At 39.9% G+C, this 64606-nt stretch overlaps 2 protein-coding genes across 4 annotated transcripts; both read right to left on the bottom strand.

The window, feature by feature from the left end:
• Positions 1–362: 362 nt before the first annotated feature.
• C3H15orf40 (chromosome 3 C15orf40 homolog) lies at positions 363–6920 on the bottom strand. Of its 3 annotated transcripts, XM_087429019.1 has the most exons (5): positions 6778–6919; positions 5646–5772; positions 3158–3285; positions 1669–1760; positions 363–532 (listed from the first exon to the last, which is right to left on the bottom strand). In XM_087429019.1, exons 1-5 carry the CDS (start codon positions 6889–6891, stop codon positions 526–528), a joined length of 468 nt encoding a protein of 155 aa, XP_087285145.1. In that variant the 5' UTR covers positions 6892–6919; the 3' UTR covers positions 363–525. The 3 variants fall into 3 exon arrangements, with proteins under 3 accessions (XP_087285145.1, XP_087285144.1, XP_004432046.2); XM_087429018.1 differs by lacking the exon at positions 1669–1760 and having other exon boundaries at positions 6778–6920; XM_004431989.3 differs by having other exon boundaries at positions 363–1760.
• Positions 6921–11733: 4813 nt separating this feature from the next.
• BTBD1 (BTB domain containing 1) lies at positions 11734–58331 on the bottom strand. Its single transcript, XM_004431990.3, has 8 exons — positions 57860–58331; positions 47847–48003; positions 37954–38059; positions 31965–32162; positions 23117–23309; positions 16487–16574; positions 13278–13424; positions 11734–12784 (listed from the first exon to the last, which is right to left on the bottom strand). Exons 1-8 carry the CDS (start codon positions 58249–58251, stop codon positions 12626–12628), a joined length of 1440 nt encoding a protein of 479 aa, XP_004432047.1. The 5' UTR covers positions 58252–58331; the 3' UTR covers positions 11734–12625.
• Between the last annotated feature and the right edge of the window lie 6275 nt (positions 58332–64606).

The following is a 64606-nucleotide window of genomic DNA, read 5'->3' on the forward strand; positions in this document are numbered from 1 at the left end:
GCCAAGACCATATAAAACAGAAGCACATCTGGAGGCAGTGTGGCATAATGCTTTAGAAGAGAAGGCAGCTGAGCGTCCCCCATGCTCTGCCATTAGAGTTTACTGTGATCTTAGATAAGCCACCTAACATTTCTTGTCCTTGGTTCCTATCAACAGAATAAGAGTTGTCCTAGATGAGTGGTTCCCAGCTCTTTTAACAACCATAATTGTTACTGTTGGTCTTTCTTGTGGATTTACTTTTAAAGATTTTGTCTATAGAGACATTTTCTCATGTACTTAGACAAAGGACACAACTGCAAATCAGTTCTTCTGACAGCAAAGGTAATCAAGTTATTTACCTTACCAAATTACTATAATTTGCATTGAATATTTAAAAACAAGATATTTATTATTAGCTTTTGAAGCTTTAATACAGATATGGTTTCTGATAGGCTTTTACAAATACTGAAAATAGCTTCCAGGTCCTCTTTCTTCTTTTAAGGATCTTTGGAGATTCATAAGAACTACTAGATTTGATGATTGCAGTTACCATCTAAGGAGGAAGAAAATTCAGTGACTTCTCAAAAATGATAATTAACATTAAATTACAAGTCTTGATTATTCTTAACTTTGTCAGAAAATGCTCAATAGAGTTTTAAAAAGACACAGAAAACGTTTTTGCATTTAGGTAAGCATTTTAAAATATTTGGGGCCGGCCCAGTGGTGTAGTTGTTGGGTTCACGTGCTCTGCTTCGGTGGCCTGGGATTTGCAGGTTCAGATCCCGAGTGTGGACCTACAATACACACTGCTTATCAAGCCATGCTATGGCAGGTGTCCCACATAAAACAGAGGAAGATGGGCACAGATGTTAGCTCAGGGCCAATCTTCCTCAGCCAAAAAAGAGGAGGATTGGCAACAGATGTTAGCTCAGGGCTAATGTTCCTCACCAAAAAAATATATATATACAGTAAGACTACAAAGCAGTGTGACAGGTTTTCCTCTGTCACTTGTAAACTGGATTAGAAGGCAGTCCCTAGAATTCCAGAAGTGTTGTGGAAATATTAGCATTTTAATTTACAATCAGGATAAACAGAACTCAACTAGGAGTCAAGAGATCTGGGTTCTAGTTGTCATCTTGATCTTGAATAAGTCTCTCAACTTCTGGGTATCAGATGAAATGGGCTGAATCAGGTCATCTTGAATATCCTTTACAGCTCTGTTATTTTGTGATGCAATGAAATCTGAGTAACATGTTCCAAGCTGTTTGGGGTCAGGGGTTTTAGAACCTATAGTCAATGTATAGTACTTTTAAAATTCCTACTTTTTTTTTTTTTTTGGTGAGGGAGATTGGCCCTGAGCTAACATCTGTTGCCAGTCTTCCTCTATTTTTGTATGTGGGACACCACCACAGCATGGCTTGATGAGTGGTGCATCGGTCTGCGCTTGGGATTCGAACCTGCGAACCCCGTGCTGCTGAAGCTGAGCATGCGAACTTAACCACTACACCACCAGGCCGGCTCCATAAAATTCTTACTTCTTTATTGAGTCCTGTTCTTATTTAAATATATATATATATATTTTTTTTTCCATGTTCTGTGCATTTAAAGATATTTTCCTATTTAATAGCTTTTTCATCATTAGCAATCAAAAAGTTTCTCAAGGATGTATTTTTCATTTCTTGCTTTTACTTTTTTTCGAGTTCCTTTTTTAATTTCTCCAGGATCTCTTCTGGAGTCGTGGAGGCCAAAAGCTTCACCACTTTTTCACGAGATTTACCACCCTGGACCAAAAGGAAAAAACGTGTCAAGATAACATACTAAACTTTCTAATGCTACTACTAGAGACAGCAGACTTCAGGTGTACCCATCACAGCTGTGTCCTCATGAGGTTGTTACAGGTGGGCTGGAGCTTTCCTGTCAGCTTAGCTGCCACTTTTTCCTGGTCATTTCTGGTCTAACCAAAGACTGTCTCTTAGATTCCACCTTACTACAAGTTTTTACAGCCCTCTAGGGTTTTTACCTTCATACATCAATTTCTGTAATAATAAAATCTGGGCATTAAAATGTCAAAATGAATGTGGAATCCAGATGTACAATATTCTGGTTTCAAGTAACTCTTCTGTTTAAATTAAAAGTGAAAATTTCTTAAATTCCTAAAACATATTGCAGTTTTATATGAACTTTATATAAAAATAGTTCCAAATATAGAAAAAAATTGCTATTCTCTATACTGTTACACATTTCTGAAAATTCCAAACAAAAAGCAACCACATATCCAAGTGCTGTAGTTCCACAACTACTTAAGACAAGTATAAAAAGGATTTGTTTTGAAACACATCCTTTAAGGTAAAACTTGAGCAGGGATCTATCCAGATGGGGAGAAGTTGCACAGGTAGAAGAGTGAGCAGTGCCTTTCAGGGAAATGTCAGAGCAAGTGCACTGGCAGAAAATCAGAAATGACCTGCCATAGGCAGGGGATGTTGAGGGAAGTGGCCTGATCAGATGGATTTTTAGGTACAGCCTATTAATCAATGAGTCTGAGTGCCAGCTGGAACCCAGATGGGAGCTACAGAGTGCAGAAAACAAGAAGAGCTTTAAGAAATATACACATGGCTGGGTCTCACTCCTGCAGATTCTGTATCATTAAGTCTAGGGTGATGCCCAGGATCTTGTGTTTTAGAAATTGTTCCCCAGTGATTTTGATACTCACCCCTAGTGCAAACCTGTGGTATTAATGACTTCATATGAGCTTTCTCTCTTCCTAATGAGCTTTTCTTAGTGATCAAGGATAACGTGGGGGACTAGAAATAGTTGATGGACTCACTAATGGAGATGACAAACAATAGGAACCTTTTTACATTTTTTAGTATGGTGATGACTTGAAGGAAGAGATGAGCAAGATTAATCTGACAGAGCAGGTACAGGAATGAATTTAGAAAGGAGAAAATGCTGGAAATGGTGGTAACTAAGGAATATAATTAAAGAGTGTGGACAGTCTGAATAAGGATTGAGGCAGTACGAATGAAGGAGAGTGGGAAGAATTCACAGACTTTAGTGATTAAATGAATATGAGAGTTAAAAACAACTGGTTTTTCAATTATTTGGAAAAGAAAAATCACTTTTAAAAATAATGACTGATGTGTAATAACCAAACATGCAGAAAGAGAGAGAGACCTACCTTATCCAAAACCACGTCACTCTTCCTAAGTTCTAAGACCTTGGAAAGGTACCGACAGAGCTCGGCGTTCGCCTCTCCTTCTGCCGGAGGTGCTGCAATAGCTATGCTCACAGCCGTGGCTGTCAAATCTGGAAGGAAAACAGGTGGACTTTATCCTTGAGTTCTTTTTCTTCATGAAGGGAGGCTATTTTGTGAAAGCATTTGCATTTGCCTGGCACATAGTAAGTTTTCAATTAATAACTGTTGAATGAAGAAATGATTAAACTAATCACACTTAAGGCAACATAAACATGATAAATATGCCTCTACCATTACAGAAAAGAAATCTCAAGAAAATTGCTATTTACCCCACCCTGCTGACCAAGATGGGCCAACAGAGTCCTGGGCAGTATCCTGGATTTAGGCAACTGGAAACCAATGACAGGAAGAGCCCCAGGCAGGGAGTCAGGAGCTGGGCATTAGCCCCAGCAATGTCCCCGAGGCAGCGCACTGGATTGTACAGGTCGTTCAGGGTTTCCTCATCAGGAAAATGAGGGCACTGGGCTAGACTCATCTCTTATGTGAAATGCCTCTTTAATGTTTTTAAAATGTAATATTTACTTAAACATTTACACAGCACTTATATACACTATGTATAATTTAAGAGCACACAAACATGTACTTTAGTGCTTTATAAAAATTAACTTGTTTAATCCTCATAACAACTTTATGAAAAAATATTTATACCGTTATCTCCATTTTTCAAATGAGGAAATTGGAATTGGAAGTAATGTGTGGAAAGGCACATGGCTAGAAAGTGATGTTGTGATTCAAAAATAAATTTGAACTCATGGTTTGAAATCCAGGGACAAAGAACATTGCTTCTGAAGAGTGGTCCTGACTCCCTCATCAATACAGCCTTTATAAAGAGAAACCTGCCTGTCGTCTCCACTGTCTCTGAGAGAGAGAAAGTCTTTACTCAGAGCAGTTTGCAAGTGAGCTTGAGCTGGTCCTACATCTGGGGTTACTCAGGCATTTCCACACACACTTAGTCCTTGCCTGTGGAAACAACATGGCCACAGAATCCACAAGAATGAGGTGGTAAAACAACTCTCCTCCTATCCTGTCACTGATTCTAAAATGCACAGTTTTTCACATTTTATCATCTTTGAAATCCAGATGTCTTAGAATAGATGGGGGGAAAAAGTGTTTAGTTGATATGGATTTTGTCTTACTGGTACATAAAATACTTGTGTACCTTATAGTTGATGGCATCTTAGATTTGATGCAACATGGTATCCAACAGTAGACAGTGCCCACAGGGACTACTTAGAAAATGCTGACCAAGGAGGGTAGAGCCAACAAACAACCAAGTTAACATGGCCCTTAGCACAAACCAGGCCTACCACCCCAATTCTGAGGTCTTGTTTTCAAAATATACATATATATTTTTTTGTGAGGAAGATCAGCCCTGAGCTAACATCCATGCCAATCCTCCTCTTTTTGCTGAGGGAGACCGGCTCTGAGCTAACATCTATTGCTAATCCTCCTCCTTTTTTTCCCCCAAAGCCCCAGTAGATAGTTGTATGTCATAGTTGCACATCCTTCTAGTTGCTGTATGTGGGACGCAGCCTCAGCATGGCTGGAAAAGCAGTGCGTGCGTCCGTGCGCGCCCGGGATCCGAACCCAGGCCGCCAGTAGCAGAGCGCATGCACTTAACTGCTAAGCCACGGGGTCGGCCCCCTCAAAATATATTTTTAAAAAATTGGAATACAGAGCTTTAGAGTTGAAAAAAACCTTCAAGATAATTCAGATCAACAATTTTCAAACCTTTTTCCCCACTCAGAATCCCCTCCCCCCAATTTCCCCTGGAATCCCAACACTTAAAACAAATGTAAACACAGCCACTCAGGACCCCTGTCTGCGGGCCTCCCCTTGCCCACCTCAGAGATTCCCTAGGCACCTTTTGAGCTCCAGGGAATAGCTTGAAAGTCTAACTTAGTCCAGTGATCTCCTCTGGCAGATGAAAGAACTGGGCCCAGAAATGTTTTGTATTGTTTTGATTCAAAACAAGTTCATACAGAACTTGATGACCAGGACTTCAAGATCTCAGGTTTTCGCTCCCTCCTTGGGCTAACGGTCATTAAACTTGACCAAAACATCTTTCTTTCTCTGGCCAATGTCTGCAGTTTGGAATAGGACAAACTAAAAATAATCTAGGCTACACGTTTTCTGTGTATGTCCTTTCTAAAATACCTTATTTTTCAAAAAGAAAATATTCAATGGTTTTTAATCTAGCTTAGTATTCTTTAAATATTGTATATTCACTTTTAAACACTGGATTTACACCTTTACATTAGAATCTAGAATTTAAAAATGGAGAAGCCTCTAACTGCAGATGTGAAAATATCCTTGACCATATAGGGTAAACTTTCAACTACCCAGGTAAAGGGAGGGTGGAGGGGACACCTGATTCATACATGACTCCCGCCTCAGAGTCCAGATATACCTGTTATAGCATTTTGTTTGGAACCAGGTTTGGCATGGATGGCTATGGTGACACAACCTTTAGGATCAGCTGCCACAGGACCTAAGGGAGGAAGTGGTGTCTCTGGTTCCTTGCTCTGGCTTTTACCCTGAAACAACAACAACAACCACGCTACAACTTTACAGCTTACAAAATATTTTCCCACACACTTGATCCTTCCACTACACCCTTTCACCCTTAACCAAGACAAATGAAGCTAATCAGTCCTGTCCAGGAATTTCTGACTACCTGGAATGATTTTCCAGCATCTTTCATGGCTCAAAGTCTTCCATGAAGCCTTCCCATTGACCCCACAAAGCATTTTTTTCCTGCCTGGGAGACCTGACTCTGACTTCCATACCTTCATTCTGGCTCCTACCTTCTGCTCTGTATTTCCCATTCTTCATGGCAGAGACCATTTATTATTCACCTTCGTGAATAGCACGAGCTAATAAATCTTTGTGAACAGCCGTGGCTGGAAGTGTATATGTTTGTGTATTTGGGGGGAAGGGGGAGAGGAAGGAATGACAGTGATATTTAAAGGCCTACTGTGTGACAGAAGCTGTACTAGGAACTTTTCGATTCAACAAACATGAACTAAGGACCGGGGCAGTATTCAGGCAAAGGATACGGAAAGACGAATAAGGACGCATGGTTCCTGCCCTCAAGGAGCTGGCACTGCAGCGAGGGAGAAGGCACAATATCACTGTAATCCCCTGCGAAGGGCTCCCTGCGCAAAGAGAGGGGAGCAGTCCAGCCTCGGGGCGCAGGGGAGATGCTGCCGGGAGGCGGTGCCTGAGCTGGGTCTCAGGGCTGGAGTTCGCCCTGCCGAGACGCGGAAGGGGGGGTGGGAGCGGTGTATTCTCCATAGGGGGTCGCCATTAGCCGGGTCGGGAGGCAGAAGCAGCACAAAGCCTCCGGGAAGCGCAGGCCTGCGAGCGGGCAGATGAGGCCAGAGGTCAGGGGCCGCGCTCGGATCGCCCGGGTGGACGGGACGCAGCCGAGGCGGGGAGGCGGCAGCAGGAGCCCAGGGCAGTGACCACCTCTGTCCCGCCGGCGGTCCCTCTTCTGTCCCTGCGGCCCGCCCTCCCGCCGCCACCGGACTTGCACTGGCCTTGGTGGTCGCACCAGCTTTCTTCGGCATCTCGGCCCCCAGAGCGAGCCGGGTGGAAGGCCGAGCAGCAAGTCTGGCCCCAAGAAGCCTCAGCCGGCCGCCAAGCCGCAACATTCCCACCGGGGAGGCGGCCCGGAGCCGGAAAAGCCCTCTGCGCCTGCGCACAGCGGGAGGGCGCGGCCCGCCGCCGCCACCTCGCCTGCGGTCGGAGCGCGCCAACTCCCGGCCGGCGGGAGCAGGACCTCTCGTTCCTCCAGGACCAGAGAGACGGGGAGCTGGGCTCTGACCCTGCCATGACCCGCCTCCCCAACAGCAGGTGGGAGGGCTGTGTTACCTCTAGTCTTCTGTCCCCTCATGGGAAGAATGGTTTGGAGTGAGCGGCAAGGAGTGCCCAGGGCCAGGCGTCTTCTCGCTCCTGCAGCCGACCAGAGGTGCGGACGGAGCCCCACTGCTGCCCATGGCCGCAAGTGAGGTAGAACCTCCAGCTGCCTTAGCCTTTGGGCGCATTCCAGGTATTGACCGAGCACCCACTTTGCGCCAGGCGCTGAGGGTCCCACAATGTAAAAGAGGAGGAAATACAGTGATGTAGCAAGAGATGAAACTGGAGAAGTTAGCAGAGGCAAGATCGTAGTGTCATTGAAGGGTTTGAGGCAAAAGATTGGTACAGTTCAATTTGTTGTTTTAAAAAGATCACTGGCTGCAATGTGGCCCATGGAGGAATAGAGGTAGGGAGATATGCCATGTAAATGGAAGTTGGTGGCCTGAACCAGAGTAGTGGCAGTGGAGATGCAGAACTGAGAGCTGATCATTTCAAGGATATTTGGGAACTGGAATGATCCGAGCTTGGGGAAGGCCTGGATGTGGGAATGAGAGGGGTCAACGAAGATGCCTGGGTTTATGGGCGGAGGAGCAGGTTTGGGAGTCTGAGGTGAGTTGTTCGGTTTGGGACATAATGAGTTTGAGATACCCGTAGGACATCTAAGTAGAAATATTAAGGGGGTAACTGCAAGTCTGTGACTGAAGCTTGAGAGATCTGGGCTTGTGATAGATTCTGGAGCCCTCTGAAAATAGATGGTAATTGAAGCCATGGAAGCTGATGAGAGACCGGCTCAGAGAGTACAGAGCACGAGGGCTCAGGACAGAACCCTAAGAGGAGGTAAAGAAGAGAGGCCACCAAAGGACACTGGCCAGATGTAGGAGTACATGGCAGCCAAGAAAGGACTTAAAGAGGGAGTGGTTAACAGTGACGAATGCCAGAGAGGACATGTAAAACAGAAATGAGTGGTGTTGGTGACCCAGGCAGGAGCAGCTTCAGTGGAGAGGAGGAAGTGGAGGTAACACATGTAGAGAGTAATTCAACTTCACTGTGAAGGAGTAACTGGTATCTGGAGGAGCACATGGCATTAAGACTTACTTTTCATTTTTAAACTGGATGAGAGAGAACCATATATGAATGTGGACAGGAATCAGCCAGGAAAGGAGAGGTTATGACAGAGGGAGGTGCTGGGGTTCTGAGCACAGGTGGAGAGGCTGACCTGTCAAGAGGAAGTCTTAGACACCCCTTCCTTCATAAGAGAAGGGAAAGCTTAGGTGCACATGCAGGTGTGTTTATAGGTTTGGTGGGAGCTGGATTTTCTTTCATTAGCTAAAGGAAAGGAGGTGTTGAAGATGTGAAGAGAGTGGAAGAGATTTAAATACTCTGGAGAATGGCAAAGAGCTGATTATTGAAACTCTCACCTGGCAGCACAGATGGTCTAGTTGAAGCTGGAGACCATGAAATCATCATGGCCCCAGTCTATAGTTACATCACTTTATTTTTTTGTGTGAGGAAGATCAGCCCTGAGCTAACATCCATGCCAATCCTCCTGTTTTTGCTGAGGAAGATTGGCCCTGGGCTAACATCTGTGCCCATCTTCCTCTACTTTATATGGGACGCCGCCACAGCATGGCTTGACAAGCGGTGTATCGGTGCATGCCCGGGATCTGAACCCAGGCTGCCAGCAGCAGAGCACATGCACTCAACCACTACACCACGGGGCCTGCCCCAAGTTACATCACTTTAAATGCCTGGACTCAGTAGCCAGAACGTTGAAGATAAGGCAGACAACTGGATTCACCCAGGTGGGTTTGAGCGTTATTGAAGTGGCTAAGGATCAAAGATCAAAAGTGGAAAAGGAAAAAAAAAAAAGGATCAAAGGTGGAGTCTCACTGGGTAGGGAAGGAAGACAGCTGACAGAACAGAGGTCAGGGGATGGCAGTCTTGAGATTCAAGAACAGATGTAATTGGAGTACAGATGAGAGCTGAAGAAGCATCGAAGGTTGTGGTCAGAGAGTGGTATGTCTGAATTTACTATTTCAGGAGTAGTACAATTCCACATGACAAGGTGCACGGTGCAGGCATGAGGAATGGCTGACATGAAATGGTGAAGGGGTTACTGGAGGTAAGGAAGGAATGGAAAGCTAGGTGTAGATGGGTTGTCCACCCCACATGGACTCTGAGGTCACTCCGTATGTAGGCTTTGGTAAAAGAAAGTGAACCAGGCGTTAAACCAAAGCCATATTTTCCTTGTTTGAAATCACTTCAGAATTGAGGCACAAAAGCTGAATCAGCATCATATAGAATTTGTTTTGGGTTAAGTCATGACAGCCTCAATTGGAGCCTTGACAGTTGCGGTGGTGAATTATTAATGGTACGTGGCAGGTGACTAGATGGGTGAAGGCAGAGAGAGGGGGAAGAGGTGCCTTGCAAAGAACCATTCAGCCTTTCCACAGGTGACTCAGGAGTGGGGAGCAGGGAGGGGGGAGGAAAAGCCATCAGCTCCATTTGCCACCAGAAACTGTGCACCTGACTTGCTCCTGCCCCAAATCTCTGCCTTTGGAAGGGAAAGATGCAGAGTGGGAAGATATGTTGCCCAATGGTGTGGGAAGGAACAGGGGCTGTGATTCAAATGGCAGAAAACCCATTATAAACATGTTTATACTGGTTTGTATTTTATTTTTTATCTTCTTTCAGTTTTTAGTAAAGTTGCATTTAAAAACTCCATCTTATCTTAGCTTTGCCAATGGGGAAAATGGAAAATGGATTTTTAAAATGTACACACTAGACAAGAGAGTAAATGAGCCGTGTAGCTGGGGTGCTGGAGGTGACTGGGGCTGGGATCACGATGGCACCAGCCCCTCTGATGAAGGATGCGTTTTGTCTAATTCAAGGGGCACATCCTAGGTTTTGAATCTGAATGACTAGAAGAGAGAAGCATAAAGAAGCAAGTGATTTAAAGGAGATGAGACTAGAAGGGGAGGTGGAACAATAAGTTTTAGACATGTTGCATTTAATACACTGAATTCGAAGACCTGGCTCTCTCTAATGTCATACAAGGTCGTCTATTCTCAGGCAATTTTTTTTCTTGAAAACTAAAGATACTACTTATGTGGACCTAAAAGAAAGAACACTTTGATAATGCAAATCAACAATCTCAATTTGTTGAGCGGATACTAGAATAATCACACTTTTAAAAAATAGAAAATACTTATATTCTACAGTAAATACAGGTTAGCCACGTATCTTTTTGGGTCTTATTGTCAAGTTTGAGAATAGTGACAGAAATGTTATTTTGGGACCCAGCAAAATAGTATTTTCCCAACTCTTAGCTTGGGAGATAGACTTGGGTTTAAATTCTGCCTCCCATCACTTATTGACCTTTTTAAACATGAATTTCTTTGACTGTGAAATGGGTATTATAATAGTACTTACCTCATACTGATGTTGTGAGAGACAAATGAGAATGTGTGTAAACTACTGAGTGCAGAGCCCAGTATACAGTAATCACTCAGGTAGCTATTAATAATACTAAACAATGGTGAGACGGTCGTCACACTGTAACAGTAAATAACAAGAACTGTCTTCATTCCCCTACCTCCTGAGATCAGAACAAGAGAGAGAAACCCGAGACCACGGAACACTGATCAAGCAGCAGATGGAGCAGTAGTTATTGTTGCTATAGTTCCTATGAATTGCTTTAAGGCAGCAGCAAAACATTCTTATTTTGTGTTGCATTACTTCCACAAATTAAAAATAAGGTTAAACCTCAATTAACTAGAACCCTTATTCCAAAATGCTGTCTTACACTCAATTTTTAGAAGGACAAATGACAAAAAAAAGGATAATAGCCATTTATATTTTTAAAATTTCAGGGAATGTCCCATATCAGTAAACAGTTCTGTTTCACCTTCTACAGCTACCTTCAATTACAATTGTTTAGTGCAATGTACTTGAAGCATTTGAAATGCCTCAAACATCAAAAAATATTAACTTATCTCTGGCATACCATAAAGTTTAAGGCAGAAGTATTGTTTTTTCCTATAATGGTTGCTACAGCATATTTGCTGGTCAATCTTTAGTCAACCAGAACTACAAATTCCATAGATATTCCAGTTAACTGAGGTTTATACTCCCAAGGTCATGTTACCAGAGATAGAAATATTTCCCTTTCCTTCAGCAATTTTAAGAGACATCTGCCACCAACACACCTCACTACCTTCTTGAAAGTATAAAATGAAATACTACTTTAGATGAAGAAATTTAAATCCTAAATACCATTATTTAGAAAAAATTAATTCTTTTTAAGTTGATACTTAAAGAATTGTGATTTTTAACCATCTTCCACAACTATTTAATATACCTTAAACTTAATTACACGTGAGTTTTTTATAAGATAATCACTTTCAAGGGAAAAAAAGAATGTTATTTATATAAAATTTTGTTTTATAAAAAAGTGTATAAATGTCATTCTGTCAGATATACTTCCTATCCCCTCCCAATACAGCTGTAGCTGTGGACAACAGTGAGGTCATGAATATTAAGCATATTTTACTTCTTGGATAGCACTGTGTAGGTGACAGAAAGTATACCTTTCAGCAGGAGTGATTCTGTTGGATATCTTTAAAATTTCAAAGCAGTTGTGAGAAATTTTAATACTTTATTCCGTTACTTGCTGTGTAAGATTATCACCACAGTGTTGAACTGATGTCTGTTTACCCGGTCACCATCATCATCTCACTCTTGGGAATTCTTGGCAGCATCCCCCATACAGATAGACAGCTATAGTGGTGCAGTTTAATGATAAAGAATCCAGTCTTAGACTATACCTTTAGATCTTTGTTTATATATCACATTATTGTGAATTTGTATAAACTCCATCTATAGTTTAAAACTGTACTATGTAAGACGTTACTATACTATTACAAAATATCCTTTTCTGTAAATGCATTGAAAATTTTCTCGAGCATTTATTAGGCCTATTTCTAGCACTATTCCAAATGCTAACCACCAGATATTTCAAAACTGCAAAAATAAAGTCAGTTTTCTTAATTTTCTGAAATTAGTTATTTGAGTTGATAAGAATTCTGTAGGAAAACTGACCCATCTGATCTCATGTATCCTTCAAAATAGTTAAGCCTATATGCCCATCTCAGCTAACCTTCAAAATAGTTAAAACAAAAACAAACTAGCTATATATAACAAGAATCTTTCAATTATAAAACTGTTGAAAGACCATGAGTCAGCTGATCTATGAAATTATACAAGATAAAGCTGAAACAGCTGTTTTTTAAATAATTAAACCCAGTTCTCTTTTCCCTTAATTAAGGTTATAAGAAAATGGAAATCTGCCTTTAAATCATGCAGAGATTTAAATCAACATTTTTCTGTCTCCTCTAAGAAACTAAAATGTTTCTTATCTTACAATTATAAATATTCATAACACTCGAACTCCTTTTTGTGGCCAGTTTTTTATGCCTTTGAGACTAGACTGTATGCTACTATTTAGCCAAGAGGTGTTATAATGCTACATTATGTATAAAATATTATTTCTGGTATTTGTCCATCTTCTATTGAAGTGCCATTATTATTGCCAGGGGAACTAAAAAAGAAAAAAACAGTCTTGCTAGCAGTAGGTATTTCATGCACTACTTTCTTCAGTCCTTTTGTGCCATAGTGGGAATCTGGACCCTAAATGAAAACAAAAGGTTCATTAGTAATTTTCATTTAATAAGCACTAAACTTAAAGCAGTGTTTTAATTAGATTGATGATCTATTATATATTATAGTTCATTATAGCTCCTGTATAAAATTTTATGCCAAGTCATTTAATGAGAAATGAAGTTTCTGATGCAACACTAATTAATGATTAAAAATACTGAATGTAGAACTCAGCTATTAGAAAACAGTGAAATGGTTTTAAGAAAATAATTATTTTATCCTCTGTCAAACATTCAGTCTCCTACTCAAACAAAGGGCTACTTCTTATGAGGAATCATTTCTTTCAGAGCAGAGCTGTGCTGAGAGGCACTTCTTTTCTCAAAGCAGTGGGATGTTTTAGCTCCCAGCTTCCTTCTTTCCCCTTTTCCTAAAAGGCTTTACTGTCAGTGACTCCCTGTAACACGCAAGAGGAAACCTTGGGCCCCACAAGTTCACTATGTGGAACATTCTAGACACCTCTTACTTTGAGTGTTGCACATGCTGTGTAGCACACGTTGGGCAGGATCTCTATAGGTTCTTTGAACATGACCCTGAATGTGTTAGCAGTCCCATCACAACTAAATCCGGTATCATTCTGTCCCAGGGTTTGTTTTTTTTCATATTCAATGATCTGTAATTTTTAAAAGAGAAGTTACATTTAAGTTAAACCAACAGAAATAAAATTTCATAGAAAAGCATATAAAGCCCTTAGGAATATAAGAATAGACTACTACATCTCTGTGTTGTAATTTTTCTCTACTTATCTCTAACCACAAAAGATGGCTTTGAACATGCTGTCAGAAAATGGCTATTTATCATTCATTGCAGGAAAGATGGGGAGGATGTCAAATAACTGGGGCTTTGCTGTAGGAGAGAGGAGATTCTATATAACACACATGGCTTCAGAACTGGTTTTTGAGAATGTTCAGATTTTAGATTCCCAAGAGAAATGAGCCTCTACTCCTTGGTAGCCTATGTCTTGTTGCTTGGGAATTCCCGTAGCATTTCCTATATCTAATTGTTATTTACTGAAATTGAAATAACCTTAAATGCAGTATTCAGGTATGTGGATATTCAAAATGTGAAAATTCTGTCTTCAATTTAGTTCCATAATCGGTGCCAGGCACTGAAGAACACCCCCAAGGAGCTTCCAGTCATGAGAGAAGACATGTAAACAAAGAGTTCAGTCCAGTGCCTCCAGTGGGAGAGCTATGCATAAGATGCAGTGCGGCTCCACAGAGGAGGGTTTTAAAAGCTCAAGTCAGAGCTTACTGGGTACCAAGAGAAAGATCTTCCGGGCAAGAGAACACCGTGTGCGGAGGCTGAGGCTCACAAACCTGCCTTTTTGCGTACATTAGGTAAAACAGGCCAAACCAACACATGCAGTGAGAGGTCAGGACAGTGGTCCCACCTCTGCAGGGATAGTGATGGGAAAAGATCACAAGGGGGTTCCGGGGGTGCTATAATGTCCTATGCCTTGATCTGGCTACTGGTTGCACAAGTGTGATTGGTTTGTGAAAAGGGAGCCAAGGACCACTTATAAATATGTGCACTTTTCTGTAGTTTATCACAGTTTAATAAAAAATCAAAATAAAAAAGACATGATGGCGCCCTGTAAAAGAGTAGTAAGACACAAGATTTGGTTGTGGTCGTGTAATCTAGAGCAAACCACTTCACTTCTCGGAGCCTCAGTTTTATCTTTTAATTTGGGGAAAAACCTTGCTCTACCTTCTTCCTAAGGCTGTTATGAGAATCAAATTATAAGACGACAGCAACAGACTATGTTTCAAACACTTTCCACGCATCATCTCAGTCAGTCCTCACAAACTACAAGGCAGGTACCACTACTGTCACAGCAGACGGGGAAACTACAGCTTAGAGTGCTTACATCATGTGCCCACAGTCACACCTGGAGGTGGTGGAGATGACACCCACCCGGGCGGGTCCATCTGTAATCTATCTGGAGGGTGCATGAGACTAGCCATTGGGGGAAGAAAATACAGAGAAGTCCTATTTCTGTTCATTTTACTCAGAGTATTTATATTTTATCACTTTACTATCCCTATAACCCTGCTGCCCTCCCTCAGTTTGTACACAAGAATTCTGGTGTCTTATGTAATACATAAGGTGCACTGAAGGAAGAGTGGGGTTCCGCAATAGAAAAGGCTGACAGCGGGGCCCTAGCTCCTTCTCAGGCCTGCAGATTACACAGCCTGCTTAAGTGGGTTCGTGGATCCCACTGGACAGGATCTTAACGATACTTTATAAAGCATATAAAGTGAAATGGGTTGTGATCAAGAAAATCTTTTACACCTCTCAGAGGTTTACTGTGGTTTTTCTGCACTTAAAAAACATAGAGGGGCTGGCCCTGTGGTGTAGTGGTCAAGTGCACGTGCTCCACTGTGGCGGCCCTGGGTTCGCCGGTTCAGATCCCGGGCATACAGCGACACACTGCGTGTCAGGCCATGCTGTGGCAGCATCCCATATAAAGTGAAGGAAGATCGGCATGGATGTTAGCCCAGGGCCAGTCTTCCTCAGCAAAAAGAGGAGGATTGGCATGGATGTTAGCTCAGGGCTGATCTTCCTCACAAAAAAAACAAACAAACAAACATAGAAACAAAATTTTCTAACTTGCTTTAAAATCTTTCAAATAAAGAATTTCAGTGGGTTTTGAACCTATTTGTTAAAAATATTAACAACGTAATTTTCTAACTGGTTTGTAAAAATGCTAAGTTGACATGAGTGATGTAAATTTATCAGCTGGATTTCACTATAAACTTTAGTGGACAGGATTAGAAAATGAGCATGATTTCATGTAGCAGAGCCAATAACGAGATTCTTCCATTTGGGACAAGGTATTTTTGTGAGGTAGTGAGGTATTTTTCTCGGCTGTCATCAAACGAGGTCTTTGAACTGCTGTATATTTTGAAAACTAATGATGCATTTTGATCACAAAGCTCACCAATGTTTTTACTTTTAAAAACAATATATTAATAACATTTTAGAGAGGGCAGTTTTTTATGCTGATAAAAGTTTGAAACATTGCTTTCTTTCTTTTCTCGTTTCTATTTTTTGTGTTTTAATCTATGTGTAAGTACAGTATTATATATGTATAGTTTGTAAATAAAAGTACAATGAAGATGTGTTTCAAACATAATTTTACCAACTGGGGTGTACAATCAAAAGTGTGCAGACACTGGTTTATTGGGAGGGAAAGAGAGAGGTATTTCACTTTCTTCCAGATTAAAAAATGAGGTGGAGTAGATCTAAAGATGAGGTAAGGTACAGTCAGACAATGAGAATCAGAAGGTGTTCACAGTAGTTATAAGAAATTAGTTTCAAGCCCCAGAGTTCAAGTACCATGAAAAAAGCAGGTGATTTTTAAGACAGTCAATGCACAGCAGGAAGGACTAACAGAGGGGCTTCCTGAACAAAGGAGAGCACCTCATATGCTAGTGCCTCTGTGAAGGACCCCAGGACCCCAATTCTCGGAAACCACATTTTTTTGATCAGTTGTAAAACATAACTCTCTAGGCTTAAAATGCTACTAATAAGCTTTCTAATGCCTTTGATAATTATATTAAAATTTGGATTCTGTCAAATTACAATACCTTTTGTCAAGTTACAATATCTTATTATAAAATTACATGTTTGTTATAGTTCAAGATGATATATAGTGGGAAAAAAGTGTACCTGTATATTCACTTGATAATCCGTGGGACCATGAATAGATCCATATAAACCAAATCCAACTATAGAGATTCTTCTATTAACTGTGAACCTGAGAATAAAGCCAAATATAAAATAACATACATAATTCAGTAAACGTTCATATTCTGAAGGCTTATAAATTTTTTTAAGTGTTACCTGGAACATCTAATTTTGCTAATAAAAAGGAAAACTATCACAAATTAGATATCCTTGGAAATGTCATCTGTTTGCAAAAAAAACTTTCTGGAGTAAATTTTAACTTAATGGGAACTTAAGCAGAATTTATTTTCTATACTATACATTTTTTGAGAGTCAAAAGAATTTAACCTAAATACCCACTTTTGTTGTAATGATAATTTTAGTCCAAATATGTTTGCACATCTCCTTCATGAACACAGAGGTGTCACCTATTAGGCCTGAAGCCCAGCATCCCCAAGTATGATGATTCATCAGCTCGATGAACACTTACTAAGGGCCTGGGTTTGGCACTGGGGAAATAATGGTCAACAAGGCAGTCTCTACCCCTACTGCACTTACAGCCTAACGGAGGACACTGATAAACAAGTAAACAAAGGAATAAACCAATAATTATAAACTGATAAGAGCTGTGAAGGAAGCAGGCTGCTGTAACAGAATATCTGTGGTGGAAGGCTGGGGACAGGACCCCAAGTGGATCAGAATGAGATTTCATTCTAGAACAACTGGCAAGTCCAGTTTGGTCATAACAGTTAACAAATGGACCCACCTTACTCCACTTTATAAATGTATAAAAACTGACATCAAGTACAAATGGCATGGAAAGACTGTATAATCAGAGATAATCTATAATATAAAGCAGTGATCCTCAACATTTTAGGTAACAACTTCAATTATTATTACTATTACTACCACAAATCTACCACTTTATGAGTACCTCCTGTGCTGGGCACTGAGCTTCAGTTCTTTACATGGATTATTTCCTTTAATCATCACAACAGCTCTATAAACTAAGTAACACAGTATTATCTTTATTATCCTCAGTTTTTATAGTTGAAGAAACTGAGGTTTACAGAAATTAACTTGCCTAGATCGAAAAGTGTGGCAGCGCTGGGACACAACTCCAGGTATGCTTGGATCAAAAGCCCACACTCTCAACCACATTACATTCCCAGGACAGTATGAAAACCACCTTAAATTTTTTAAATGCATTATTTATAAGGTAGTTTTTTCTTATTATAAAATAACAACATATTCTCTGTAAAAAAAAAATTAGAAAATGTAGCTAAACAAACAAGGGGAAAAATTTAAAGCATCTCTAAATCCACCATGCAGAGATAACCCGTTTACCCTTTGGGACACTTCCTTTTCAGACTTTTAGTTCTATTTTTTTAACAATGGGAAAATAGACTGTTTTCTATGAACATGTAGTATTTAAAAATCATGTCAGAATGTATATATTTTTGTAACTTTTTTTCATGTAAAAAGGTAAAAGATTATTACTGATTCACCAAATTTAACTAATCCCTAGTTGTTGGATAATCTAGGTTATTTGCAGTTTTTGTTATTATATAACAAGGCCATGATGAACAATGTTATAGCTAAATCATTTCATAGAGCCTTAATTACTTGCTTAGAATACATTCCTAGAAGTAGAATTGTTGGTGAAAATGAAAAGCAGGTTCTCAAGGCTTCACATACATATTATCAACTGCTTTCTGGGGAGACGACACTTTACACCCATGAGAAACGAAGATCTCTTCTATGTCACTCTCAACAACCACAAGCATTTTCATTTCTTTTTGCCATAGAGAAAAGGACAAATTCTATTTACATTTCTTTGATTATTAATGAGTTACAATATTTGCTCATACGCATACTATTTTCTCTTTAATGAAATACTCACTCATGTTCTTTTCCCATTTCTCCCTGTTGATGAGTGTCTTTTTCATGTGAATTTGAAGGACCATGTTACATAGTTATGCTTTGTCAGTAATATCCATTACAAAACATTTCCTGTCATTTATCTCTTGTAGTGGATTTGGACATAAAAATTTTGGATTATCTGTAGCCCAATTATGATCTATGCCAAGTTTAGAGAGGCCTAGCTCATCCTTATAATAAACAAACACTTACCTGTTCCAGCACTTTTCCATTGTTTTAATGTTTTTTTTTTTTTTGGTGAGGAGGACTAGCCCTGAGCTAACAACCGATGCCAATCCTTGCCTTTTTTCTTGAGGAAGACTGGCCCTGGGCTAACATCTGTGCCCATCTTCCTCTACTTTATATGGGACACCACCACAGCACGGCTTAACAAGCGGTGCATCAGTGCAAGCCTGGAATCCGAACCTGCGAACTCCAGGCCACCGCAGCGGAGCGCACGCACTTAACTGCTGCACCGCCAGGCCGGCCCCTCGTTGTTTTAATGTTAAAAATACAAATATTGGTAGATGGCTCTAACTTTATTTTCCCAGTCATTAATCTTTCCCTCACCTTCTAAATCCATTCCTTATATTCTCACCTATGTTAGGTGAGTTTCTGAACTCTGTAGTATGTTCCATATGACACTAACTTATTATAGCTTTACAATACTTTTCATGTTTGATCCCTACTATTCTTTTTAAAAAAGAAACATTTAATCTTCTAGATTAACTTCAGAATAATTTTGCCAAGCCACTCTTCCCTACCAAAATTTGACTTCTGAAAGGAACTGCATAACATACATTGGTTAATTTGGAAAGACTTTGTCTGATTCCAGTTGAAGTTCTCCGGTTCTTCATAAAGGTACTATACTGTACATTTCTTTTTTTTTTTTTTTTTTAAAGATTTTATTTATTGTTTTTTTCCCCCCAAAGCCCCAGTAGATAGTTGCATGTCATAGATTCACATCCTTCTAGCTGCTGTACGTGGGACCCGGCCTTGCGCTGGACGGAGAAGTGGTGCCTCGGGGCGCTCCCGGGATCCGAACCCGGGTCGCCAGCATCAGAGCGCGCGCACTTAACCGCCAAGCCACAGAGCCGGCCCTATACTGTACATTTCTTATAGGATTCAATCCTGCTACTTTATGTTATTTGTTACTCTTGTAAATGGGATGGATCTATTTTTACTCAGTATTATAACTGAAAATGTCAACACTTTAAAAATGTTTTATTTTGGCAAAATATATAACAAAATGTACCATCTTAACCATTTTTGAGTGTATAATTCAGTGGCATTAGTACACTCACATTATTGTGAACCATCGACACCATTCATCTCTGTAACTGAACTTTGATGACATACACGAACATTACTGGTTTCTGCATATACATTTTCTATTGGTTCTAATAGATTTTTAGCTGATCCTGAGGTTATTCAGGTGGATCAGTGGTTCTCAAAAGAAGTCCTATCCCCAGGGAGGCATGTTCTGTTTTCATGAAGGTTTAGGGGCCCTACTGGCAGGGAGCCAAGGACATTAGATTTCCTGCAATGCTGAGAAAAGTCTCCCAAGACAAAGAATCCCAACCAACCTCAAGTGTCCTGTCAGAATTCACGTAGGTGAAAAACTTGTTTATACCTATGAGACTTGAACCTAATTCCATTTTATTTAGAAACCAAAGTTTTTTATGGCAATTTTAATATTTGCTGACATTCATTCATTCATTCATTCATTTATTTTGTGAGGAAGACTGGCCCTGAGCTAACATCCAATGCCAATCCTCCTCTTTTTCACGGAGGAAGATTGGCCCGGGGCTAACATCCGTGCCCATATTCCTCTACTTTATATGGGACGCTGCCACACCATGGCTGGACAAGCGGTGCGTCGGTACACACCCAGGATCCGAACCTGTGAACCCCAGGCTGCTGAAGCGGAGGGCGCACACTTAACCACTGCACCACCAAGCCGGCCCCTTGCTGACTTTCATAAGAGGCAACTACCATATAAACAGAGGAAAATTATGCAGTCAGTTCTTGTTATCTGTGGTAGTTATATTCTATAAAGTTGCTGCAAACACAGAATTAGCAAATACTAAACCACTGCTCCTAGGGGGAATATGTACACCTCCCCCCAACATAGATTATAATCTTAAATCCTAAAAACAACACATCCTAGTAGATTCCATTTACTTTATTTTACAAAAGCGAAAACAGAGTTCAGAAGTGTTAAATGACTTGCCTGAGGCCACCCTACTAAAAGGTGCCAGAGCTGGGATTCTAACGTCCCAATGGCCCAGAGCCAGTGTCCTGCACTAGCCTGCAGTGCGCCCTACCGTCTCCATCTCTGTAAGAGAGCTGAAACAAGGAGGCCGAGCATCGCTTTGTTTGACCTCAGCTGGGAACATACTAGAATCTTTTCCCTCGAATGACTAAAAAAACACTCCAAGTATTGATTTGGGGGTTATAAATAAATTTTAGTGAGTAGGCGAGCTCACAAATACAGAAACTGAATAAACAGGACTGACTGTACTTTGTTTTATTTGGAACCTTTAAAGAAAATAATGTAACTGGTAGCAACGCTGCTCATGGTATTTGAGACATTAATATAACACGGCTGTCCCCTGCAACTGTAGCTGTCTCAGCATGCTGAGACACATACTGCATCCTACTGCTTCAGTTTGTCCTCTAGTGTGGTTTGTCCAAGGGTCTACATACCGAAGTACATATTTTATTTTACTGTCAGTTACATTTATTTCTCCTTAACATTACAACCCTAGGCCATTATATTGATTAAAAGAAAATAAATGTGTGAAGCATATTATCTATGAATTTCATTTCAGGTTAGTAAAGGGGGAATACAAAATATTTATTATAAAAAAGGAGAACTGGGTTTTATGGAGTTGAGAACTACTAATGTAGGTAATGTTATCTGCAAATAATGAAAAAGACCTCTTCCTTTCCAACATTCAAGGCTCTAATTTCTTTACCCTTATGACTACATCAATCGTAATTATAAGAACACTGCTGAAAAATAGCAAGGTTAGCAGGTATCCCTGTGTTAACGTTTCAGTAGTCTATCATGTTAAAGAAGTATTCTTCTAGACCTAGTCTATTAATGGTTACATCTGGAATGAAGGTGAAATTTTATCAAAAGTCTTTCTGACATCTATTGAAATAATCAAATTGTTTTTCTTTGACCTGCTACTGTAGTGAATTATATTAATACATTTCCTAATATTGGGCCATTCTTCTCAATCTCCAAATACATTCTATTTGCTCATATAGTATTTATTCTTCTAAGGTACTGCTAGATTCAATATGCTGATATTTTATGTAGAATTTCTTCTTCTATATGAGTGAGACTGATCTAGAAAATTTTTTGTCTTGTTAGATTCCTGTATAAGAGTTATGCTTCCTCCAATAATTTACCGAGAAGTACTTTCTTCTTTTAATGCTCAAGGAAACGACCTGTTCTTTGATGGTTTGATAAAACTCACCTGTAAAAACCACCTTGTGAAGGGACAGTTCTTTGATAACTTTTAATTCCTTCCATGGTAATTGGTCTATTCAGGCTTTCTTCTTCAGTCAATTTTGATAATTTATATTTGCCTATAAAATGATTCATTCCATCAAGATGTTCAATTTATTAGCACAGAGTAAACCCAGAATTAAAATAAAAATTTCCTCAGTATATGATTATATTCCCATTATTTCTAAATGTGAGTATGTTTTCTCTATTACCTTTGCCAGAGGTTTACCTATTTATTGATCTTTTTAAGGAACCAGCTTATGGATTTATCAATTCTACTATTTTTAATTCATTAATTTCTACATTTATCTATTTCCTTTCTCTTTTGTTATGGTTCTTTTGCTATTCATTTTCTAGCTACTTGGGTTGAACGCTTAAATCATTTATTTCTACTCTAATTTATTTAGTAAAAGTAGTTAATTATTAATGTTTCTTTGTGTGATGCTTTGGTCTCATCCTATAAGTTTTCATATATAGTATTCTCATTGTAAATGATTACTAAATAGTCCACAACTGCATTTTTTATTTCCATTTAAACCCAATATTTACAAGTCCTCTCTCCCTTGGAGTTCTATTTTTTAACAAACTTGTTATTAGTTTCTAGTTTTATTCCAAAGTGCAATTAAATAAGTGGAAAATCCAAAAGGCATGTTTTATGGAAACTTATTCTATTTTGACATTTAACCTAACACAGTGGAGCAAAGATAAATTCCTCAACAGGATTATATGCATGTATCTTTCAAGATTCTTGATTTTTCTTCTCATGTGAGCTTTTATAAATGTATGCTGAGATATTTTCCATGCAATATCTATGCAAAGGAAAAATTCACACTAAACATAGGAAGATTGAATGTATTAAATTGTAGCCCTAAAACTGTAAAAATAGTGTTTGATCAAGTAAGGTCTAGGCCGCAGCTCACCAGCAGTGGCAATCCAAACAGAATACATGCGATAGAAAGCCCAACCCAATCCTTTCTTAATTTACTTGTTTCCTAAGAGGTCCTCTCACTCATAATTCAATGAGGAGACCAGTATATCTCATGGACTTCTTGACTCTTGTATTAACTTAGAAATGTATTAAACAAAGTATAAAATAAAATGTTGGTTAATTATCTCCCACAGTATGAGAATAAAAGCCAAACGCTAACCACTGCCCCACACCACTCCCAAGCCTGCAATATGCCACATACCTGATTCGGTCACTGGTTCCACTGTAACCCCAGCGGCTCTCTACTTGCTGGAATCTATTGATGCAGCATTCCTTCCCTCTGAGGCAGCATCTTGGTCGATCAATATATTCAACTCGGGGTTTAGGATTGACAGTAAAATGAAGAAAGAGATTTACCACTTCACGATCTGACAAAATTCCAGACTGAGCAGGACCTGTAGAAATAAAAATATAAACCTCAAAAAAAGCAACTTGATTTCAATTCCTAACTTTGTAATACTCCACATAATAATGTGAATTCAAATCTGGAAGATGTAAAGTAACAATGAGGTAGAAAAATCTTAGCATATATAATTTTAGCATATATTTAATTAAAACATTTTTCTAAATCCATTTAAGGTAAGAACTAAAATCATTAATAGCTCAAAGCTTCGATGAGACCCTGAGATCACAGAAAGATCTCTGGATTTTTCTATCCACATACCCACTCTTAGTACCAGAGACTTTTGGTCACCAGAAAGAGGAGAGTCATTCCCTGTGGTGGGGAAATGCTTACAACGGCAGCCAGAGCTATCCTTACTTCTCTGTTCCCCAACTAATACCTGTTGGAGGTTAGAATCCAAACAAGGGAATATAATTACAGGTGGAAATAGATGCGATAGTGCTTTCATTCTGGGGTTTAGGAATTAGCAGAGGGCAGGAGCTAAGACTGGAAGAGCTGTGGAAGCAGCATATCATATGTTATAGTTTTCCCATCCCACTGTTTCTGAGAAGAGAAAATTTCCAGGTAGCTTAAACTTATCTAGGAATAAATTCTGTTCCTCATAAAAGATGCCAGGAGATCCCTTCCAAGGCTGGTAAAAACAATCTAAATAAGAGATTGCAAAACACTAGAAATCTGGTTTAGGAAGGCATAATAAATTCAGATTTTAACATAAAACCCCCTTAAAATATCAAACACAAAATATAAAAAGCGTGCGAGACCTGGCCCCAAGGTTCATATGCAGTCTCTGGATAAGGAAAGATTGTAAAGAAGGAAAAACACAATTACAAACTTAAAACCTGCATTTTAGCAAAAAAGAACAGAACTGGAACCGCATAAGATCAAAAAACAGATGGGGATGAAAACTCACGTAACTTTCTCAGAATGACAATGAATAAGACAAAAGAACTAAAATGTTTAAGGTGATGAAAAAAGATAAAAAGCAAGACCAACATACAGGTAACTAGTGCTCCTGAAGAACTAACAATAAGAAATAGGACGATGCAATAATTCAAGACTGTAATAAAATTTCTTAGTTGAAAAAAGAAGTCTTCGCATCATGAAAAACATTCTCAGACATGTACCATACACATACCTAAAGAAAGCAATCAAAGATATGCTCCACTTAACAGAGGGGTGCATCAAAATAAAGAATTCAGGGGCCGGCCCCATGGTGTAGCGGTTAAGTGCACGTGCTCCGCTGCTGGTGGCCCGGGTTTGAATCCCGGGTGTGCACCAGATGCACCACTTGTCAGGCCATGCTGTGGCAGTGTCCCATATAAAGTAGAGGGAGATGGGCACAGATGTTAGCCCAGGGCCAGTCTTCCTCAGCAAAAAGAGGAAGATTGGCATGGATGTTAGCTCAGAGCTGATCTTCCTCACCAAAAAAAAAAAAAAAAAAAAGAACTCAGGAAAGCGCGTCATAAAAGAACTGATGATAAGCACTAAAACCAACACAACCCAGAATTAAGTCTCATACAGTTGTATTATTGTAACATGGCACATGTGCGTGTGTGTGTGTATGCATGTATAAAATCAGTTACCATGAAGTGGTCTGGAAAGGTTGAAAGGAAGAATGCACCATGTTAACCTTCTTGTCTTAAATAGGAAAGGTCAGTAAATATTGTTTCATTGTGATATGGAGAATTAAGAAAATTGAGGGGGGCAAAAAGTAAATACAAGACTTGTAATTTCCAAATCTCTAGACAGAAAAAAAAAAAGCAAAGAAAACATACTCAATAGCAAAATAGAGAAAATAAAGGGAACACTCCATAAAAACATTTCTTAAAAAGCACTATACAGAGATACTACAGGGAAACGAATATGTATAACAGCAAAAGAAGAAACAGTATTTGACTACATAAAAATATTAAGAAGTTTAGGATGGAATAGCCTATGTCAGAGAACAACAATGGACGAAATCCCTAAAATAGCAATCTCAGGTTAACAGAGAACAACTGAGGCAGTCAGTGCTTGAGAAGGGAAATGTATTGAGATGAAGCCCTATATTTGTCACTACTTTTTCCCCTTGGGATACTTGTTGATTTGCTTCACAGGGCATAAATGCCAAACAGAAACTGGCAACCTAGAAATTGTGGTAGTCCTCACTTGATTGAGGAGACAAAAGCTGGAATTATGATCCTGCAGAAAGGGACTAATAAAGAAATAAGATCAACATTTTGGGCACAATTTCTCCTTGAAGTATTTGCTGATTCTTAAGCTTTGCACGAGCAAGAGAAAACTATGAGACCAAGAAACCAAGCAGAAAGGAGCTGCTAAGAAAGAGAACTGCTTAAAGAGTTAAGCAGACATTTCAGTTGTCTTATAATGCTGGGGAGAAAAATCCCCAAATATTTGAAAATTAAGCTATATACTTATAGCCCATGGGTCAAGAAGAAAAATCACCATGAAAATTAGAAAATGTTTTTTATTGAATGATAATGAAAATACAACATATCAAAACTTGTGGGGGAAAAAAGGATGCTTAGAGGAAAAATTACAGACTTAAATGTATACAGTCATGCACCACATGACAACATTTCTGTCAGTGACAGACCACATACACGACAGTGGTCCCTTAAGATTAGTACCATACAGCCTAGGTGTGTAGTAGATATACCATCTAGGTTTGTGTAAGTACATAATATGATGTTTGCACAATGACAAAATCGCCTAAGGACGCATTTCTCACAATGTATCCCCATCGTTGAGTGACACATGACTGTACACTAAAAACAAATACAGCTGAAAAGCACTATTCTGAGCATTCATCTCAAAAAGCCACAATGACTGACTAAATAAAAAACCCCCAGCAAATTAAAATCAAAGGAAAGAAATAACAAAGAAAAAAGCAGAGGGGCCGGCCCGGTGGCATAGTGGTTAAGTTCATCCGCTCTGCTTTGGCAGCCTGGGGGTTCACCGGTTTGAATCCAGGGTGTGGACCGATGCACCACTCATCAAGCCATGCTGTGGCAGCATGCCATATACAAAATGGAGGAAGATGGGCACAGATGTTGGCTCAGGGCCAATCTTCCTCAGCAAAAAGAAGAGGATTGACAAGAGATGTTAGCTCAGGGCGAGAAGGGAAGGAAGGGAAGGAAGGGAGGGAGGGAGGGAGGGAGGAAGAAAAAAGCAGAAATTAATGAAATGGAAAATATACATAACAATAGACAAAATTAGTAAAGCAAGAAGGTGATTCTTGGAAAAAATTAATAAAACTGATAAACCCCTGGGAAGGCTAATCAAAGAAAGCACAATATACCAACATCAGAAATGAAAAAGGGGATGTAATTTAGATTCCACAGACAGAGATAATAAGAAGATATTATGAAATTCATGTTACAAATGAAAAGTCTAGATGAAACTGTTACAAAAAGAAATAGAAAATCAGAATATTCCTACTTTATTCAAGAAATTGAATCTCTTTTGTCCATACTTCCTAAAGCCATCTATAGATTCAATGCAATCCCTTTCAAAGTTCCAACAACATTTTTCACAGAAATAGAACAAAGAATCCTAAAATTTATACGGAACAACAAAAGACCCCAAATAGCTAAAGGAATCCTGAGAAAAAAGAACAAAGCTGGAGCTATCACACTCCCTGATTTCAAAATATACTACAAAGCTATAGTAACCAAAACAGCATGGTACTGGCACAAAAACAGACACACAGATCAATGGAATAGAATCGAAAGCCCAGAAATAAACCCACACATCTATGGACAGCTCATCTTTGACTAAGGAGTCAAGAACATACAATGGGGAAAAGAAAGTCTCTTCAACAAATGGTGTTGGGAAAACTGGATAGCCACATGCAAAAAAATGAAAGTAGACCCTTACCTTACACCATACACAAAAATTAACTCAAAATGGTTAAAGACTTGAATGTAAGACCTGAAACTGTGAAACTTCTAGAAGAAAACATAGGCAGTACGCTCTTCGACATCGGTCTTAGCAACATCTTTTCAAACACCATGTCTGACCAGGCAAGAGAAACAATAGAAAAAATAAACGAATGGGACTACATCAAACTAAAAAGCTTCTGCACAGCAAAGGAAACCATCAACAAAACGAAAAGACAACCTAACAATTGGGAGAAGATATCTGCAAACCATACATCTGATAAGGGCTTAATCTCCAAAATATGTAAAGAACTCATGTATCTCAACAACAAAAAATCTACCAACCCAATTAAAAAATGGGCAAAAGACCTGCACAGACATTTCTCCAAAGAAGATATACAGATGGCCAACAGACACATGAAATGATGTTCAAAATCACTAACTATCAGGGAAATGCAAATCAAAACTACAATGAGATATCACCTCACGCCCATCAGAATGGCTATAATTAACAAGACAGGAAACAACATGTGTTGGAGAGGATGTGGAGAGAAGGGAACTCTCATACACTGCTGGTGGGAGTGCAAACTGGTGCAGCCACTATGGAAAACAGTATGGAGATTCCTCAAAAAATCAAGCATAGAACTACCATATGATCCAGCTATTCCACTGCTGGGTATTTATCCAAAGAACTTGAAAACACCAATTTGTAAAGGTACATGCACCCCTGTGTTCATTGCAGCGTTCTTCACAATAGCCAAGACTTGGAAGCAACCTAAGTGCCCATCAGGGGACGAATGGATAAAGAAGCTGTGGTATATATACACAATGGAATACTACTCAGCCATAAGAAACGATGAAATCCAGCCATTTGTGACAACATGGATGGACATTGAGGGTATAATGCAAAGTGAAATAAGTCAGAGGGCGAAGGTCAAATACCGTATGATTTCCTTCATTAAGTAGTAGATAATAACAACAATAAACAAACACATAGGGCCAGAGATTGGATTGGTGGTTACCAGAGGGGAAGGGGGGAGGGAGGAGGGTGAAAGGCATAATTCGGTACATGTGTGTGGTGATGGGTTGTAATTAGTATTTTGGTGGTGAACATGATGTAATCTATGCAAAAATAGAAGTATAATGATGTACACCTGAAATTTTTACAATGTTATAAACCAATGTTACTGCAATAAACAAAAAATTAAAAAAAAAAAAAGAAATTGAATCTCTAATTAAAAACTTTTCATAAAGAAAACTCTAGATCCAGATAGCTTCACTGGCGAATTCCCCTAAACATTTAAGGAAGAACACCACCAATCGTACACAGACTCTTGAACACCGAAAAAGGAAATATCCCTAACTTTTGTATGAGACCAGCATAAACTTGATAATCAAAATCTGACAATCTCAGGGGCCGGCCCGCTGGCGCAAGCGGTTAAGTTCACCGGTTCGGATCCCCGGTGCGCACTGATGCACCGCTTGTTAAGCCATGCTGTGCGGCGTCCCATATAAAGTAGAGGAAGATGGGCACGGAGGTTAGCCCAGGGCCAGTCTTCCTCAGCAAAAAAGAGGAGGATTGGCAGATGTTAGCTCAGGGCTGGTCTTCCTCACACACACAAAAAAAGGATAATGCATGACAACCAAATCTGGTTTATGTAAGGAATCCAAAATAGGTTTAATTTGGAAAATCAGTCAATGTAGTTCACCATATTAAGAGAATAAAGAAGAAAACTAAATCGTTCTCTCAAAAGAAGAAGAGAAGCATTTGATAAAATTCATGATAAAACTCTTGGAGACTAAGGGAACTTTTTTAATCCAATAAAAGGTATCTACAAACATCCACAGCAAGCACACTCTGTGGGGAATACTGGAAGCTTCCTGCCTAAGACTGGGATAAGGCAAGGATGTTCAGTATCAGCTATTATATTCACGAATATGCCGGAGGCCCAAGGCCATACAACAGGCAAGAAAAAGAAAGAAAATGTCTAAGGATTAGAAAAGAAGAAGTGTGGGGCTGGCCCGGTGGCGTAGCGGTTAAGTGCACGTGCTCTGCTGCGGCGGCCCGGGATTTGGATCCAGGGTGCACACCGACGCAACGCCCGTCAAGCCATGCTGTGGAGGTGTCCCATATAAAGTGGAGGAAGATGGGCATGCATGTTAGCCCAGGGCCAGTCTTCCTCAGCAGAAAGAGGAAGACTGACAGATGTTAGCTCAGGGCTGATCTTCCTCACCAAAAAAAAAAAAAAGAAAGAAAAGAACAAGTGGAATTATTACTATTTGCAGATGTCATGACTGTATAGACTATGTACAATGATCTACAAATAAATTACTAGAATTAGTGAATTTAGCAAGGTCACTAGATACAAGGTCAACATAGGAAAATCAACTGGATTTCCACCAGCAAACAATCAATTAGGACACGGAAATTAAAAAAACAATCATTTATAATAGCACTTAAAAAATAAAATACCTAGGGAATAAACCTACCAAAAAATGTACAAGACCTCTACCAGAAAACTCAAAATATTACTAAGAAAAGTTTTAAGAGATTTAAATAAATGTTCATGAATTGGAAGACTCAATATTATAAAAATGTCAATTATCTCCACAGCAGTCTACAGATTCAATGCAATTCCAATCAAAATCCCACGTAACTTTTTTTTGGTGAAAACTGACATGCTGATTAAAAAATTTATTTACACGAAAATGCAAAAGACCAAGAATAGCCAAGATTAATCTTGAACAAGAACAAAAATGGAGGACTTTCACTACCAAATTTCAAGATTTAGTATAAAACTACAGAAATTAAAACTATGCAGAATTGGTACAAGAATAAACAAATGTAACAGTGGAACAATATAGACATTCCAGAAATAGATTCATTCATATAGTCATGTGATTTATAACAAAGTTGGCACTGCAATGTGTGAGGGCAAGGATAGTTTTTTAACATATAGCTATATGGGAAAAAATGAACCTTGACCTCTACACCTCACACCATACACGTGTGAAAAACAACACAAAAAACAAAACTGCACTGGATTATAGACCTAAATGTTAAACGTAAAACAATAAAGCTCCTAGAAGAAAACCTAAGAGAATATTTTTATGACTTTGTGGCAGGCAAAATTTCTTAAAGAGGACACAAAAAGCCTTCACCTTAAAGGAAAAGATTGATAAATTAACATCAGTAAAATTAAGATCTTCTATTTATCAACAGACAGCATTAAGACAATAAAAAGGCAATCCATAGATTGGGATATTAGCAATACATATATCTGACTTGTACCCAGAATATACAAAAACTCCTACAAATTAACAAAGAAACAACAAAAGACCTAATAAACATCTCATGAATGAGGATATCCAATTATTGGTATATTTGACATCATTAATCATCAGGGACACAAAATTAAAACCACAATGAAATATGTCCTTACCCTTCCAAATGACTAAAACTAAAAAACTGATAATACTAAGCTTTGAATAGGATATGGGGCAACTAGAAGAAACTCTTAACTCTCTTAACTTGGCAGTTGAGTGTGAACTGTTACAACCACTTAGGGCAACTGTTTGGCAGGATCTACCAATGCTGAACGTACGCACAGTCTATGACTTAGCAACTCCACTCCTATATACTCAACAGAAATGTTCACATATGTACACCAAGTGACATGTACAAGAATGTTCTTAATGGTGCCCAAATAGAAACAACCCAAATGTCCAACAACACATTCATACAACAGATTACACAGCAACGAAAAGAATGAGCTACTACCACACACACCCGTGGTTGAATCTAACAGACATGAGGTTAAGAGAAAGAAGCCACACACAAAAGAACACATGTATGTATGATTTCCTTTATCGTAAGTTCAAAAACAGACCAAACTAATTTATAGAGGCCAGAAAGTAGTCACCTTCAGGAGGGAGATTAATGACTTGGAGGAGCATGACAGAGGCCTCTGGGGTACTGGCAATATACTATAAATTGATATAAGTGTGGTTAAATAGGTGTGTTCACTGTATTTGCTCACTTTACTATATGTATGTTATATTTCAATAAAACAAGTTTATAAAAAGAAAAAACAAACATTGAGTCTGACCAGCAAAAACAAAAACAACTTGGGAGAAAATTGAAACATATATGATAAATCAATTAAAAAAACCTGAATACCCCAACAGAACAACAAAAGTCATGAATGTTAAGAAAAAAAATACAAATGGACAATAAACATAAAGAAATATAATTTTAAGCAATCATGAGATTTTTTTTCTTTTAAATCTACTTGGCCATGACTTAAAAGCAGGTAACACTCAATGCTGATATGAGTAATGAGAACTGTTGATAGACCTAAGATTCAAAACCAAGTCTGTCTGATTTTAAATCAGAAGCATCAACTCTAGGAATCAGAAAGATCTGTCATTATAACCTTGGGCAAGGCACTTGACCTCTCTCAGGTTCAATTCTCTAACCTATAAAATGTATAATTTTTATATATTTATAATATATAAAATATTTTTAAAATAAAATATATATATAATTTTTAAATATATAATATATATAACCTATAATAGCATCTTAAAGGGCTAATAGGAGAATTAAATGAAATTATATACACAAACACATTCATATGTCATGAGATTAGAAGAATGACTAGCACTCAATAAATAACAGCTTCTTTTCTTCTCTCGCACAGGGAGACTGACTGACTGCCCATTAAAATAGTTTCAAATAGACTCTGGTGAAGCTATAGCCGTACCTGCTGCAAACTCCTCAATGGTCATCAGTGGGAACCGGATCAAGGACAGTGCCTTTCCTAGAACTTTCTGTTTGTTTCCAAAAGTCACCGGCAATTGTTGTCTTTGACATTCTGCTTCTGCCCATCGTACAACAGCTCCAAAAAGTCGACTTTCTCTAATGCTAAGTGTGTCTCTTTCTAAAACTGCACAGAGTGTGTCTACAGGTAAAACGCAAAAATAAATCAAATTAGGAATATTTTGCTCTTTAACAAAACAACTGACAAACATGCTTATACATATTAAGTTTTCAAATCTTAATAAAAAATAGGTTAGATACTTAAAACCAGAGACTCTATACTTAAAAATATTAAGGAATTAAAAGAATTAAACTGCAAAGTTTTCTTTAAAAAATCACTATAAGGTTAACATTCAACTTATTACTTACGATACATGGAAGCTTAGATATATTGTCTCCTTACATATTCATGCCATTTATCAAACAAACTCAAATGTCCAGAACAAGATTAATAATAAGTCAGAGAAAAAGCCTCCAAATTAGTAACATACACAAATTCATAAAGTCTGCAGATTACAATTCATTCATTCATTCAGCAAATATTTCTTACTAAGAAATATTCTAAATACTGAGGATACATCATCGAACAGGAAGTAAAAAATCCCTTGCCTTCAGGGAGCTTACATTCTAATGGGGGGAAACAGATTAAAGAAACACAAGTAAATTATGTTAGATGACAAATCTAGGAAACAATAGCAAGGTAGGGGAACCAGAAGTGCAGTTTAAAACAGGATGGTTCGGGTGGGCCTCGAGTGAGCTAAGACTTGAAGAAGGTGGGGGAGGGGTAGAATAAGCCAAATAGACACCTAGAGAGAAAGAGCATTCCAGGACTGCCAGTGCGAAGGCTCTCATATGAAAGTGTGCAAGGCATATCTGAGGAACAGCCAGGAGGCCAGCGTGGATAGGGTGGAGAGCAAGAGGGGAAAAGTAGTAGGCGATGAGGCTGGAAACATGGGGGGAAGTACGCTACAATCATGAAGCACCCAGTAGATCATTCCACTTTTACTTTGAATGAAAAAGGGAACCCCTGGAAGGTTGTGAGCTGTGACACTTTATGTTCTAAAAGGATCACCCTGGCAGCTGTGTTGAGAAGAAAGTGTAGTGGAGACAAGAGTGGAAACAAGATCAGTTAGGAGGCTCTTGCACTGATCCAGGTCAGAGGTGATGGTGGTCTGGACCAGGAGGAAGTGGTGAAAAATGACCAGATTCAGGATGTATTCTGAAGGAAGACTCAATAAGATTTCCTAACAGACTGGATATAGGTGGTGATAGACAGGAGTCAAGGATAATTTCAAAGTTTATAGTTTAAGCAATGGAGGGACTGAGATGAGGAACAGGTTTGGGGGGGGAGGGGGGGAGGGGAGTTTTCAAGTTTAAATCTGGACATACGAAGTCTGAAATCCCCATTTGACATCCAAGTATAAATGTCATGCCTATAACTCAGGCCCTCACTCAGAATCCTTTTTCTCTTATCATAGGCAAAATTAAAATAAGCCCAGTTATTTTTAAGCTCTGGTAGACCAGAAGCAGTAAGTTCAGAGAAACAGGCTTTAGAGGCCAACATACTAGAATGAAATAACAGGGTGCAATCTAACAGGGACAGAGAAGAGAGGAAATTTGTGAAAAGCAGACCTAAGTACTTGAGAGCACCACAAGCAAGTCTTTCATACAAAGAGAAAGAGATACAAAACCACCACCACCACCACCACCACCACCACAGAGGCCTGAGGGCTTCACTGTACAATAACTGAGACTCATGATAATGAGTACTAATAATCACAAGAATCCTAAATTATAGGCAACACATATTGTTTAACAAAGGCAGGTGAAGTAAAATATGTTTTAGATATCTTTCTCAAATGGCCAAAATAAATACCTTGGTTCTTAAAAAAGATTGTTCTAGATATATGGGAAAATTACTTTTATGGAACCTCATTTTCTAAAGAATCTTGATAAAATAGGCATCATTATAAAATATCCAACAGTTATACTTTAAATTAAATTTAAATAAAAATGAGGATGCCATACTTATACATAGCAGAAATCAATGAAAACATTAAATATGATTGAATTACCCAGAAATACATATCTAAGAAAAATGTATTTAAAAAAATTCTGTTCTGCAATGGTCTACACGTTCATACTAGAACCAAGTATTTGGCCAATATCAAACATAGCTATCATTCCAGCAAAGATAGCACAGTTCCCAGAACATAGCAGGGGGTCAACAATATGTTAAAAATGAATAGGTTAAACATAATTTTTTAGGGCCGGCCCCGTGGCTTAGCGGTTGGGTGCGCGCGCTCCGCTGCTGGCAGCCCGGGTTCGGATCCCGGGCGTGCACCAACACACCGCTTCTCCCGCCATGCTGAGGCCGTGTCCCACATACAGCAGCTGGAGGGATGTGCAGCTATGACATGCAACCATCTACTGGGGTTTTGGGGGAAAAATAAATAAATAAAAATTAAAAAAAAAAAACAAAAACATGATTTTAAAAAAAATCCTCAAGCTTTTTTTCCTTCTCTTGTGGCTGAGCAGATGAGTATAAACTAAGGCTCCATGAAGCTTTTTCACAGGTAAATGAATGTAAATCACTATACCTCAATACTTGTAGGATTAGGAATACACAACAAGCATAACATTTAATCATTCAATGGAAAAACAGACAACTTTGGACCTACATGTCTCTACTTTGTATGCTAATAACTTCAGCAAACATAGAAATTTAAAATATGACCAAAAAAGGGCACATTACACTGCCCTTGGCACAATGTAAATTCATTCTGTTCTATCAGTGTGACATATTATCTTCTTCTTTAGCAAAAAGCTTAAGAGAAAAAGAGTCTCTCTCTACTTGGAAAACGGTAAGCACATCCCTCCAGAACACATATTCAAATCCCAGAGTAGAAAAAGCACCCCCAGAATCTAAGATAGCTTTAAAAAAAGCTCCTGAAGCCAGGCCCTTCTTTCTCTCAACTCCTAGACTTCTCTTTCATTCCTAATTTTTACCAAGCACATTTGAGGCAAACTAGACTATGGGGTGGAAATACATAGGTCTTCTATTGGCAGATATGTTATAATAAGAAATTATAGCTGAGAGCCTAATAAAGATCATAAAAACACCTAAGATTATGTTTTATAAATATAATACTGGACTTTAATATAAACAACTGTGAGTCAAATCAAATCAACCAATATTTATAGGTATTTACTCTGTGCAAGGCACCTACTTCAAAATTCCCAGGCTCCAATGGCATGCCTAATGTCAGAGCTATTTAGAAAACAACTTTCAGGAGTAAGTCGCCCAGATGCAGGCGGTATTATTTCAAATGAGAGCAGACTGAAGTATAAATGTAGCACTTGACAACCCCTTAAAGGGAAGGAAATTAGGATTAAATAATACTTCAAACATCCAGTAACTCAACAGACATTCAGTGGCACATGATGTCTACTGGGGAGGACCCCGATCTAGTGCCTGCCCTGCCCTTCAGGACAATGCAAGATGAGTATAAATCCTTCCCAAGGTACCGTGCAACAGACAGGCAAACTAACAATGGGATGTTATTTGAAAAGAGAAACAGACGAACTGTCATGGAAGAGGGTGGGGTGTTAGTTCTTAAGGAATCACTGCAGAAGTACAACTGGAGCCAAGACATTAAGACTGAGTGAGAACTAGCCAAGGTGGGAAGGAAAGGCAACATTCTAGACAGTCAGTCAGTCCAGCTGGTCAACAAACATTAACTGAACATGTACTATGTTCTACTGTCTTTGATGCTAGAGATATAGTGGTAAACTAGACAAAGTCCCTGCCATCAAAGAGCTACAATTGAGGCGGGGAAGGTAGACAATCAACACAAACACAGAGATAAATGAGAATTTCAGATAGTGATAGGTATTATGAGGAAAATAAATCAGAGTAACAGAACAGGGATTATTTAGGAGAACATGGTATCTACTGTAACTAAGTAGGTCTGAGATGGCCTGTCTCAGGTCTCATGTAACCTGAGATCTGAATGATCAAAAGGAAGTAGCCACGCAAGGATTCAGAGAGAAAAGGATTCCAATCAGAGGGAACAGTAAATACAAAGGCTTAAAATAGAAATAACCCTGGCCAGTCTATACGGAACATAGTGAATGAGAGGGAGAATGGTAGGAGATAGTCAAATGGAGGTAGGTAGTGATTGCCAACTGTTTACAAAAAGTCTGTTTTCTCTTCTTTGGATGTGATTAGTCTGCATCTCCTAGCCTCCTCTGAAGTTACGTGGGATCACGTGACTGAATTCCAAACAATAAAATAAGAGCCAAAATGAGGGCGCCATTTCAAGGCCAAAGCTTTTAACACGGAGGTGTTTTTCATGCACATGCTGTTTCTCATCTACCAGCAAGATACAGATAATAACTAGGCCCTAGGGAATGGCAGAGCCACAGACAGAAGGAGCTACTCGCTAGCCAGGAACTTAGCTATCTTGGGATTGTTATGTGAGTGTGAAATAAACTTTTATTGTGTTTGAGACAGTATGCATTTTTGGGTTTATCTGTGCAAATGTGTTGAGCATGCATTTTTGGGGTCTATTTGTTATCACAGCCAAACCTAGCCTACCCTGACTAATACAAGGCCTGGTCATGTCGGGTCTTGTAAGCTTTGTAAGGAGTTTGAATTTTATTATAACTGCAGGGGGAAGACATTGGAAGCAACGAGGTGATACAATCTGATTTAGGATTTAAATCTGCTGCTGGGTAGAGAATGGACTGTATGAAAGCAAGAGTGGATGGAAACAAGGAGACAACAGGAGACCACAGATGTTATCCAGGTGAAAGAGAAGAGTGGCTAAAACCAGGTGGTAGCAGTGGATATGGTAAGAAATGGTCAGATTTAGGATACATTTTGAAAGTAGAGCTGGGAGCACTTGCTGATAAACTGCCTGTGGAATATGAAAGAACGAGAATAATTAGGATTAACTTTTAGGTTTTTGGCTTGAGTAATCAGATGCATGGTGGTATCACTGAGAGTGAAAAAAATTGGAAAGGAACAGAAAAGATCTGACTCAATGGCTCTCTTTTGGCTGTGTTGTTTGAAATGCCTCCAAATGAAGATGTTAAGTAAATAGCTGGGTATATAAATTTGGAGCCCATAAGAAGAGAGGGTTGAAGATAAACACTTTGGGTTCATTACAACGAAGATAATATTTAAAGCCATAGGCCTGGATCAGCTCTCTCTATTCTCCTACAAGACAAAATTCAAACTCCTTCCTGTCATTAGATGGTCCTCCACAATCTGGTTCAAAACTGCCTTGCACTTCCCTTCCTCTACATATACTTCTTCACGCAGGTCCACTTGCCTCTAATGCCTTCCCCTTTTAATTATTCAAATACGATCCATTCTTTAAGCCCAATGTCAGAACCTCTCTGTCAAGATTTTCCTAACACTACTCCAATTTGAGGTAATCTCTCCACGTTTTGGATTTGCATGGTAATTATTTTCTATGTATTTAGTTTAGAAAAGGCAAAAATCACATTTTGCCCTATGCCATCTCTTCTATTAGCGTCTTAAATCTTAACTTTCACAAATTTGTTCCTTGATTCTCTAATAAGATGATGGTTTCCTTAAGAAAAATCACATCTTACCCTTCTTTGTATTTCTTATAGGACCCTAGTATAGTGTCATTGTATTTCTTATAGGACCGTAGTATAGTGTCATGCATATGGTGAGCATTCAATGAGTATTTATTTGATTTGACATCTTTTAAAAGGCAATGAGGTAGTTAAGACTTTTAGGAATATTTCACCAAAATAAAGAAAGAAAACTCTTAAAGAAGCAGACTTAAAACATTTGGAAAAACCACTAACTTAAAAACAGTTCATCCACCAACAAGGCTGACTAGTAAAGTATTACTGTACTTAAAAGGCAAAATTTCAATTCACAATGAACTTACCTATATCAATATCAGTAAACCCTTCTGCGCTTATTGCATCCATTGTGCTTTTGTCTATTGTGTCTAGACAAAGACTAGCAAGCTGAGGTTCATCAAATAATCGAGCCTAAACATAAAAAGATAGTTATTTTATTTTCATAGTTATTTTACCTTGAGGCTGTACATATTCAAAGTCAATACTGTAAAGAGTTATAATTGCTAACTATGTAAAAACATTTACTTAAAATACGATTATAATGTCCATACATTCTTAAAACTTTTCATTCCACAATCAGAAATGAAAAGCCAAAAAAGCACAAATGCCCTGCTGAGATAATGACAAATTCACATCACCACTAACAACCCTGTTATTTTTATTTTGATATGCTTTTATATACAGTCACGCGTCGTATAATGACGTTTCGGTCAACGACAGACCACATATATAACAGTGGTCCCATAAGATCAGTACCATATAGCAGGCTGTACCATCTAGGCTATACCATACACTCTATGATGTTCACACAATGACAGAATCGCCTAACGATGCATTTCTCAGAATGTATCCCCATCATTAAGCAACACATAACTGTACATTGTCTAGTTTCTTATACATTACTTATTTTGATCCTTAAGGAACACTCTAGGTTAGATAAGGCAGACATTATTTTCCCATTTTCCAGATGAGGAAACAGAGGCTCAGAGAGGTGTACTGATTTGCCTAATATCACCTAGCTAGTTATGTTGCAAAGTCAATACTCAAATCTAAGTGTTATGACCTTTTCACTGAAAGAAAATATCAATTGTCAAGCATACCAGTACAAACAGATCAGATGTTTTTTCCCATTTCTTGTTTTGATTAGGGAGAGAGAATGAAGTAAAAGACTTTTAGAACATGGGGGTGGCCCCGTGGCTTAGTGGTTAAGTGCGTGCGCTCCACTACTGGCGGCCCGGGTTTGGATCCCAGGCATGCACCGACGCACCACTTCTCCGGCCATGCTGAGGCCGCGTCCCACATACAGCAACTAGAAGGATGTGCAACTATGGCAAGCAACTATCTACTGGGGCTTTGGGGAAGAAAGGGAAGGAGGATTGGCAGTGGATGTTAGCTCAGAGCTGGTCTTCCTCAGCAGAAAAAAGAGGAGGATCAGCACAGATGTTAGCTCAGGGCTGATCTTGCTCATCAAAAAAAAAAAAAGAATTTTAGAGCACGAACGCTCTGGGAACCTAAGCAAAAACTATGTCTAACAACAGAAGAGCAAATAAATAAATTCACACAATGGAATATTATACAACAATGAGAATGAACTACCTACAACTATACACAACAACATGGATGAATCCCACAAACTTAAAGCAAAAGAAGCCACAGTACATACTGCACAAAAGAGTATATACTGTATGATTTCAGCAAAGCTAATCTAAGCTTTAAGAAGTTAGAAGTCAAAGTTGAGCTTATAATATGTGCTTTATCAGCATGCATATTATAATTCAAAAAAAACAAGTTTAAAAAGCCAAGGGGTGGGGAGAGGAAGAAAGTGGAATCCAAACTCAAATGAGATTTTAAAAAACCATAACATTGAAAAAGGAGAAGTGATGACAGGTATGCCAATAACCAATTTTTCATTCTGGCCTAGGGTCAGTTCTGTTTACATTTAACAGCAGGGACGAAATGCAAAGAGGTATTCATGCTGGGCTGTACAGAAACCTGCTGAGAATACTCCCAATTAATTAACCATACCATAAAAGACACCATTATTTGGCATGGCTGATGACTCTTCATTTAATTTTAAAGTAAAATTCATTTTCAAAGGATTCAATAACTCAGAAGCTACTGAAAAAATGATAAACATCCCTAACCTAAATGGTTATCTTGTGTTTTATGGGGGATAGAAGAGAGCATTAAACACACCAACTTAAATTCAAAATATATATTATATATGATATATAATTATATTTACTATATAAAAATATATTTTTTAATTAGTAGAAAACTTCTTAAAATTATATAATACTCAGGGGGGCCGGCCCAGTAGCATAGTGGTTAAGTTCATGCACTCTGCTTTGGCAGCCCAGGGTTCACGGGTTCGGATCCCAAGCACGGACCTACGCACTACTCATCGAGCCATACTGTGGTGGCATCCCATATACAAAGTGGAGGAAGATTAGCACAGATGTTAGCTCAGGGCTAATCTTCCCCAAACAAAAAGAGAAGACGTGGCAACAGGTGTTAGCTCAGGGCCAATCTTCCTCACACATACACACACACACAAAAGTATAGAATACTCAAATACATTTGAAAATGCTCTTCTTAGATTATATACTGAGCTTGTTTATATTAATTTGTTTAATCAAATTTTCAGTAAACTTTAGCCCTAAATAATAATACAAAATCTGTATTAATAGAATAAATATTGGGCCGGCCCCGTGGCTTAGTGGTTAAGTACGCGCGCTCTGCTACTGGGGGCCCGGGTTCGGATCCCGGGCGTGCACAGACGCACCGCTTCTCCGGCCATGCTGAGGCCGCGTCCCACATACAGCAGCTAGAAGGATGTGCAGCTATGACATACAACTATCTACTGGGGCTTTGGGGGGGAAAATTAAAATAAATAAAATCTTAAAAAAAAAAAAATAGAATAAATATTAACTCTCATGCAATTTTCCCTTAAAATTTTTTTATTTAGAAATAATTTCAGGGCCGGCCCCGTGGCTTAGTGGTTAAGTGTGCGCACTCTGCTGCTGGCGGCCCAGGTTTGGATCCCTGGCGCGCACCGACACACCGCTTCTACAGCCATGCTGAGGCCGTGTCCCACGTACAGCGACTGGAAGGATGTGCAGCTATGCATACAGCTATCTACTGGGGCTTTGGGGGAAAAAATAAATAAATAAAATTATAAAAAAAAAAAAGTTAAGGAAAAAAAGGAAATAATTTCAAATTTACAGAAGTTGGAAGTAAAAAGAACACCCATATACCCTTTACCCAGATTTATCTATCCAAATGTTATTTATCTAACATTTTGCCTCATTTGTTTTTTTACCATTTGCTCTCTTTGTACACATCTAATGTGTGTGTGTGTGTGTGTGTATATATACACACACACACACACACACATATATATATATAAATGAGATAATAATGTCTGCCTTATCTAACCTAGAGGTTTCGTTAAGGATCAAAAATAAGTAACATAGGGGCCAGCCCGGTGGCGCAAGCGGTTAAGTGTGCACGCTCCACTGCGGCAGCCCGGGGTTCACAGGGTCGGATCCCAGGCACACACTGATGCACTGCTTGGCAAGCCATGCTGTGGCGGCCTCCCATATAAAATGGAGGAAGATGGGCACGGATGTTAGTGCCGGGCAGTCTTCCTCAGCAAAAAAAGAGGAGGATTGGCAGATGTTAGCACAGGGCTGATCTTCCTCACAAAAATAAATAAATAAATAAATAAAATAAATGTTTTAAAAAAAATAAGTAACATATAAGAAAACGGCAATAATGTGTGTGTGTGGGGGGGGCCCTCAACCATTTGAGAATAAATTACATGCATCATATAGCCCTTACCCTTAAATACGTCAGTGTATATTTCCTAAGAATAAGGATATTCTCTTACATAACCATAGTGATTAACTTTGATAAATAACAATGCAATATTTTTCTGTAATCTATTGTCTGTATTTCACTTTTCTCAATTGACCCAATAATGTTTTTCATAACACTTTTTCTTCTAGCATAGGATCTTGTCTAGGATCATAGTTAATGTATTTTTTAAAACATGAAAAATACTACATTTTTAACAAGTGAAATTCTAATATCAGCATATATTTTAATTGGCCAACTCAACTATATTTTTAGTTAGTGTTCATGTAAACATTGATCTTTCACTCTAACAAAAATCATTTTTTATAAAAATTATTTTATTCAGAGTAGCAACATTCAGTCACTCAGATTATATATGCAATATCAAGTTTCCTATGGAATCTGTTGCTGCTACTTAAAGTAAAATCAATTTTCTCAAAATTTAGTTTGAGTCTACCATTATCTCTGATAAAATATCACTAAGATTGTATTACTTCATGAAGTGTTTTTCCCTCTATAAATCATGCTGGTACAGTCTACTGGCTCTTTGTTTTACAGTGAAGGTAGCATAGGTCCTTTCACGTAAATGAACAAGCTCAGTTCAAATGAGTCACTGGGTAGGAACAAGAAGTTCACAAGATAATTTGTGGGCTAATTCACATGATCCTACCAATGAAAAATGTGGGGTAATATTGGGTTCTCAGACACATAAGGTCCTGAAATTTCCTTTTTTTCTCACAGTGACACCTGTTAACCCATGCTACTCAGAGTGTGGTCCAGAAGCACCGGCATCATCTGAAAGCCTGTTAGAAATGCAGACTCTCAGGCCCACCTTGGACCTACTGAACTAGAAAGTGTATATTATCAAAGTTTAATTTATTGGTTTCTGAATTTTATGACAGAACTTTTTAAATAACAGTAGTGAAGTGATCCTCTCTACACATAATAAAACCCCTTGGACAATAAAGAATCTTATGACGGGTCAGCCTGGTGGTGCGAGCAGTTAAGTGCATGAGCTCTGCTTTGGCGGCCCGGGGTTTGCAGGTTCAGATCCCGGGTGTGCACCGACGCACCGCTTGTCAAGCCATGCTGTGGTGGCTATAAAGTGGAGGAAGATGAGCACGGATGTTAGCTCAGGGCCAATCTTCCTCAGCAAAAAAGAGGAGGATTGGCATCAGATGTTAGCTCAGGGCCAATCTTCCTCACCAAAAAAAAAAGAGAAAAAAACAACAAATAAATAAAAAGAATCTTAGGAATATCAACTTCTTTATTTGATTTTCATCACAAATTCAAAAGAGGAAAAAAATGCAGGGAGCTATCTTGCATTACTTCTATGACCTTGGTCAAGTTATTTCACCTCTCTGTGCCTCAATTTCCTTATCTATAAAATGGGGAATAAGAAAACCGTTACCAGAACACCTACACCTCCTAAAGTTGTTGTGAAGATTAAATGAACTAATGCGTACAAAGTACTTAGAATGGTGCCTGGCACACAATAATCACTCATTACATTTTGCTATTATTATCATCAATATCATCACACCTTAAGAACTAGTGGTTTAAAGTTGAGACCTTAGTTTTACCACTTGCTGTCTAATGTTATATATTTACCTCTCTAAGCTTCTATTTCTTCATCTTTAAAATGGGGATAATAAAAAAAATTAAAAATAAAAATAAAATTGGGATAATAGTAAGCAACATCACAGAGCTGTAGTGAGGAGTAAATGTGATAATCATAAAAGGGACTAGCTTAGTGTCTGACATACTACATATACAGACATGGAGTTTTGTGATTATGTCCAAGAAAAGGCGACACCAGTATGTTCTTTCTTCTATAACTACAAATACTTGATGATAGAAGACTTAAAAAAAAAAAAAAAAACGGTGCCATCAGACATTTTCTATGTGACAGAATGGACGCAGAACTGGGACACATGAGCGCTGGGCTCTGGCCTCACCTAGCCTCTTGTGAGACTTTGGGCAGGTAGTTAATCAGCCCAGGGTTTAGTTTATCCATTTGGAAAATGAGAGGGTTGAGCTAGGGGACGTCCATGATTATTTCCAGTACTAATACTCAATACGATTATTTATCACCAGCTTACAATTTTTTTCCCCCTCATTTGAACTTGCTTACCTCTATAAAGACCCTATCTCCAAATAAAGTCACATTCTGAGGTACTGGGGATTCGGATTTCAACACATGAATTCTGGCAAACACAATTCAATCCATAACACATGGTTATAGGCTAGCTTGGAAATTTTACAACAACTTGTACAAGGGTATTAAAATATTGTCTAAAAAGAAAAGCAGCAATTTATTTATATCTAAAGTATAAAGCTCAGATTACAAGCATTTAACAAATGCTAAATAGTATATGTTAAGGGCTGGTTAATGGTTCCATAGGTGTGTTCAGTTTGTAAAAATTCATTAGACTGTATACTTATGATATGTGTACTTTTCTGTATGTATCCTGTACTTCGTGAAAACTTTTTTAAATGTCAGAGAAAGAGTATTTCATATAAACCTTAAATTCTAACTCCTCCAGAAGTGGGTCAGCAAGCTTACAGATACAAGTCCAAAGAGAGTAAATTTTAGAACGTTTTTAGACTTGAAATACTCAATCTTTATTTCAGATCCAACAAAAATTGAGAACAAAGATGTCCAGAAAACTTCCTGCTTCCACACTCTCAATCACAGCAGTAATGACTCGAGATCCTAATCCCAACTCCAACCCTAAATAGCTATAGAACTTGGAGTCATAACAGCCTACTTACAGAAGGCTTCAGTTTCTTTATCTAGATTATATTGTATTGACTCTAATTTGCTTTTCTATTCCAAAATCATATGAACCTGATATGGTTCCCTGAATGGTACCGTAAGAATAATTACATATATTTTATGTATTTTTTAAAATTTTTTGTTTATTGCAGTAACATTGGTTTATACCATTGTATAAATTTCAGGTGTACATCATTATACTTCTATTTCTGCATAGATTACATCATGTTCACCACCCAAATACTAATTACAACCCATCACCACATACATGTGCCGAATTATCCCTTTCACCCTCCTCCCTCTCCCCTTCTCCTCTGGTAACCACCAATCCAATCTCTGTCTCTATGTGTTTGTTTGTTGTTGTTATTATCTACTACTTAATGACTGAGATCATACGGTATTTGACCTTCTCCCTCTGACTTATTTCACTTTGCATAATACCCTCAATGTCCATCCATGTTGTCACAAATGGCTGGATTTCATCGTTTCTTAAGGCTGAGTAGTATTCCATCGTGTATATATACCACATCTTCTTTATCCATTCGTCCCTTGATGGGCACTTAGGTTGCTTCCAAGTCTTGGCTATTGTGAAGAACGCTGCAATGAACACAGGGGTGCACGTACCTTTATGCATTGGTGTTTTCAAGTTCTTTGGATAAATACCCAACAGTGGAATAGCTTGATCACATGGTAGTTCTATCCTTAATTTTTTGAGGAATCTCCATACTGTTTTCCATAGTGGCTGCACCAGTTTGCACTCCCACCAGCAGTGTATGAGAGTTCCCTTCTCTCACATCCTCTCCAACCATCCTCTCCAACACGTTCTTTCCTGTCTTGTTAATTATAGCCATTCTGAGGGGTGTGAGGTGATATCTCATTGTAGTTTTGATTTGCATTTCCCTGATAGTTAGTGATTTTGAACATCTTTTCATGTGCCTGTTGGCCATCTGTATATCTTCTTTGGAGAAATGTCTGTGCAGGTCTTTTGCCCATTTTTTAATTGGGTTGTTAGTTTTTTCATTGTTAAGATGCATCAGTTCTTTATATATTTTGGAGATTAAGCCCTTATCAGACATACGGTTTGCAAATATCTTCTCCCAATTGTTAGGTTGTCTTTTCGTTTTGTTGATGGTTTCCTTTGCTGTGCAGAAGCTTTTTAGTTTGATGTAGTCCCATTCGTTTATTTTTTCTATTGTTTCTCTTGCCTGGTCAGACATGGTACTTGAAAAGATGTTGCTAAGACTGATGTCGAAGAGCATACTGCCTATGTTTTCTTCTAGAAGTTTCATAGTTTCAGGTCTTACATTCAAGTCTTTAATCTTTGAGTTAATTTTTGTGTATGGTATAAGGTAAGGGTCTACTTTCATTTTTTTGCATGTGGCTATCCAGTTTTCCCAACATCATCGGTTGAAGAGACTTTCTTTTCTCCATTGTATGTCCTTGGCTCCTTTGTCGAAGATTAGCTGTCCATAGATGTGCGGGTTTATTTCTGGGCTTTCGATTCTATTCCATCGATCTGTGTGTCTGTTTTTGTGCCAATACCATGCTATTTTGGTTACTATAGCTTTGTAGTATATTTTGTAATCAGGGAATGTGATACCTCCAGCTTTGTTCTTTTTTCTCAGGATTCCTTTAGCTATTCGGGGTCTTTTGTTGTTTCATACAAATTTTAGGATTCTTTGTTCTATTTCTGTGAAAAATGTTGTTGGAACTTTGAAAGAGATTGCATTGAATCTATAGATTGCTTTAGGAAGTATGGACATTTTAACTATGTTAATTCTTCCAATCCAAGAGCATGGAATACCTTTCCATTTCTTTGTGTCTTCTTCAATTTCTTTCAGCAATGTTTTATAGTTTTCAGTGTACAGCTCTTTCACCTCTTTGGTTAAGTTTATTCCTAGGTATTTTATTCTTTTTGTTGCAATTGTAAATGGGATTGTATTCTTAATTTCTCTTTCTGCTACTTCGTTGTTAGTGTATAGAAATGCAACTGATTTTTGTATGTTGATTTTGTATCCTGTGACTTTACCGTATTCGTTTATTACTTTTTTTTTTTTTTAATTTTTTGTTTATTGCAGTAACATTGGTTTATAACATTGTAAAAATTTCAGGTGTACATCATTGTACTTCTATTTCTGCATGGACTACATCATGTTCACCACCAAAATACTAATTACAACCCATCACCACACACGTGCCGAATTATCCCTTTCACCCTCCTCCCTCCCCCCTTCCCCTCTGGTAACCACCAATCCACTCTCTGGCCCTATGTGTTTGTTTATTGTTGTTATTATCTACTACTTAATGAAGGAAATCATACGGTATTTGACCTTCTCCCTCTGACTTATTTCACTTTGCATTATACCCTCAATGTCCATCCATGTTGTCACAAATGGCTGGATTTCGTCGTTTCTTATGGCTGAGCAGTATTCCATTGTGTATATATATACCACAGCTTCTTTATCCATTCGTCCCTTGATGGGCACTTAGGTTGCTTCCAAGTCTTGGCTATTGTGAATAACGCTGCAATGAACACAGGGGTGCATGTACCTTTGCAAATTGGTGTTTTCAAGTTCTTTGGATAAATACCCAGCAGTGGAATAGCTGGATCATATGGTAGTTCTATCCTTGATTTTTTGAGGAATCTCCATACTGTTTTCCATAGTGGCTGCACCAGTTTGCACTCCCACCAGCAGTGTATGAGAGTTCCCTTTTCTCCACATCCTCTCCAACACATATTGTTTCCTGTCTTGTTAATTATAGCCATTCTGACGGGCGTGAGGTGATATCTCATTGTAGTTTTGATTTGCATTTCCCTGATAGTTAGTGATTTTGAACATCTTTTCATGTGTCTGTTGGCCATCTGTATATCTTCTTTGGAGAAATGTCTGTGCAGGTCTTTTGCCCATTTTTTAATTGGGTTGGTAGTTTTTTTGTTGTTGAGATGTGTGAGCTCTTTATATATTTTGGAGATTAAGCCCTTATCAGATGTATGGTTTGCAATCGTTTATTACTTCTAAAAGTTTTTTGGTGGATTCTTTAGGGTTTTCTTTTTTTTTTTTTTTTTTGTGAGGAAGATCAGCCCTGAGCTAACATCCATGCTAATCCTCCCCTTTTTGCTGAGGAAGACTGGCTCTGAGCTAACATCTATTGCCAATCCTCTTCCTTTTTTTTTTTTTCCCCCAAAGCCCCAGTAGGTAGTTGTATGTCATAGGTGCACAGCCTTCTAGTTGCTGTATGTGGGATGCGGCCTCAGCATGGCCGGAGAAGCGGTGCGTCAGTGTGCGCCCGGGATCCGAACCCGGGCCGCCAGTAGCGGAGCGCGTGCACTTAACCGCTAAGCCACGGGGCCGGCCCCAGGGTTTTCTATATATAAAATCATGTCATCTACAAATAGTGCGAGTTTCACTTCTTCCTTTCCAATTTGGATCCCTTTTATTTCTACATATATTTTAAAATAATGATCTACAACTAATTCTCCAGGAAATACTAAATATTCATATATAGTTACACTCAATTTTTAAAACTACAATGATATATATCTTCGCTACATTTACTTACCTGAGTAAGTAACATAAAGGCATTATCTGCCCTAAGATGTTTGGTGAGAAATTCCACACAATGTGCTTCCAAGGCTGGGACTGCATATTTCTTAGCAGTATAAAGAGTGGTCATAACTGTTTCGGGGCCGATCTGGACTTCATCTGAATACAGAAATCTGTAAAGCAATTAGAAATTGCAGAGATGGTCAGTAATGTTTTTGATAAGCAATTCATCGGAGTTAAACTTCTAAGGAATATTTTAAAGCTAACGAGAAAATTGAAAAATAACCTGAAATGCACATCAGACTTTCCAGGGCACTTGCACATACAACATCTCATCTTTACTCAATCCTGAGAGGTAGTTGGTCTCCATTTTACAGAGGAAATTGAAGTTAAGGGAAGATCATGAGACAGACCCACGTCTCTGGACCAAGTGTGCAGGGGTCTTTTAGTACCCTATGGCAACTTAGGACAACATGGTTCACTTATCTCTCCTTCATCAAAGGATGTTCACTTAAGCAAATCTACAGATGGCTGAAGTTCACATCTTTAAATGACAAAACATTCATTTATTTCCCGATAATGGTGTCTTCTTATTCTGAGAATCTTTTAACCTTTCATTGTTATCCCAGAATTAGCATTATGACCAAAAACTAGAGTACTGGGGCTTTGGAGAATAAAACAATTTAATAATATCTGTTTGTGTGTGAGGAAGACTAGCCCTGAGCTAACATCCGTTGCCAATCCTCCTCTTTTTGCTCAGGAAGACTGGCCCTGGGCTAACATCCATGCCCATCTTCGTCTACTTTATATGGGACGCCGCCATAGCATGGCTTGACAAGTAGTACATCAGTCTGTGCCGGGGATCTGAACCTGCAAACCCTGGGCCGCCGAAGCGGAGCTTGTGAACATAACCACTATGCCACCGGGCCGGCCCCGATTTAATAATATCTTGAATAACCACACGCTGCTATGTGCTTTTGGGTATTTAAGTCCAATTTTCTCTCAAAATACCATCAGCCCAATATTGCCTTCCTCCCAGTTCGCTGTTTCTAACTGCTATGTCACTAGATAATTCAGCTTCATAGAACTGCAGATAAAGCGTAAGATTCTCAACAAAGGCCTGGGCAGTTCTTGTTAAACTATCCCGGGGCTTTTACATATCAACCTTAGGCCCCCTCTGTGGCTCCTCAGAGACCCCTAGGTGGCCCAGTGGCCCACTCCTCAGTAGCCCAGTTCTCAACTATACTCAGGATAGCCAAGGGTGCTGGAGAGGTATGGCATTAAGAACAAGTATTTCATTTTAGCGATACTAAAGACATTAGAACACTTGTTACACTTATATTCCCAGGGCCCAAGTGGTAAAATAAGTGTTTAAGAAAACTCATTAACTTCTTTCAGAACACAGTATTACAGTGAAGTGCATGAGGAAAGTAAGTTCTATTTCATGTTCCTACCCTCTACCTTTCAACTTCCTCTTCTTTTATACTTGTGGCCATAATCACCACCCAAGATGAAACCCGAGCCTGTTCACCCACCTAACTTCCCAACCTAACCAAAGGCTAGCATTCCTCTAATAATGACCACTGTCCTTACCATAACCTCAAGTGGAGGCTGTTCATTCTCATCCTCCTCTATATCTCAGGTTCAAAATGAAGGTTGCTGTTTTCCAGGATTACACTGTTTCAAAATATTTTTTCCAAAACCTCCTTTTAGAGACTCAAGCCAGCCATCTGTATCACCCTCAAAAAACTCACTTAATGTTATGTGCCACACTTTGTGATGAGTACAGGGAATTAAAAACCAAGTAACGCACAGTCCCTTTTAGTCAGGGGCAGGGGGATGAATAAAAAGAATAAAGAGAAAATTAACACTTGTTGAGTGTCTACCACGTGACTGATGCCAATTCATTTAATCCTCCCACAAGGAAGGCAGGTGCTGTTCCCTGCATTTACAGATGTGGAGACAGAGGCTGAGGAAACCCAGGAGCTGTTTACCACAGTACATCATTTCTGGACTTCCAACTGCGTCCAGTGCTACAGTACTACCAGGCCAAGCAGGTGAGGGCCATTCTAATTTTTGCAGACGCAGGAAGAGATGGCTTGGGTTTGAGCCTGTTCCACCACTTGCCAGCTATGTGACTTTAAACAAATTATTATCATTGTGTTCCTCTCTGAAAAGAGATAAGAATATCTACTTCATAATGCTCTGGTGAGGATTAATATAAATTAAAATACATAAAGTGTTTTGAAAAGTGCCTGACAAATACTTAGCCTCAGTAAATGTTGCTATTTATTTTTATATTGCTCGTTTTTTATTTCTCTTTTCCTCCGCGTTTTAGATTTCCTTGCCATTATCTTCTAGCTGTTCCCTTTTTCTCCCCAGGAATCAAATGTTTAAATTTCTAAGAATTCTTGCTTCTTTCTTAGTTGTTCCTTTTTTTTCTCCACAGCATCATGTCCCAGTTTTATGGATGCAAAAATGTTCTCAAGTCTCCAAGATGATATTAATCAAAGTTTTAAAAGTTCCTTCTGTTCCCTGAATTACCTATTTCCTTGAAAATCAGCTGTTCTGGGTCTTTGTCATTCATGTTCTAATTTTCCTTATATGTCAAATGATTAATGATTGTCTCCAGTTCAGTATTCTGGTAGCTGGTATGTTTTCTTTGCTGTTGTGTAGGTAGGTCTGTTTTCCAGCTAAAACCATTTCCAAAATGGACAGGTTGGCTGGGAGCTCTGTTTATGTGGGAGGCTTGTTGCCTGGCACTTTGCATTAGAGTGGAAAATTAGTCTTTGGGTCAAGGACCCCCCTCAATGCCTTTACCTTGGAGTCCCTAGGCCATATAAGCATCCTTGTTCTCCCCAGGCAGTTTGCTCAGTTTCTTTAAAGAGGAGCCTGTCAGTTATCACCAGGAGTTAGTCTGCAAGAGCTGGGTGAGGGATGGTCCATTAGCAGGTGTTAAATTAATTCCCATGGTTTTAGCCCTACCTTCTCATTTTCACCCTCCTCACTCCCAACTCCCAGCCTAGAGCCTTGCTGGGATTCTGCCAGGAAAGGTGGGCTCCCACCTCCACTGTGGTTCCTCATGCTCTGGATTCTGGGCTCCAGATTCATCCACTCCATTTCATCATCAACACGCTTCTGACTGCTTTGTCTCTTTTCTACATTGTTGGTTTCCAACTCCTGTCCCTTTTTTCTCTTCACCGTAATGCATTTCTTCTCTTTTGTATTTCTTATAGTCATTTTAAGTGGGAGAGAGAGAAGGCTAACATCATGCTCAGTTCCCTTCCTGAACTAGAAACCTATGAAGTTTTTGTTTTAAGGGCAAGGTAGGAAGAAGTCTTTACATCTGCTTAATTTTTTTTCAGGCAAAAATTACTAGAGTTATAAAATATAGAGCAGAAATGTGGGGCCTTTATTACCATTTGCCTTTGTATTTGAGTAGATTCAAATCTTAAGGAAACAAGTTCCATAAAGTTGAAGTACATGGTTCCATAAAATTTATAAGTGGGGGCTCTGACAGGGAGATCTGGAAAAGCTTCCTAGACGAATTTCCACTTGAGATCTAAAAGATGAAAAGAGGTTCAGAAGAACATTCCAGGAATAGAGAGAACTGTGTTTTTAGACTATTCTATATGAGACACCTAGCCCCACTGAAATTGCTCTTATTAAATTATACTTTGGTAATATATCTTTGGCTTATATCAAGGACTATTTTAAAGAAACATCTATATCTATATCTAAAGACATAGACTGAGGACACTGTTCATTTCAGTAATGCCTTCTTTATGAGGGGACCTCATCAGGAATGTTTTTTACTCGTCTTATTATCAGATAGAGTTGTACATCTCCTATGCAGTTGGTTTGTTTTTAATCTGATGAACACTATGAATTACAACTGACTAGCCAGGTTTCTCTTTTTGCATTAGCTGCTGAAAAGATTAAAATTAAGCTTGTAGCTTACCTATAGCATGCATTTTTGTATTAGCTTCACCTTGGCTCTGTTTTATTTCTTACCCTTGTGCTTCTTGTAAGACATTTTAAATTTCTTTTTGGAGCAACGCAAGTTATAAATAAATACTGCACTATAAACAATAAGAAAAGGAACTCTGTGTTTCTTATATTTTTTTTTTCCTACATCTTTCCTACAGCACCAGGCACAGTGTGGGCACATGGCTAAAACTTAATAAATACATGTTAACTGACTAGACGATTTAGTACAGGCTTCTGTGTAACACTGACAGAGAAATCATTTTCATTTCTAATAAGAAACAAGGCTACTTAAAAATCCAAGAATTTGGGGCCGGCCCCGTGGCTTAGCGGTTCAGTACGCGCGCTCCGCTACTGGCGGCCCGGGTTCAGATCCCGGGCGCGCACCAACGCACCGCTTCTCCGGCCATGCTGAGGCCGCGTCCCACATACAGCAACTAGAAGGCTGTGCACCTATGACATACAACTATCTACTGGGGCTTTGGGGGAAAAAAATAAATAAATAAAAAAATTTAAAGGGACTATATAATACTGGGCACTGTGATAGGTCCTAGAAATACTAATATGGGTAACATATTCTGCCCATAAAAAGCTTACGGTTTGGCAATGAAATGATTCAAAAGTAATGTCATAATTATAACAGAATTATACATTAGGCATGGGGTGATAACTAATCTCTAAAAATGGCCCCAATAAATCATGCCTTCTATTATCCATGCCCTTATGTAGATTTGTCCCATAATGAATCCGGGCTGGTCCTGTGTGACTCTCTTTAACCAAGAGAACATGGGAGAAGTGATACTATACCAGTCTAGGGCCTAAACTTTGAGGATGCCTGGCAGCGCCTGCTTTTGTGCTCTCAGGAGCCATGAGCTATCCAAGAAGTCCAGCTACCCTGCTGGAAAGATCAGCTGGAGAAGCTACGGAGAGAGGGGAAAAGGCTCAGCCATCCCAGAATCTGCGTCAAACCTCCAGATGACTCTGGCGCCAAGTGCTCTCAGACTACGACTGCACGGGAGACCCGAAGGAGAGGCCATAAGAATCACCCAGCTGGGGCCGGCCCCATGGCGTAGTGGTTAAGTGCGTGCGCTCCCCTGCTGGCCGCCCGGGTCCGGATCCCCGGCGCGCACTGATGCACCACTTGTCAGGCCATGCTATGGCAGCATCCCATATAAAGTGGAGGAAGATGGGCACGGATGTTAGCTCAGGGCCAGTCTTCCTCAGCCAAACGAGGTGTATTGGTATGGATGTTAGCTCAGGGCTGATATTCCTCACAAAAAAAAAAGAACCACCAAGCTGACCTCAGTCAACGGGGAAGATAATAAAACCGTGGTTAAGCCGCTAAGTGTTGGAGCAGTTTGTTCTAGAGCAATAGATACAAAACTTGCTATGAGAGATGAGATGAGGCAGTGCACAATTCTGCCTGCAGGTAATATTCAGTGATGTTTTACAGAAGAGGTAAAGCCTGAAGTCTATCTGGAGCGTAGTAATTAAGTGTGGAGATCTTCAAGGCAGAAAGACTGAGAAGTACAAACGCAGGTGTTAAAATAAGAAGGCGGCCATCAGCAGTGAGGGTTAGGGCACTGAGTAGATGCAGAGGAAGAGGAAATGGAGATCAAATCATAAAGGTCTTGTGTACCTGCTAAAGTGTTTAAGCCGCACCCTATATGCAAAAAGAAGTCATTACAAGATTCAGGGGAACCATATGAGAATATATGGATATTAGAGAGACAGCGTTGTTAACAGTGTGAAGAATGGACACAGCTAAGTCTAAAGGCAGTGGTCTGGTTGAAGAAATGCCAAAAAAAAATTAAGAGAAGGGGGTAGAACCTTCATGACTGGTCCAAAAAGGATGAGAAACAGGTGGAACACAGTGGAACCAAACTACAGATGGCCTTGGAATCAAGGCCATCTGAGTCAATCCCCAAATGACCCACAGAGCAAGAATATTCATGAGCAAGAATAAATGACTGTTTTTTTTAAGCCTCTGAGTTTTGAGTATTTTACAGCATTATTGTGGCAAAAGCTGACTAACACAGGGCATAATAATGAGTGTGCCTGACTCAAAGACTGTTCTGAAATTTAAGTGAGTTCACACAAGGTGGTTAGGAACAATAAGTGGCACACAGTAAGTCCTCCCTACATGTAAGATATTTTTATTACTGACATGTCCATCTGCACGGGTACTAGACATTCACTTGTGAATGTCCAGTTGCAAATTGGGTTCTGGAGCGGAGTAGAAGACTGGCAATATAGCTGGCGGAGTACACAATGGCATGGGTTAATGGAAGAAAAGGAGACAGCTCAAGACAGAACCCTGAAGAACAGTTACCCCATGTTTCCTTCCAGTCACCACTCCATTTCTCTGCTCCTCTTTGCAAGAAAACTCCTTGAGGGGATTATTTATACTGGCTGTCTCCAGTTCTTCACCTCCTATTTTCTCCATAATCTACTCTAATCCAGCTCCTGAAATCACTGTTGCCAGAGTTTTCAATAGCCTCCATTTTGTCACGGTCCTCATTTTACCCAACTCTCAGCAGCATTTAACATAGTTGACAACTCCCTCTTTACTGGAATGCTTTCTTCAACTTGACTTTCAGGATACCATACTCCTTGCTTTCTCTTCTAATTCCACTGACAGCTCAGTCTCATTTTATGCTCCTTCTCCTCTGCAACATCTCTACATGTTGGAGGATCCCAGGGCACATCCTTGTACCTCTCTTCTCTCCACAATCTACATTCCCTCCCTAGGTAATCTCATCTGGTCTCATGGTTTAAATACCACTCACCCTTAACTTTCAAATTTACATTCAGCAAGAAACTCTTCCCTAAGCTCCAGGTTCATATTTCTAACTGTCTACTCTAATATCCCTCCTTGGGTATCTTGGAAATCTTGGCTCTACCTTCAAAACATATCCAGAATTGGACCAATTCTCATCAAGGCCATCACTACCACCCTGGTATAACCCACCATCATCTCTTGCCTCGACTACTGCAAAAGCCTCTTACTTCAACTCCCTGCTGCCCATTTCACTCCCTCTTCAGTCTAATCTCCAAACAACTGCCACAATGAGTTTTTAAAATGTAAATCAGATCACGTCACTCCCCTGTTCAAAACCCTCCAAAGGCTTCCCACCACACACCACAAGAAACACACAGGCCATCCCAGGCACAACGGCCATGCAGGATCCTGATCAGCCTATCTTTCTGACCTCATCTTCTCCTTCTTTCCCCCTTATTCACTCTGCTCAAATCACACTGATTTACTCCTGCAGCTCCTCCAACAGGAGAAATTTAGGGCCTTAAGCATGCTTTTCCTTGCTTAGAATGCTCCTTCCCTCATGACTTGATCATTTTTCTTCAAAACACTTATCAGAACTCGACAGTATATTATACTGACATTATATTCTATCTTGGTTTCTCCTTACTCGATTATAGCTCCATGAAGGCAGGGACTTTTTCTTGTTCACTGCTATATCCAACATCTAAAACAGCGACTGGCACAAGGGAGGAACACAGTATTTCTCAAATGAACAGCTGATGAACATCACTTAAAGGTCAGGCAGATAAAAATGAGCAGTTTCTTTTTTTTTTTTTTAATAATTTTATTTTATTTATTTTCCCCCCAGAGCCCCAGTAGATAGTTGTATGTCATAGCTGCACATCCTTCTAGCTGCTGTATGTGGGACGCGGCCTCAGCATGGCAGGAGAAGCGGTGCGTCGGTGTGCGCCCGGGATCCGAGCGCAGGCACTTAACCGCTAAGCCACGGGGCCTGCCCTGAGCAGTTTCTTAAAGTGCTTCAAACTCACGTTCAAAAGCCTGTAACTAATGTTAACTAATTCAAGTTGTACACATAATAAAAGTATGCCCAAGCTAATCTGCTTTTCCAACTCAGCAAGTGCTAACATCTTTTTGTCACACAATAGTAGGTTCAGCATCTACGTTTCACAGCCAGCCGATATCTAGGTTAAACTCAGTCCAGATATCACTTTCAGAATAGAATAACGACTGGAACCTACCTGAAGAAGGACAAATGCCATGACTACACTGAAAATAGGAAAATTTCAGGGACTCTGAATTAATTCACTTATTTTCTATTGATGGGAAAAGACTGATTAATAGCTTCAGTGAAAATATGAAATAAGCATTTTTCCCTCTACATTCTTATCCTAGCAATCTCAATATTTTTTAAAGGGAAAAGGTACCCAACAATATTTTTTGATCACTGGCTCTCAAATTTAGCCAGTTAGTATTTTGGGAGAATATTAAAAATGCTCTTGAGGTTCTACCTCAAAACACTGCAATATTGTAAGGAGGGAAGTAGGGATCTACAAATTCAAGAAGTACTCTGGGAGATTACAATGCAGATGGACCAACAGATCATTTTAAAACACTTCCAGTCTAGAGAATCTAAACAAGCTATAACCAATCCTCCTGGTCAACTTCAAACCAAAAACCAAAATGACCTAGATCCTAGCTTTTGAATTGTTTTCTTCTCCTTTTATAAATGTAATTGAACTAAATTACACAAAATATGGGCATCAAAGAGAAAAGAAAAAAAAAAAGGCAATATCATCTTACCACTCCAACACAACTTCGGTTCACATTTTGCTGTTTCCTTCTATCCTTATCTCTAGGTACATGTTTGTTCTGTTTCTTTAACCATAGTGTGCACAGTTTCAAATACTATTTATTATACACATTTTCCATGTTAATGTTACTACCTTGTCTTAATAAGCATCATACTTAGTAGCCGCATGACACTCCATCAAATTGACCTATCACTGTATATCTAACCATTCCCTCCAGTTGACTACTTCATCACTACTATAAACAATCCTGCTGCAAAATTTTTGTAGACTCTTTTTTCAGTACTTGAATACTTCTTATCTGTGGTAAAAAAAAATCTTTGGTGCCAAAGTGTTTTACCACCACCTTTGCAAGAGAGGGCTCCTCTGATGGTTTAACAGAAGACGCAAAGTACTTCACTTTTAATTTGCACTTCTCTAATTACTAACGAGGTTAAACATTCTTTGTCAATTAGTTGTATTTTCTTCTTTCCCTAAGCTTGTCCTTTATCCATTTATTAACAGGATCTTAGCATTTCTTTCCTCCTTGGGTTAACTCTGTATTCAATTTCCTATTTATCTTCCTGATTGAGCTGTGAGCCTTTGCAGGCTGTCATCTGTTCCCTGACCTACCTGTTTTTGCCTCAGTACCACCCAAGACTCTGCTACTAATAACAACACATTCTACTCAGGCAGCTAAAACCATTTTGGTATAATGAAACACAAACGGTCTTCCGTGTGAGTTGGCTCTGTTACTTGGGCAAGTTATCTGACTCTTCTGGGCCTCAGTCCCATTTGTAAAATTGTGGGAAACAAGACCTATACCTCCCTAACTGGACTTTTGTGACTAAAAGCTAATAATGGCAAACTATTAGCTCCCTTCCATTAAATAAAATTAATCAGAAGTCAATCTACTATCCTCAAATAATCAAAAAGCAAACTCGAACACCGATGGAGGGATTCGTTTTTAGGCTAGTGTGACCTTGCCTGCAGAAACGCAAGGCAGGTCAAGCCACACTTATTGTTTTGGTATTCACTTTCCCGGGTCTTGACAACCAATACTTATGCTAATGAAAAAGGAGTAAGAGTTTAAAAGAAAAAAAGGCCCTCGGTCCTACAAGACTTTTCAACTATTCCCCTCTCCCCTCAAAAAACATAAAATTTGGCAAACGGGCCATCAGGACAACCTGACCCACACTCTATCCTTCCCACTTCTCTAACTCTGAAGCCTCGGCGATAATCCGCTGTTGGAACGCGAAGGCGCCTCTCAACGGCAAAGCGCACGCTAATGGGACCCCGACCTTAACCTTGCCCTAACACCCGGCGGCGGCCGCCCGCCTGACGGATTCTGATTTCGACCTTCCGGAGCATCACCGACTCGGGAGGACAGAGGCCCGGGGCGGGTCAGGAGAGCCCGGCTCAAGGTCACCGGGGAGTCCGGGCGGCCGGGCCCCGTCGGCCGGGGCCGCTCACCTCAGCAGCGCCAGGAAGGCGGCGGGCTCCACGTCGGGCAGCTCGATCTCGGTCGACGTGGTGGCCATGCCGCCGTTGAACATGGCGTCGAAGACGGCGCTGCCGGCCGCCAGCACGAAGCGGTGGGCGGGGATGCGCTGCGGGCCCCCGGCGGCCGCGGCGCCGCGGCCCTTGCCCAGCACGAAGCGCACATCGCTCAGCAGCTCCGAGTTGAAGAGGAAGGCGAAGCGCTCCTTCAGCGACGCCTTGGTCGCCTGCCAGTTGTAGAGCGGCTCGCGCTGCAGGGGGAGCAGGGGCCCCAGAGACGATGGCGACGCCGGGCCCGCGGCGCCCGGCTCCGCCTCAGCCCCCGGGCCCTGCTCGCCCGGAGCGGCCGGCCCGAGGGAGGCCATCCTCTGGCGGCGCAGGGCCTGGCTAGGGAGACAGCTCCCGCGGCCCAGCCGCCATAGCCGAAGCCGCCTCGGAGGCTGGCACCGCCCCCCTGCCTTCCGGAAAAGGCGCTTCCGGAACCGCACGCCGCCGCCCGCCCCGCCCTGCTCCGAGTCGCGGGGTGCGCGTCCCCGCGCCAGGCGCGTCCCCGCCGGGCCGGGGTGCGGAGGCGCGCGCGGCCCCCCGAGCTGGGGCTGGAGGGGGGCTCCATCAGTCGCGTGCCGGGCGCGCTGAGCAAGTGTGAGCCCCGAGCTCCAAGAGGTGAAGCTGCTGCGGGCTGGATGCGGCCAGGCCCAAGCCCCAGGCTCCTCCTCAGACCTGCGGGCCCTTGAAGCTTCTGCCCTTTCGTTCCCTCAGGCACTCCTCGCCAGCTGCAGCGCCGCCCACGGGTCCTAAGACAGGTCCCTAGACTATCCTTCAAGGAGTTTCTCGCCTGGAAGTGGAGGGGGCTGGAGGGCATGATTCCTCACAGCCCCCCAACCCCAGTGATGTCCAAGTCACCACTCCAGAGGGCCGCTGCTCTTGTGTAATCCCAGGATCTGAGCTTGGAACCCCCTACATCTAACAGCTGATGTTCTGTAAAAAAAGAGCCCTCCCTTCTCTTTCCCCCTTCCTCTATTCTGTCTGTTTTCCAGTATCATTGTGGACTCATGGATTCTTTTTTTTTTAATGTCACCAAAAATTGACCATATTTTATTTATTTATTTTTGTGTGTGTGAGGAAGATCAGCCCTGAGCTAACATCCGTCCTAATCCTCCTCTTTTTGCTGAGGAAGACTGGCTCTGAGCTAACATCTGTTGCCAATCCTCCTCCTTTTTTTTTTCCCCAAAGCCCCGGTAGATAGTTGTATGTCAAAGTTGCACATCCTTCTAGTTGCTGTATGTGGGTCACAGCCCCAGCATGGCTGGAAAGTGGTGTGTCCATGCGGGCCTGGGGAACCTGGGCTGCCAGTAGAGGAGTGCGCCCACTTAACCGCTATGCCACTGGGCAGCCCAGACCATATTTTAAATCTCAAAAAAAACCCTTCAAATGTACCAAAGCAAACATGGTACAGGTGGCATTATCTGGTACAAAACAATAAAATCATAATTTAGTAGCAAAAAATAGGAGGACACATATCAAAACTTATGGAATGCAGTCAAAGCTGAGCTCAAGCACAGCCAAAAACACTTTCTGTAGTAAACTGGAAATAATAAAAATAAATGAAATAGAGGATTCTGGGAAGATGGCAGAGTAGGAAGCACCAGGAATCTGTCTTCCCACCTAGACAACAATTGCACTGGCAGAATCTGTCTGATTCTATTTTGGAACTGTGGAGTATGTTGAAGGCTGGTGACTTCCAGAGGAAGACTTGGACAGTCAATTGCTGTGATTTTCAGTTTGCACAGTGGCAGTTACCTGTCCCTCACCCCCAGCCCCATGGCAGGCAGCTATACACATGTTCCTGGCGCAGCTTGCACATAGCTTATGGGAGCCAGGGTGGGCAAAAAGGAACCTGTCCTCTAGATATCAAGGATCTGTGCTCTGATGTCTGCTTCTGAACACAGGTGTAGACAAAGAGGGGGTAACCATTGTTGTTGCACCTCCTCGTGCTGTTGCAAGCCTCCCTCCCCCCCGCTGAAGTGACTTCCATGGGATTTAAAGGACCAGCACCCTTTTTCCCCTCCTTCATTTTTCACTTTTTCATCTTTTGGGAACCAGACATTTAAAGACTAGTAGATTAAAAACAACCTCATATATGATGGGGAAAATTAGAAAGTGACCATCCACACCCAGGGAAAGGCTGAAAAAAGACCTGAGAAGACCTTAAGTTTACACTTCAGGCTTATCCTTGCCACAGAGACAGCCTACAACAATCAAAAATATAAAAACAATAACAAAAAAACAGCAGATCTTGGGGAAGACGGAGAACCTGATTTCCAGAGTGATCACATTGCTAGATTCGAATGTCCAGTGTTCAACAAAATAATCATAAGGCGTACAAAGAAATAGGAAAGTATGGCCCATTTGAAGGAAAAAAAAATCAACAGAAACTGTCCCTGAAAAAGACCTAATGGCAAATATACCACACAGACTTTAAAACAACTGTCTTAAAGATGCTCAAAGAACTTAAGGAAGATGTGGAGAAAGTCAAGAAAATGATGTGTGAACAAAATGGAAATATCAATAAAGAGATAGAAAACCTAAAAAGAAACCAAAAAGAAATTCTGGAGCTGAAAAGTACAATAATTGAAATGAAAAATTCACTAGAGGAATTCAAAGGAAGATTTGAGCAGGCAGAAGAAAGAATCAGAAAACTTGAAGACAATAGAAATTATCAAGGCAAAGAACAGAAAGAAAAAAGATTGAAGAAAAGCAAACAGAGCCTAAGGGACCTATAGGACACCATAAAATGAACCAACATATACATTGTGGGAGTCCTAGAAGGAAAAGAGAGAGAGAAGAGGGCAGAGAGAATATTTGAAGAAATAATGGCTGAAAATTTATGAAGCAGAAACTGATAGAATTGAAGAGAGAAATAGACAGTTCTACAGTAATAGTTGGAGACTTCAGTATCCCACTCACAATAGTGGATAGAACAACCAGACAGAAGATAAGTAAGGAAAAAGAGGACTTAAACAATACAATAAACCAACTAGATCTAAGAGACATATACAGCACAGTCCATCCAACAACAGCAGCATACACATTCTTCTCAAGTGCACATGGGACGTTTTCCAGGATAGACCATATATTAGGACACAAATTAAGTCTCAATAGATTTGAAAAAACAGATATTATGCTAAGTATCTTCTCTGACCACAACAGGATGAAGTTAGAAATCAATAACAAAAGGAAAACTGGAAAAGTCACAAAATTGTGGAAATTAAACAACACACGTTTAAACAACCAATGGATCAAAGAAGAAATCACAAGGAAAATTATAAAATACTTAGAGATAAATGAAAACACAATATACCAAAACTTATAGGACACAGTGAAAGCAGTGCTATGGGGGAAATTTATAGCTATAAAGGCTCACATTAAAAAACATGCAAGATCTCAAATCAACAAGCTAACTTTACCACTTAAGGAACTAGAAAAAGAACAAACTAAACCCAAAGCTAGCAGAAGGAAGGAAATAATAAAGATTAGAGCAGTGATAAACAAAATAGAGAATAGAAAAACAAAACAAAATCAATGAAACCAAAAGTTAGGTCTTTGAAAAGATCAACAAAATTGATAAACCTTTAGCTAAATGGACTAAGGAAAAAAGAGAGAAGACTTAAACTACTAAAATCAGAAATCACAGTGGGGACATTACCACCTATGCTACAGAAATAAAAAGGGTTATAAGAGAGTACTATGAACAACTGTATGCCAAAAAATTGGATAACCCAGCTGAAATGGACAAATTGCTAGAAAAGCAAAAAAAAAACTTATTTTTTTCTCTCCAAAGCCCCAGTATGTAGTTGTATATCCTAGTTATAGGTCCTTCTAGTTCTTTTATGTGGCACGCTGCCTCAGCATGGCTTGATGAGTGGTGAGTACGTCCACACCCAGGATCCGAACCAGCAAACCCCATGCTGCTGAAGAGGAATGCGCGAACTTAACCGCTACACCACTGGGCCGGCCCTAAACAAAAAACATTTTAAACACTTGTTAAAATAGTAAGAAAGACTTTGGGCTGGCCCCATGGCTTAGCAGTTGAGTGTGCTCCGCTACTGGCGGCCCAGGTTCGGATCCCAGGTGCACACGGAGGCACCGCTTCTCCAGCCATGCTGAGGCCACGTCCCACATACAGCAACTAGAAGGATGTGCAACTATGACATACAACTATCTACTGGGGCTTTGGGAAAAAACAAAGGAGGAGGATTGGCAATAGGTGTTAGCTCAGAGCCAGTCTTCCTCAGCAAAAAGAGGAGGATTAGCATGAATGTTAGCTCAGGGCTGATCTTCCTCACACACACACAAAAGAAATAGTAAGAAAGACTTTATTCGAGTCTATTGAATGGGGACATTGCAACAGGTGAGAGTAATCAAGCTCAACTCCAAATACAGCACTGACAGCTGGGGATTTATAGCCAACAAGCAAAGCGAGGGGGTCAGTAGATGGAAAATTACTATGAGGAGATGTCAAGGGTAGGGGGATTCTTGCTAAACTGACTTCAAATTCTTGCTGAAGGCAAGCCAGGGTGATCAGCTATCAAGGGTGGGGTATGAGGAACTTGATCAGATATCAAGGGTAATCAGATAAACAGTGGGGGCATTCTCACTAAACTAACTGAGCAGGATTCTTGCTAAGATGGGTGAGGCAGGTCAAAGATAGGCCTGGGGCCAAGGCTGAGGCCTAGTTGAAGGCCTAGAAGACTCAGGGGAGCCTGACTACAGTTTGGTCAAAGAGAGTCTTGGTCAGTATTAAAGAATAAACAATACAGACAAGACTTGAGGGACTATGGTCCTTAAGAATAGGGAAGCATGTGAGATTGACTCCTGCTTTTTCCCTGAGGGAATTTTCTTTCTTTCTTTCTTTCTTTCTTTTTTTTTGTGAGGAAGATCAGCCCTGAGCCAACATCCATGCCAATCCTCCTCTTTTTGCTGAGGAAGACTGGCTCTGAGCTAACATCTATTGCCAATCCTCCTCCTTTCTTTTCCCCAAAGCCCCAGTAGACAGTTGTATGTCATAGTTGCACATCCTTCTAGTTGCTGTATGTGGGACACGGCCTCAGCATGGCCAGACAAGTGGTGTGTCGGTGCGTGCCCAGGATCCGACACTGGGCCGCCAGTAGCAGAGCACGCACACTTAACTGCTAAGCCACGGGGCCAGCCCCGGAATTTTCTATTTTGTTGGGTGTTTCTCAAGCAGAAAGAACTCCGGAGACAGAGTATGAAACTGCCAAAGTAATTGGGGCAAAGTCCTAGAAAAGAGGGAACTACAGAGAAGTGAACCCCAAAATCTTCATACAAATTAACTTCATGCTATTGGATAACTTCTAAACTGCACATGTACAAGGAGAAACAACAGCAGCTGAGACACTGAGAGACAAGTAGAGACTTCACATGTGCTGCACAGTGCTGGCGAGATGGAGGTTGTAGTTCGAGCTCTACCAAGACAGAGAAGCCTTAGTAAATACAAAGGACTTTTGGTTGAGATCCCATAGAGACATGCTCTAAAAGTAAGGGTTACATGCTAGTAGTAAGAGCAAAATTAACCAGCTTAAAACCAGTCCTTGACAGGTTCAAGGTGATCTGTACAAGCTGATATAAGTAAACTTAATCCTGTTTGAAGAAAATCATATCATCCAGAGACTCGACATTTTTTATTCTACAATGTTGTGGGGAAAAAATAAAAATTATGAATCATGCTAAAAAGGAGAGTCAGAGAAGGAGAATGAATAGAGAATAGAATCAGTTCTATGGATGATTCAGATATTAGATTTATCAGACAAGGACTTTAAAATAACTATGGTTAATATGATAAGGAAAATAGAAGAAAGATGAAAAATTTCACCAGAGAAGTGGAATCTGTGAAGAAGGGTCAAATGGAGATTCTTGACCTGAAAAGTACTATAACAAATTAATACCTAAATAATTTGTTTTTAATAGCAAATTAGACACAGCAGAGCAGATGATTAGTATAGCTGGGAGATGTCAAGAGAATATATCCAAATTGAAACACAGAGAGAAAAAAGGACAGAAAAGAACATATGTCTGTTAATCATATGAGACAAAATGAGAAGGACTAACACATGTATAGTGGAGTGCTAGAAGGAGAACAGAGAATGAGACAGAACAGTATTTGAAGAAATACTGGCTGGAAATTTCCCAGGGCAAGTGTCCCAAGAAAACCAGGTGGAGCTACTCAACTTTTTTGGACCTAGCCTCAGGAGTCATGCAAGGTCATATCCACTGCATTCTATTGGTTACAAATGAGTCATTAAGACCAGTCCAGATTCAAAGGGTGGGTGGGGCCAGAGACCGCACATCTTGATGGAGGAGTATCAAAGAATTTGTGGACATATTTAAAGACCACCCTACTACTAAATCTAAACGTACCTATAGTCTGTGACCCAGCCATTCCACTCCTGGATGTATTTCCAACAGAAACTAGTACTTATGCCCACCAAAAGAAAGCACATGGGGGCTGGCCCCGTGGCTTGGCGGTTGAGTGTGCGCGCTCCCCTACTGGCGGCCTGGGTTCGGATCCCGGGCGCGCACCGACACACCGCTTCTCCGGCCATGCTGAGGCCGCGTCCCACATACAGCAGCTAGAAGGATGTGCAACTATCTACTGGGGTTTTGGGGGGGGGGAATAAATAAATATAACGATTCTTATAT

This window comes from Ceratotherium simum, chromosome 3, assembly GCF_057802395.1.
Source record: "Ceratotherium simum simum isolate JZ-2026a chromosome 3, ASM5780239v1, whole genome shotgun sequence".
In the NCBI taxonomy this organism is placed as follows: domain Eukaryota; kingdom Metazoa; phylum Chordata; class Mammalia; order Perissodactyla; family Rhinocerotidae; genus Ceratotherium; species Ceratotherium simum.

Coding starts and splice junctions, on each gene's coding strand:
- C3H15orf40 (XM_087429018.1), bottom strand. CDS start 6,891: ATGTTGCGGCTTGGCGGCCGGCTGAGGCTTCTTGGGGCCAGACTTGCT. Junction 5,773..6,777: donor AAGCTGGTGCGACCACCAAG/GCCAGTGCAAGT, acceptor TTGTTGTTTCAG/GGTAAAAGCCAGAGCAAGGA. Junction 3,286..5,645: donor CAAACAAAATGCTATAACAG/GTATATCTGGAC, acceptor TTTTCCTTCCAG/ATTTGACAGCCACGGCTGTG.
- BTBD1 (XM_004431990.3), bottom strand. CDS start 58,251: ATGGCCTCCCTCGGGCCGGCCGCTCCGGGCGAGCAGGGCCCGGGGGCT. Junction 48,004..57,859: donor GCCTTCCTGGCGCTGCTGAG/GTGAGCGGCCCC, acceptor ATTGCTTTACAG/ATTTCTGTATTCAGATGAAG. Junction 16,575..23,116: donor GGAACCAGTGACCGAATCAG/GTATGTGGCATA, acceptor CTTTATTCTCAG/GTTCACAGTTAATAGAAGAA.